General features: G+C 40.5%; 1 protein-coding gene across 4 annotated transcripts; it reads right to left on the minus strand.

Annotated features, from left to right (window-relative positions):
- Positions 1–41,012: 41,012 nt before the first annotated feature.
- On the minus strand, positions 41,013–60,680 carry CDCA7L (cell division cycle associated 7 like). Of its 4 annotated transcripts, none has more exons than XM_074837188.1 (10): positions 60,584–60,680; positions 53,702–53,848; positions 50,593–50,715; positions 49,756–50,115; positions 47,793–47,867; positions 46,176–46,361; positions 44,621–44,755; positions 43,628–43,777; positions 42,340–42,476; positions 41,013–42,005 (listed from the first exon to the last, which is right to left on the minus strand). In XM_074837188.1, exons 1-10 carry the CDS (start codon positions 60,665–60,667, stop codon positions 41,975–41,977), a joined length of 1,428 nt encoding a protein of 475 aa, XP_074693289.1. In that variant the 5' UTR covers positions 60,668–60,680; the 3' UTR covers positions 41,013–41,974. The 4 variants fall into 4 exon arrangements, with proteins under 4 accessions (XP_074693289.1, XP_074693279.1, XP_074693270.1 ...); XM_074837178.1 differs by having other exon boundaries at positions 46,176–46,355; positions 50,584–50,715; XM_074837169.1 differs by having other exon boundaries at positions 44,621–44,752; positions 50,584–50,715.
- Positions 60,681–69,841: the final 9,161 nt, after the last annotated feature.

Here is a 69,841-nt window from a genome sequence, read left to right on the forward strand (position 1 = left end):
GTTATGGCAATCTATTCCAATTTTAGATCTAGAATTTCATCAGTTTGAAGATGACTCTAATGGATGATCAATTTTTACCTTCCTTTCCATACTGAAACTGTTTGAGCATACATTCATACATACATTCATTCCTTTGCTGGGAATTGTATACACAGAATAATCAAAGTATAATGTGCCAAATACTGCTAGTTTGGGTTTTATACCATGTTATAAACTCCAATTGGAAAGGAGATAATGATTTGGTCCATATCTTAAACATTAACTTTCTTTAAAGAAGATAGTTTAATTCCTCTTCAGTCAGCAATTCTTCAGTCACCATTTCAACATTTTAAATAGGCAGTGGGCTGTCTTTACAACGTAACTGGAATAAAATAACAGCTTTCCATATAGCTACTAATAAGAAATCATCAATATCTGAGACCATTTCTGACTCATCCAAAATATCCCAGGGTAAGCATGGTTGTGCACTTTGCAAAGTGCACAAGGAATTCCAGAAATCAGGGCTCTCTGTGGGGAAAACAAACAAACAAACAAACAAACAAAACCCAAAAACAACAAAAAAAAAGAAGAAAATTATAGATTTAAACTTTGACACAATCACTGAGGCTGGAAGGAGCCTTCTGAGATCATCTAGTCCACCCTCACTGCTCAAACTCAGTTGGTTAGACCAGATTGCCCAGGACCATGTCCAGTCAGGTTTTGAATATTTCCCAGGATTGAAACTTCACAATATCTCTGGGCAACCTGTGTTGTTTGACCACCCTTGTCTTTATTCCTGTTGAAATTCCAAGTCATGGCAGCTCTTAACTCAGTAAAATTTCTGTAGCTAGTAGGTAAAACAAGCCAGACAAATAAGAGGAAAAAACCCTGCAACTCTTCTGCCTTGCCCCTTCTTTTGGAAAAAAGCATGAGAAAAAAGCAGAAGTCACATTTTTGTTGAGGTTGAGACAGCTTTTTCTCCTTTCTTCATCATTTTTTTTCTTCTAATATTCTTGTTACCTTGTCTTTTCTGAATCTTGCTGGAAATGACTTCACTTTGCACAAGACAACAGTGCCTGGCAGTAGTATGCCAGATGCTGCCAGTATTGACATGTGTCTGCCATACTGTTTCTGGTCTAAACAAAACCACCGATTACTGAAAAATACCAGACAAGGGAAGGACCCAGAATGCTTGAGGAAGAGCTCCATCCTATTTTTTTCAGCTTCAAAGGCTTCGAATCACCACCAGAAAGTAGGGATTGTTTCCAGCCTTGCAGTCTTAGGAAGTGTATCCCTTGCTGACAGAGTGCCTTTCTTGTTGTACTTTTGTGTGCTTCTGGTTTTTAATGTCGAGGTTAAACATTCTGTCACTTCCACATTGTTCAGGAAATAACATTTTCTAATTTTGCTTTGCAGTCTAAAAACATGTGTTGGAGCCAGTCTGTTGAAAACCTCAAAGCACAAAAGAAAACTTTATGTGGTGATCTCTAATTAACAGCAGCATTTGTGTCTTACTTTGGACCCTTCACAAAACAGTATTGCTAGGAACTGATGGAACATTTCTGGATTACTTTTCTAAAGTCACAAAAGGTAAAATTTACTGTTAAAAATGGGGGTGAAGAGTCTGGTTTGTTAAAGCTGGTATCTATCAAAAATTTGAAGTACAGATCTGTATTTAAAAGTGGCTCTCTGCAGGTATTAGTTTTCCAACATATACAGATATGCACACATTCACATACTTTCCTCTGATTACAGGTACATTTTGAGGTGAATGGGAGGGGGAGGTTAAGTTCTCTTTGGCAAAAGAAAATCCCTTCCCTTTCCAATTCTTAATGCCAAATTCTGTCTTTTGTGACACCTGTGTAACAGCAAATGCTATAAATAATGATAGAGCTGTATAGACACCTATTCTGCTTAGCTTGTCAGCTCCAGGAAGAGCATGTAGTTATGATAATCCCCATTCCTCTGTACACAGAGGAAACTGTGATAATGTTCAATAAATGCATAGAGGTTATAACCCTTAGAGTTGTGTCCAAAAAGATTTCTTCATCCTTCCTTGTGTTGTGGTTTAAACCCAGCTAGCAGCCAAAGACCATGCAGCCGCTCACTCACCCTCCCTCACCTGGGGGCAGAGAATTGGAAAGGTAAAGGTAAGGAGACTATTTAATAATTGAAATAAAATAAAATAATAATTATAATAATGATAGTAATAATAGAATATGCAAACAAGTAATGCACAATGCAATTGCTCACCACCTGCCAACCAATGTCCAGCCTGTTCCCGGCTAGTGATCCCAGAGGAAAGAAAATCCCAAAACTGGAATCCCAGAAGAGAGAGATATCCACAGCTTCCTGACCAACCCTCATCTATATCATGGTATTATATGACAGGGAATATTCCATTGACCAATTTGGGTCCAGTGCTCTGGCTCTACTCCCTGCCAGCTTCTTGTGCACCTGCACACTAGCAAGACATAGGAAGTTGGAAAGTCCTTGATTTCTTAGCACAGCTAAAATATCAGTGTATTATCAACATTCTTCCCATACCAAATCCCATACTGAATCCAAAACACATCACTATTCTAGCTACTAAGAAGGAAATTTACCTCTATCCCAGCTGAAACCAAGACAGAAGCTTTGGACTGTTCCTTTCTTCCTTACTGCTGCAAATGCTCCTCACCTCTTCCTACTTGTTTCCTGTTTCTCGTGTGCCACAAACCACAGCATTATATCATCATTAATGTAGTTTATTCTCTGAAATATGTGACATGTGGAACTCTTACCCCATTTAAGTCGCAAAGCTAAGGCACAGCGGGTGAGCTGAATTGCCTGAGGACACTCTGGAAATACAGTCAAAGCCAAATTCAAGCTTCCCAAGGTCAGCACTCAGAACTTCAGGGGCATCTTTTTGTAGACATCTGCTTTGTGCAAGAGTTTAACAGTCACTAATTTGTGTGGAGCTTTGTTTTGCCTGGAACATCTCCCTGTCCTTTTCCACCAAAAATATGTCTGCAGATAAAGTCCTTTCTCAAAAACCTCCTTCTACCTTGCAGCCTAATGCTGATAGGTAATAAAAATTACCTCTGTGTATTTGCTTTCAATAGTGGGACTCTGGAAATAAATGTCATTCTTAACTCTTTTAGGAATCCTCTGAAATGGATTGAACATTTTTATAAATAAAAATAATCTATGCTGTAACTTTTTACTTTTTAAGATGCTTTCACTGAACAGCAGTGAGATTAAATGCCTCATTTCAGTTTTGATTATTATCCTGCAAGTGCGGAAGAGTGGAAAAGAGGAGAGAAATGCATTTGGTAAGTGATGTTAAAAATAGATGTTTATTAATAGTCCTCATCAGAAGGAACAACAAGTAGTTCTATGCAATGAAGTATCAGCTTTGTGCAGATATGGGGACAATAGATGTATCTATATGTTAAAATATTTTTCTTGCATTGTGTGAAAATTTGTATTAGAAATCCTGATAATACCCTGTTTTCCACAAGGAAGTATTTCAGCTCATGGAAATTATTGTATTGCTTGCCTTACAGTCCAGAGATAAAACAAATCATATTTTCAGTCTTCTGGCATATTTAGATAAATGTGATATACACAGAACATAAATACATTGCATGCTTGCAGAGCGGAGTGTATGCCTGTTGATCCCTTTGTGCTTGTATTTTCAGCAAGTTCATCAAAAGTTTATTTTGGGCTCTATGATTAGAATTAGGGGTTAGACAATTTTAAGGTGGTATGTATTTTGTAATAATATGGGAACAATGACATTGAGCTACAGAAACTGCACTAGAGGTATGGTGCCATTCTTATTAATACTAATAGTTGTGCACATTGGCTCAACTTAAATATATGTAATGAATTTCTTTATAAATAACCACCAGATTTACATGCCTCTTTATTTCAGCATGCACTTTTAAAAGAATCTCCAGTCTACAAGTTAGCACTAAGGACTATACATGTCTAGGGAGGAGGAAAATTTTGATGGAAGAGTTTTTAAAACACTTCTGAATGGGGTGGAAGATAGTTCAGGCTAAATGCTGATGATGCTGTGCTTTTCTTTAAATTATGGGTTTAGAATTCAGAAATTGCAAATGAGGAGGCCTGGGATAACATCATGAAGGAATTGGTGGTGGTTTGCCTTTTGCCTCAGTAAGGAAAAATTTAATTCCAGGCATTTGGTATAGATCTTCTTTTATGCTTCCACTAGCCACTTTATTTTTTCCAAATAAGTTAGTTATTTACTCTCTTACTCTGTTGTGTTGCATTAGGCATTTCCCTTCCCACCCATACCCATTTGGTAAGCACTGATTTCAGATGTTCCATTTCTTTTTGATTTCATCTCCTTGTGAATGCCTGCAACAAGAGAGTATCCAGCAAGGGTGACTGTCTGATGGCTGCTCGAGTGTATGTGGAGATCGTGGGCACTCACAGGAGAGTGTTGCCACAGCTGGTGCCCCACAGAATCACAGAATCATCTAGGTTGGAAAAGACCTTAAAGATCATCTAGTCCAACCATTAACCTAACACTGACTGTTCTCAACTACACCAGATCCCTCAGTGCTATGTCAACCCGACTTTTAAACACCTCCAGGGATGGGGACTCCACCACCTCCGGCAGCCCATTCCAATGCCTAACAACCCGTTCTGTAAAGAAATGCTTCCTAATATCTAGTCTAGACCTTCCCTGGAGCAACTTGAGGCCATTACCTCTTGTCCTATCACTTATTACTTCATTAAAGAGACTCATCCCCAGCTCTCTGCAACGTGCTTTCAGGTAGTTGTAGAGGGCGATGAGGTCTCCCCTCAGCCTCCTCTTCTCCAGACTAAACAACCCCGAGGAGCTCCAAGGCTGCCTCTTCCCCCAAATATGGTCCTATTCCTTGACTTTTGACCTTGTTAACACATAGCTGAACTATGGGAATCCTGTTTTTAGAAGTTCTGTGTGGATAAATACTGATTTATGTTCCAGAAATAACTTCTCAAGAGCATACATAAGCATTGAATTTGCAATATCAGAATCTGTATACACTGAAATTTATAATATATAGTGGTTTTTTAACTTTATTGAACTACAAATATTTTTTATGAAGTAAATGTCTTAAATGGAAACACTCTTTTAAAAAATCTGTTATAAATACAATAAACTGCTTCTCATCACATTTCCTAGTATATTCTTTTGCATCTGAAACTCCACAGGGATCCTCCTTACTTTTCTGCCTGGAAGCCTTAATTTATATCAGCCCAGTTATCTTGTGCATTACACTGAGTCATGTCTTGCTGCTCGGTAACCTTGCTGGATGATTATATTCCACTCTGATTCAAAGGTTCCTATTCCTGTGACGAAGGGCCTGGACCCAATTGCCACATTGACGGATGATGCTACGATTGCGGCATGGAGTAACGAGGGACTGCCCGGTGATAGGATGTCAACAGAAAATGCCACTATTCTAACAAAGTGCGAGCGCTGGCCTCTGATGATAGATCCGCAGCAACAGGGAATTAAATGGATAAAGAATAAATATGGAGCTGACCTTAAAGTCGTACATCTAGGACAGAAAGGGTATGTGCATGCTGAAGAATTGGCTTTCACATTTACTGCCCTCAAGTTCCCCTAATTTTTGTAAGGGATTGGTGTTTGTTGGAATGCACTTACCTGAAGACTTGAAATATTACAACATTGCTGCTTATTTATCCATAGCATCATTTTCTATTTAAAATGATGCGTGAAAGGGGACCTTTTTTATGTTGTTTTCAAGTGTTGAGGAGGAAATAAAGTGGAACTTCAGGTGCGCTTCTTGTGAGGGGCAAATCACTTTTTCAATAGGTAAGGTGCAGAGTCTGATGATATGACCTTACTTATACTATACAGTTTAGTCAACAGAACACAGCACGTGCACCTTACAGAACAGATTCAATCCAGTGTCCAGCATTCAAAGCAAAAACCAATATCAGGTCCTTTACTAGTAAACAAACATGTTTTTAATTCTCATTGCTATTACTGAATTGTATGTAAGTTGATAGCACTTGCATGTAATTATCTGTTCATATCTTTTCTCATGTTTATTTTGATTTAGGGAGACAGCTAGGTAAGATTTAACTGCTCGATTTCAAATGGCTATCTGAGTTTATTTTACTGAATTCCAGATATAACACACAATTACACAGCACAGTAAAGCCTCATTTTTTAAATAAGTGTTAATTATTTAAACTGTCTGCTCCTCTGAATAAGCTCTTTTCCCTCACCTGCCCTGTTTTTTTAAAATTCTTTTTCCAACCCTCACAAATAATTGTTCTTTTTCATTCATACCTTGTAGTACCCATCTATGTGAAGCTGTATTGTCTGCTTCCTTATCTTTCCACTGTTATGTGCTCTCTTCTCAGTTCCTGTTGAAACAGATTTTTCCCAAGTCATTCAGATTCTGACCCTTCAAGAAAGTGTTTATCATTTAGATGAAGATATACTAAAAGCTATAACACAAAAACGTAAAATTAAAAGAATAACAAAAGCTAAAAAATATGTGTGCTCCCCCAACTTCTCTATGTCAATTCCAGTGTCTTCAGTGTGGGGCTATATCCTCATATTTGCTTATAAGGAAAGCTCCAGCAATACATTTTTTTGTTTAATATGAGGACTAGCAAAAGCATAGGTAGAAAGATGTTGAACTCAAAACTGTTGAACTCAACCACTGAGAAATTCTTTGTGAACTGTTTTGCATGGTTAAACCATGCTCTTTTAGAGAAACTTTTCCAATTCCATTATATAAAAGAAATATTCCATAACCAGCATTTATCTAATATTTGAGGGTTTATTTTTTTATTTTTCATGTTAAGTTTTCTGAAGACCGTTGAAAGAGCTTTGACTTGTGGAGAGACTGTACTAATCAAAAACATGGGTGAGTCTATTGATCCCGTACTTGATCCCCTGCTCAGAAGACATACGGTTAAAAAGGGAAAGTAAGTATACTTGAGTAATCAGAATTTTTCCGTGACAACTGGATCTATATTGCTTTGATTGCCACAGTTTGCTCACTACTTCATAACCCTTCATGAAGTTATTTATTTCTTTTTAAAATGCAATGGCTAAAAAACAGTGATAAGTGGATATTAAAATGTTAGTATCTGCATCTGATTAGACAACAAACTTCTCAATTCACAAATTGGACTTGAAATCTAATACAGTGTGTGAGTTTGAGGTGTGTTGCCATAACTGTTTGTTGGGTCCCACCCCCATGAAACAAATCAATGAACTGAAAAAAAAAAAGGAGAAGAGAAGAAGCTAATGAGAAAAAACTCATATGGTACAACACACTGCAGAAGTAAGCAAGCCGGAGATAGGGACTCTACATCGGTATTGCTGCCAACGTCCTGTGCATCAAACCAGTCCAGTTGATAGTGTTCACAAATCCACTGAGGCAGATGTAGCAGTTGTGTTACTGTCTTTTCAGTTTTACCCAGAAATCTAGGCTGCTAGCACCAAAGCTCACCTGCCCCGTTTCTCATGCGAGTGCTCCAACTAGTCCAGTGGAGGGACTTTTCTGACCTCTCTCTCCCAATGAAAGGGCTACAGCTCTGACAGCCGTGTGAGCTGCACCCCAGAGGTCTGTACCTGGGCATTCGAGTGGGAGATTAAAATTCGAATTGGGTGATGCAAGGCTGAGTTAGTATGTTTTCTGTGTTCTGACATGGCAGTGGCAGGAGTGGTAGATGGTACAAGGGAGGGTAACCTTATGTTCTGACCGTTTGTGGGGGATGTCTGTGAATCTTACATTCCCATGCCCTCTATTTCCCTGGATTTTGAAAATTTGTTGTCAAATTTAGAAAATATTGTCAAAAATATTTCCTAAGATCTAATTAAGATATCTTTAGATACACATTTTCAGGATGATAACAGGAAAAATAAAGGAGCTTGTACTTGGTGAAGAGAATTTCAATCTGTAATGTCTTCCATCACTTTTCACGAAAACTTCCAACACGTTTGTGGAGTCTTCAATGCAGCTGTTGATCTAAAGAATAATGTTGATTGGTGGCGGCATGAGAGTAAACTCAGTAAACCTCATAAAATGTGTCAGCTGATTAGCTGAAATGCCATGTTATTGTCTCTGCTCAAATGTGAATTTATTTTTAAGCCTGAAAGTGTTCCTCTCTTCTATTCCTGTTTTCAAACAACACATCAACAAGGTAGATTTTTCATGTTGAAGAATATCATGTTTATTCTGATAAAAAGTCAGAGATACCCCTGAAGCATTTCTGGATGGATCTCAAATGTTACTCAAAGAGTGTTTATAGTGCTTGCACAGTTTCAGATTATTAAAAGAGAAAATATGAAAGAACGGTTAAATAAAAATGGTATCTAGTTTTGGACGGATTACCCAAGCTTTTTCTCCCTCCTTACCCCCATATTTCATGCATTGGTGCCTGCACAGTAAGTCTAAGCAATACACAACAGCTCAAGTCTCCTTGCATACATGAAACTCCTGGAAGATGCACTCTTGCCCTGCTCTGTGAGATCTTGAAATGATTCTTCTTTGTTACATTTTTCTACAGTGGTATTTGAAATACTTCAGAGTAAGACTATGTAGCTTGCTTTTTACAATCTGTAGTGAAGAAACTCTACTGAAAATTAGAATTATATTGGTCTAAAAGAGAGATCAGAATTTGCACAGGGATATAAAATAATAGAAGTTGGATTAAAAAGGACAAGGGTCACAGCAATATAGTTTTGCATTTACTTAGCAAAGCCTTCCATGTAGCACAACAGAGCTGTACACACAGACAAACACAAATATATGAAACTATTCAAATATAGGTTCTTCTGGTGAATATTTTAAGCAGTGTTACATGACCTAGTATTCTGTGGCTCATTGAAGATGCGGCAGGTCTCCTTTGTGGGGCACTGGTAATATATTTACCCCTTTATTACCAAATAAGCAGAGTTTTCCTCATTCTGGATTAATTTCTGTTATTTGTTTATTTTAGTAGTTGTGTCAGGCACTTTGAAATTTTTTTTCCTAATAAAGAAAGACTGGAAAGGTATTTGTGATAGATATGGTGTAGTCCAGCAGTTGAAGTTCATTAATAATTGGAATGTTGCAGAGTATGAAGTAATGAATACTAATTACTCCTTTCATGTCTGACAGCACCCTGTGGACCAATACATCAGCCCAGACTTTAATTTGGTTCTAGTAATGGTTTCATCAATAGTACATTAATTCTGTGTTTGAAAAGATATACAGTTGAACCTGACCCACACAGTAGATACCACTGTCATAAAATGGCCACATACTGACAACAACTGGATAATTACAAATAATTAAATCCACTGAGCTTCAGACAATCCTAATTTTAAGTAAAATATATCTTATCATATCAATCGACAGAAAGCATACCAAGGGAGATTTATCAACTTGTAGTCCTTCCAAAGCAAATTTACTAGCCTGCATATTAGAGAACTTGCTGATCTGTGAAGCAGCTTCATAAAAGTATCTCTCCCCTTCCTTGTTTACTAAGATTGTTCTTGTGTTGGACTTTTGGATATTCTGTAACACCAGCTTCAGGTATTGTTTCTGAATGAAGCCTGCAAAAGAAATTCTCAGCTTCAGAGAACTTCAAATATATGTATAAATTTATACTGTCCTCAAAACGTGGGTGATTATAGGGAGAAATACAGGTATGTGTTATCTCTGAAAATCAGACTTCTTGCTTAAATATATATTAGTATACATTTAGAAGCCTAACAGGTTTTAGGTGTTCAAGTTTAGATTTTTTTTTAATTTTAATTTTGGAGCTGCAAACTTGCTCATTGGGTCTTAATATACTTTAAACTGTGACCTTATGTTCAAAATGGCTTTAAAATGCTGAGATTTTTATTAAAATATTTTGGGATATTTGCTTTAAGAAGAGGGAGAAAAAACAAAAGAAAATAAAATAATTTTTTTAAAATATCAGTTGTGGTACATAGATTTACATTTAAGCATGAAAGGCACAAGAAAAAAGTAAGTAAAATTTGGGTGCAACTTATTAGCAATGTATGCAAAAATTATTCAAAATGCATGAACTTAGATTTTCTGGAGCAGGTAAATCAAGGCATAAATGTAAACAGGTGCCAATTCAATATTGTGTTGGGCTTTGGCCCTCACCTGCTATAGGAGGAATGATGCCACTGAATAGATTTGGTATGAACAGGCTTTAATATTTGAGTTTTATCTGTGTGTTTCCTATCCTGTCTCCCCAGCACCGCTGTTTTGGAGATCACTGGATATGAGCATTAACTATAATAGATCAATGTCATTTTGTCTTATAGAAGAGAAGATAGAGGAATAAATTCATTGTTCATAAGGCCCCTATTTGCATTCACATGAGCTGTTACACCTGCTCAAATCCTTTGCACATTCACAAAGCGGTAGTCATGTCTCCTCAGTTGCAAGATTAGGTTATTACAAGATTCTTTAAGATGTCTTGAAATTTGATTTATGTGCAAATGTAGCTTGTATGAACAAGTTTCCATTCTTATGAGGCATGACTATTATTCATGAAACAGCAAGACAATTCACTCGGTTTCTCCACAGGGAGAAGCTTTCCTTGCCTTGAACATCTTGCCAGCTGTGCAACTTTAAGGCAGTGCTTTTCCCACTGAACTAGTTTGACCAACTTGCACAGTTTGCCTACTGAGATTGCCTAGTAACAGCTCCATTCTGCACTTGTTTTCACCTGATTTATTCAACTTCATTCTCTACATTACTACTTGGAGTTTGCAAGTCAGTTCCAAGAAGCTTTTAATTTTAAGCAGCAGGAACTGAAAGAAGGCTCCTTCATAAAATGTGTTTATCCCTCTTTCTCCACACTGAAAAATATTGTTTCCCTTTCCTTTCCTGTCCAAGAATTTATCACTTCTTTTCATTCTTGCTGAGCTGATCCAAAACATTTAGCTACAGGAAGCTATCCTACTTTCTGCCATTTAGATTTATGGCATGTTTTGGAGAACATCTGCTCTGAAAGATACTCTCTTTAATTTTGAGTTGCTTGAAAGTATATACTAAGAAAAGTTTTTGCTTAAACTTGTGAGCCATTTCATGATATGAAGTCATGTTCCTATACTAAGGATTTTTTTGTCTTCTTGAGATCCTGTATTTGAAAGACCTAGGCATTGTTTCCTTAAGCAGCATGTACACAAGGGAAAAGCAGACCTTTCTGCTGGTAGCTCAAATTTTGACAGATCAGACCAGATATTGCTCTATTCCTAGACTTCTCATAGCTGAGAGTTTAGAGCTCATGTTAGCTTCTGAAATTTATTTGGTTTTATACTTGTTTTTGCTAAAAACCAGTTATTCCTCAAAGTGTATACAGGATTTTTAAAGCGCTTTGTGAATCCCTTTTGAATCCCTTCATCAACTTCATTTCAAGATCTATGAAAATTTCAACAGAAAAAAAACTAGTGGAGAACAATCTCTCTTTAAGTTACTTTGTATGTTCTTAAATAACAGGGAGCTGGAACTCACATGAAAGATGCTCTATTCCTGGGTAGAATGGTGCATTAATTCAGTCTGTTCTACCTGCCTCTGCTGGTGGTACAGGAGATTATGAAGAAAAAAGTACCAAAAGAAGAACTTGTCTTTAGTAATTGTTTAGCCATGATTTTTTTTATATGCCTTCTATCGTGGGCTTCCATAAATAGTGCCTATATCTGCTACATTTCTTCAGAATCCAGAATTAACCTCTAAACAGATACATTTCACTGAAAAAAATGAAGCAATTCCACTGGGTTCCCCCACCTCTGTGTTTATCGTTGTTGCTTATACTCCTTGAACCGTGTGAGAGCAATAACAAAACATTTATTTTTCCCAGATCTGTAATTAACAGAAAACCTAGAACAGCTGCAGTAATAAAACCCATTGAGTCATTATGTAGTTTTTGCCTTTCATAGATGATAATCACAGAAATTGGTAATTTACTGCTAGTGTGAATTGAGAACCCATAAAGTAAGTACTTGAATCCAGAACTCTAAAGCTTAGTATATTGCCACGTAGACCTTCTGAAATACAGTGTGACTCCCTTAGCAAAGGTTTTTCCACTGACAGAGCAAACTGAAATAGTTGTCTTTTGTCAGCTCTCTGCTTGTCTCTTGTCTCTCTCTGTGTGTGTATTGAAAGTGAAGCAAAATTGCTCTCTCTGTGTCAAGCTCTACTTTTGTTCTCTCCAGCTGCAGCCAGTTTTGAAGGCTGTGGAGAGATCACAGTATCAGAATTGAAATCCATGTTGCAGAGCTGGAACGTAAATTCATGTCCACCTGAGAAAGGTTGTATTATCTGGACATGACTGTATGGCTAAATTATTTCACTACTATACAAGCATAAGCCAAGAAAACTCATCTCCAGTAGTTTACATGGCAGTAGTATACAACATACACGTCCGATGTTGAGTTTTGTAGAGTCATGGGTTTCCTAGCACTAGACATATTAGGTTATTTTTAGGAATTCACTTGCAGTATATCATAAGTGACTGTCTTTTCTTCCTGGTCCTTGGTGAAATGCAGAAGTGCTTTCAGTACACCATTTCATTTAGCCTATGTCTTCTGGCTAAGGGGATGTCAGAAGCAGGCAAGGATGTTAAGAGCTGAAATATATGCCCCTGACTCCGGCAGTGTCCTGTGATACCCGAGAAAGAAAGTGATGTTAAAACTTGTACAGAAAATACTTGTTTTATTCATGTTCTGATGTGGCTTTCATGAATTGCATTTTAAGTGTTTAGTATCTATTGCAATCACTTTGAAGATTGATTTGACAACATATCAATTTGAATTTTATGAAAAGGGTCTACCTATGTTCCATTGTATAAATGTTCTACTGACTTTTTTTTAAACAGAATTTTGTTACTGATGTTTGGATTTCCTTTCTTGGCAGAAAAAATTCAAAGCCATTGCTGTACAGAAAATGTTGTGCTTGTGTGTGGCAGGTGATGGATGAAGATTGGCACACTGTGCAAGTCGATGACACAAAGTTGTGGCACCAGATCAGACACACGGCACACACTATAGCCTATAATCAGTCTTTCAATTTTTTGTTTGGTGCCATACCATAAAAATAGGAAGGTGAACTTTGTGTTGCCTCACTGCTGGGCTCCAAAATGGTACTTCAGCGGTAGTAGATCTGCTGTATGGGACAGGCTGGCACCTCTTGTTGAAGACAAAGGGTCAGGAAATGACATCTCTTGAATAATTAATCTTATTCAGTGAATAAAATGTGAACCTAGTATAACTCATTCTCTCACTCAGCAAATAATTGATTTTGAACAAAACATTTAGTAGGTTGCCTTAACAAAAATAATTTTTTATTTCAGTCACCAGCCCCTCTCTCTCCTCTGGTCACTATCTGTTTGTTATAAATATATGCACCTGCTTAGTTTTCTAGGATTTACTGCTAAGCTATTTCAAAAGATGGAAAAATGAACTATATGTAAGGAAATGATTGTAAGAACTAACAGCTATCTCATTAAGGGTTGTTTGAAAACTTTCCTGTTTGTGGTAATGAAGATTTACCCCTAAGCCACAGACTCTTCAGTACAGCAGTCAATAACCTACTGGTGTCTGCTGTATATGCAAATGAAACGATGCCAATTAAGAAATTCTCTGTGTATTCTTCATATAATTTTGGTGTGGTCAATCATCCTCATTTTTTTTTCTTAAGCAACAGGCACCTAAAGTTTGGTTTGTATCCATTTTCTATGCTGCCAATATCATGCAGTACTCATCTTTTGCAATCTAAGATATTTGTGGGTTTTTAATTTAGTGAGATCCCCATTCTCATGCATTTTATTCCTTCCCAGATATATCAAGATTGAAGACAAAGCATGTGAATTCAACAAGAATTTCTGTCTCATTCTTCACACTAAACTGGCTAACCCTCACTACAAGCCAGAACTGCAGGTTGAGACCACCCTCATTAATTTCACTGTCACCAGGGATGGGCTGGAAGACCAGCTGCTGGCTGAGGTTGTTAGTGCTGAAAGGCCAGACATTAAAAAAAGTAAGGTAAAGACTATCTTTTGATCTGTCTGTTGCCCCTTCTGAGATTTTAAGGCTAGCATTAATGTGCCTGTTTGATTCTGCTGTACTGTAATTGTTAGTAACCCATATATTAGAAGGATTTTAAGGGTCAGATTCTGCAAAGTGTAGAAAGTACCTCTACTGATTTGCTCAAATCCGTGCTCCCAGAGGGCTGGGCTTGACCTAAAGCTGTGCTAGAAATTAAATTTATTGTGATCTTATTCCCACACTTCTCTCTACTGCTTGGTTTGCTCTGTGCATTACATTTAATTTACAGTGCAGGATTAAAGTCCTCTGCAGTGCTTTATGCTTCAGTGATCTTGAGCCAATAAGTGTGAATAAAATTTCATGCCAGTCCATAAGAGGTTGTGATGGCACTTGTTAGGACCTGGGGTATTTGTTTGATAAATCATAATTTATTTCTGTAAAGATGCAGTTCTGTGACTGCTGCAGTCCTACCAATGTTTCTGAAGAGAAACACTTTTATAGCTAGTTATAGAAAGAACTTTGAGCAGACTGTGATCTATGAGCTAAAAATGAAAAAATACTTAGGGGTGTGAAATTGATAATACTACTTCCTATTTCTCTAGTGTGTCTTTCCAGTTATCTCATGTAATTTGCTAACTTCATCCGCAAAGATTTGCTACACCTCTTTGAGGTACTGCTGCTTCATGCAAGGGCAAACTGGGTCAGAGAGTTTAATTACCCCTTTGAAGAATGAAAGTCATATACTTGGGAACATGATCTGAAAACAGCTGGCCATTTTCCTCTGCAGCTGCACATTGTTCCACGCGGGGCTTTATGTTTACAACACCTGTATCACCTAGGGTTTTTTGGTGCAAGGGTCAAATTCTGATGGAGAGCTCCCCATAAGACTAGTCAAGCTGTTTCACTGTCAGAAGGTCAGTCCAACAGCGCAGACTACGACCATGCTTTCCCACACTGCGTGATGCCAGAGGGGTTCTCCAGCCTTGTGTTATTGTTGCTTTTCTCAGCTGCCACGTAGATTACCACTTGCCATCTCTGGTAAGACCCCAGTCATTTTGTGTAGTCTGAGGAGGAAGGAGGCTAGGAGAGAGATAAAGTTCTGGTCTGTGGTGACCTTGACCTTTTCACTTTGGGTGTCCCAGAGCCTTAGTTCTAGTGTACTGGGACAGAAGATAAGCTGTCTTTTTCAGAAATTAAATTAAAACAACTGATGTAATTAAACAAAAATTATAGCTCACAAATGCTATAATACAGTATTTCTTGCTGTGGTTGTTTAAATACTGTGCTTTCATTCCCTCTGCAAGTCAGTCCTGGCCAAGCAGCAGAACTGTTTTAAGACTGAGCTCAGGCAGCTAGAGGATGACATGCTGCTCAGCCTGTCAGCCACCCAAGGCAGTTTCTTAGATGACAGTGAACTTGTAGACAAACTCGAATCAACAAACTCAACTGCAGCAGAAGTACAGCACAAGGTAATAACAATTGAACTGGTTTTAACAGCTTAAAGACACCTGTGAAATGTGTATTATTCATTATTTTTAGTGAAACATTTCTATGAGCTAGGAATAATTCCTGTCTGTCCAGCAAAGACTGTCCACCCACATATTCACAATTTCATACCTATAGTATATAGTTGTCACATATTAATTTTTTTTCCTTTTGATTTAGGTGCTTGACTTAGTACTCATAAAAGAAATAGGTATCAGCATGAAATATGAACAAATGTATTCATATATGATTGCCATGTTTTCATGGGTGAACAGGCATATTGCTGCAGAGAACAAACATTCCCTAATGTTTGTCTAAGATAAGAAGCTTGCTTACCTTAAATATTTGCTACTGTCTGAAATGAAGTCAGTTTTCTAGAGTATATCGATGTTCTTTTTTGTACAGATAGGAATGTTTTGGTAAATGTGCTGGATAATCATGGTGCATTAAAAAATAAATGAAACAGCTGTCATCCTATAGATAGCTGAAGCCAAAGAAAATGAAGCTCAGATTAATGTGACAAGAGAACATTACAGCCCAACAACCATAAGAGCATCCATTCTTTACTTTGTTAGTAACAGTCTGGGCAGCATCAAACCCATCTACCAGTTCTCACTGAAAGTAAAAATTTATCTTGCTGATTTGGTTTCAAAATGCAAGGAACAGAATTCTGCCTCCAGCAGTGATGCCCGATATGTTAGTTATTACTTGTACCAGATGTTTACATTTGCAGGGCTGTGTGTCAGAGAAAGGAGAAGACAATGTGATCTCCTGCTAGTCCATAACACGGTACAGTACCACGGGTCTCTTTGTTGGCTGTCTCCATTCTGACAGTGTTTTCTGACTGTGCTTGCAAAGTTTACCTTCCTTATGTTAAGCCATCCCATAGGGTCAGGTAGAAGAGTTTTTAGGGATTCTGTATAAACAATTCACTGTGGTAAGTCTCCAAATCATCTAATGCTATGAGGAAGGGAGATCACCCACTGCAAAATTACCAGTTTGCTTAAGTGAGATGTTCTGCCTCCTGAGTTAAATAAGGAAGCAGAAGAGTGTTGCCATTTGTTGCCCTCACCCTTGGTTTGATGAAAGTTTCCTCAAAAGCCTCTTGGCAAAAGTGCCTTGAATTTTAGACTGCTTAGGCCAGCTCTTCTGAGAAGCCTACAGTCAGAAACCGATTAACTTATGAATAGAAAAGCAAAAATAGAATTCAAATAAATAAAAATAATTGTACTTGTTTTTAGGCCTTCAATGCAGTCCTCCACAAAGCAATTAAGCAGGCTGAAAAATCAGGGGATATTCAAGGTCGTATCTCTAACCTGACAGAAGCTGACACATATTCAACCTTTCTGTTTACAAGCCAAGAACTTTTTGAAAAGGATAAGCTCATTTTCTTGGCCGAAAAAGCTTTCCAGGTGAGGAAAAATTTTCAGATATGTGATGCTGATATTTACTGGGTTTGCTGTTTCTTCAGTAGAAGGTAATGCCTCTGCCCAAACAAGTTACCTTGTTACTTTGTGACTGTGCAGTTTCTCACACAGTGTGACTGCTGCTTTAGTATCAGTAATAATTGCAGAAATTCCAAAGATGCTTTTATGTGATTCTTTTCATTTAAAATGCCGCAATGACTTCATGAAGTTACGCTGAGGATAAATAGCATGACTGAGCTGCTTGTGGTTGGATAATTAGGGTTGAAATTGATGTGGTATGTAAAGTAAGAATTCAGTAAATAATATATATCCATATCACATTCAGGCTGTTATCTTTTTAATTTTAATATCTATATGCCCTAGAAAAATATCAGGGCTCAGTTGCACTGGGTGGCAGGTTTTGCCCTGAAGAGCTTGCTCCAAAAGAGATTGTATCACAGAGCTGGTCAGTAACAGAGTTAGGAATTAAACTAAAAACCAACAATTTGGGAAGAAGGTAAACAATTATAAATTGAGGAATCCAATTTGAGGGGGGATAGGAAAACAGAAATTACTCTACACAGTGTATAATTGTAGACAGAAACGTCTGGAAGAGAAAGGAGAAAAAAGCAGGGAAAGAAAACTGGTGATGATTTCTCTGCGTCATGGTGCAGATGGATTTATTCATATCACCTAGATTTCTATCACTGTGTTGCTTAACTTCTGTCTTTATTGCAGCAGTGGTACTGGGATGGATCTTGAAGAATGGAAATCTATACGGCAACTGAAAAATAAGCTCAATCATAATTACAGACGAGACAGAAACCAGAACAAAGGGCACAATACACTTCTGATTTATTAAATACATTTTTAGATGGAAAGAAAGAGGGCTTTTAATAGAGGAAGAAAAATATATTTATATCAGAAGGGAGAGAGAATATATGGTATCATGGCAAAGGTGTCTCTTTTCCCATAATATGTGGTTAAAGTGATAAAAGAACTAGAAAAACCCCTTGTGGAACCTGAGGAGTTTTCTTCAGTATACATACAGCTCATGTGCCAGAACTGATTCAGTGTAAACCCCCCCAAAACAACACAAACAAAAATCAACAACAAAAAACACTCAGGATTTGCAAATTTCCCAAAGCTTTGTGACAGCTTGCAGTCTGAACAGAGTTTGGAATGGTGATGGAACAGCTGTGAACTATTTGTTCTTCTCTCTATCTTCTGAGACATAAAAATGATACATAAAGATAAATTAGATGGAATTCAGAAATCTGTACTTTTTCAGTAGTGTTAGTATAAAATAATTTGTGGCCAAGTTTATATAAGGTTAACTTCAGTGTGCAAGACATACATTTTTATGTTTGTTCATGTTCCCACAAACTAAACAAAATAACTACTGTTGGTTAGCTCACCCTAAAATTTGGGTGAGTTTGTCTTTCAGTGCATAAATTTATTATATATATCACATGTATCTCTCTAATACTCATTATATATAAATTATATATCTAAATGCAGTTATATTTTCTGCGAAAAGATGTGACTGACAAGTTGTGTTTGGTTTTCATGATGTCTTTTTTCACAGGTAAAGTGCAGCTCTGTGTGTATAGGAATGGTTTTGAAAAAATCTATCACACCCTTTAGTGACTAATATCTAAGAATACCATTCCATTTTCAATAGATTGCAAATAAATATTTTTAAATATTGTTAAAACAAGATGTAAATTCTTGTATCAAAGTTTAAAAAAATGCAGCTGTAGGAATTCTTGCCACTTTGAGCTCCCTACTCAGTAATACATGAATATGCAGTGAATAAGGCAGAAGTGGCTCTGAAGCGAGTCTGATGACCTTTTTCAATTTTGTGTGCTGTCAAGATTCTTCTAAGAAGTAAAGAGATAGAACTCCTTGAATTGGATTTCCTTCTTCAATTCAGAGTTGAACACACTTACAAGAGTCCTGTTGGCTTCTTAACTACTCAGTCATGGAATGCCATTAGGGTAGGTTAGGAAAATTGCTTTTCAGTTCTAAATCTGTTTTGATGTTATTTCTGGAGGCATGTTACAACTAGACAATTTCGGATAAAGTCATACATTCCACCCTAATTTTTGGTAGGACTAGTGATGCTTACAAAGAGGAGTTGTCTTTGCTTTTTGAGCGTATTTTCCTTAGACATCACATACTGTGCTTTGTGAGGAAATTGTTCTACCATAATTTGTCCAGTCCCCTAAAAGCACAACTTTGATCTTCATACCACTCCTTACTATAGTAAATGTCTTGATGTTTAATGTTAATCAGACAGTATGGCAATACTGACCAAAGTAAATTCTTATCAATGATATTATGTTTATGTGTGTGTGTATATATATATAAAAATATGTAATTTAGTATTTTAAGGTAACTCCTGAGTCCCTTGTAATTGGTTAAATTGTGGTTTTTTACATACCCCCAAAAGTATCAGTATTTGTCTTCCTGTTTCAGTCTTCACTCAGAAGGTACATCATCTGTATTTATGTCTTTGGCATGCTTCCAGGCTGTGGCAGTGATGGATGTGTTCAGGGGGTTAGATAAAGATATTGAAAGATCCACCAAGAGGTGGAAGAAGTGGGTGGACTCAGAATGTCCAGAAAAGGAAAACCTCCCCCAGGAATGGACAAACAAAAGCTCTCTTCAGAAACTGATCATACTGAGGGTGCTCCGTCCAGACAGAATGACATATGTTCTTAGGTATGAAATCTGAGGGTATGCCTTTCGGGACAAGTGTGTGTCAGCATGAAGAAATTTCAGATCTTAAGAGGCAAGCAAATAACTTATAAAACTGGGTGATCAACCAGAATTTGAAATCAATGACTGTGGTCCTTCCCAGGCTGTTCTTCTGGTGAAGAGTTTATGAAGAGGTAGTGTGGTGAGACGTGAGACATGAGTCACCGTCACCTTTGGAGAGCTATACTTGTGATTTCTTTTAGATAGCATATAGATACCCTGATGAGAGTGCTCATTAATAAATGGAAATACAGTAAGCTATGCTGATAATAGCTAAAAGTGTATTTCTTGGTGTTAGTTCTCATTCTGGTATTAGGGCTGGTAGCTGACCCCATGGCATGACAATTTTTCAGGTCTCCCTTCTTTAAAATTCTGCTATACCAAGAAAGATTCAGTTGTGGATACTTACTGATATTTCCCAGCTGTTTTCCAGTTGTACTGTTTTAATCTTTTGATCCCAAGTGATGGTCTCATAGATCTGATCCTCTACACCCCACCATCACAGGTTTTACACGCCTTCTGAGAATACAGTTTTTGTGTCCTGGGTGTTTATTTTGCCCAGCTGCCCTGGCTTTATGTGACAATATTGCTTGCATATAATGACTTCTTGGATTCAGTTATCAAGGAGGTCCTTTTCATTCAGAAGTTGCTGTTTTCTGTCACATGGCCCCTACCCCACAGAGAAAGGGGAATGATTGTCTTCCGTCTTGTGTCACCACCTGCCTTGCCTTCTTGTCTTCACTTCACTTCCCTGGCAACTTCTTTGATGAAACGACTGTTAGACCATTGCTGTCAGCTGATCAAGTCTGAGAATGGTGCAGGCTTGAAGCCTGTGTCAGGGAAAGTTTTTGGTGTTTAGTGCATGTTTTTTCATATGTATAGGAACTTTGTTGAAGAAAAGCTTGGCTCAAGATATGTGGAAAGCACAAGAATGGACTTTACAAAATCCTATGAAGAGAGCAGTCCAGCCACTCCTGTGTTTTTCATTCTGTCTCCAGGAGTAGAGCCACTTGAAGATATTGAGACACTAGATAAGACTCGTTTGCTTCTGGTGCAAGGATCACTCAACTGCCCTCTCATTAAAGAAAGAAGAATTGAGCTCAAAAGTGAAATGGAGGGCTAGAAATGTAGATAAATTGATATATGATTAAACGCTTGTGTGTATGTGCCCATACACACATACGTGTGTGGGTATATTTTTACTAAACAGAACAAAGCCTCTGTCTCTACGATGGAGTATGCATTACTATGGGAAAGTTGGGCACAGTTTATTTTCAGCAGAAGATTCAAGTTCTAAAGTTTCTTCCACCCCCACCACATTCATGGTAAATGGGGTGGATGAAAAGTGTAAGGCCATAAGCAGTACAGTATGAAGAAATTTTTAGACCAAGCATTCCTCTGCTTGGCATAATGCAGGTTTCCTTTGTACTGTTTTCTACCTTTTGACTAGATGAGGGCCAGAGGGCAATTTTCTCCATGCTCATGTAATCTTGTGCCCCCTGTGACTAAATAATGGTCATTATACAAACTATATTCAATTGTATAGGTCTCTGTGGCTTTATGCTTAGGATTACTATTCCCCACAGACAATAGTGAGAATACCAGGTTAATACAGCTGTGACCTCACTGTGCTCAATTTAAACTCAGACCTCACAAGGTGAGAGGCTTGTGCATTTACCCACTGAACCAATCAGTTAAAAAACTGATGTGATATCTACCACATGTTGCTCCCTTTTTCATAAGGGAATTGCTCTGTACCCCCTGTAAGAGTTTCTAAAGCTCAGTAACAATGCCGAGCATCTATCAAAATGTCAAAAGGTTCATTATCTTAAAACCAAGAGAACAGATTTCTGCAGGCTTTTTCTAATACCAGCAATAAGGCCACTGTTGAGAGCTCGCAATTTTGGCTGTTGAAATTGTAAGGGTTTAGTGAAGTGCTTCAGAAGAAGTAATATGCATTGCACAAGTGATAGTGAAATTAATGGGGGCATTATCATTCTTTTTCCTTTCTGCTCTGCTAATTTTCCTGTCTCCTCCCCCTCTGTCACTCACGCTTCCCCAATTATTTCTTTTACAGGCAAAACACTTGGGTTCTCTATAGACTCTGGAAGATCTCTCTAGGAGAAGAGGACAAGGGCAGGAGACGATTGCAGAGGCGGCACTCAGGAAGACTGGCAGACGTGGCCATTGGGTTATTTTCTAAATGAGTGTCAAACAGCCTCTCTGATGGGGACTGTCTCCTCAGTTGGAGGGATATTCCCAGAAAACAAAGAAAATACACATTGGATTACAGCAAAAGTTTTAAACAGCTATTAATCTTGTTCCTTTTTGCTTTTGCTTTTGATTGTTACAGGATAAATAACATATTAATAGAGTGTATGTCATGTTTTGCTGGACACTGTCCTCACCCTCCCAGGAGGAACAGGAGAGATAAACCAGAAAGCCTCTGGTGGGTAGGTAGGACTGCCCTCAGGCATACGCTTCCCCCATGTAATTAAGAGCTTCCTGTTCAGTGGGCCATAATGGAGACTTTAATGAAATGGGCCTGACTACCCCTTGGGAAGCTGTATAATTAGCCCTGGAGTGCTGCTCTTCTGAGATAGCAGCCGCAGTTTTGGCCAGCATTGTATGGACCAAGAACCCACTCTGCACCGGACAAAAAGCTCAGTTCAATCCCCTGGCAAGCTGCAGTTCCCAGCACAATAATGGAGTGGACAGGAGCACTACAATTGTTAATGCTACTGAAAGAAGGTGTTTCCCTCCCACTGTTTTATGTTAAATAGCCAATGGATATTTGTAACAACCCCCTTGCCCTGAAGCCAGACGAGAAATGCATGTTCCAGGCCTTGATATTAAGGACATCATGGGGGCGGGGTGATTCCCTGCTTTTCTGGTTTTCACCTCAGCAGTGTCTGGCTATCAACCAGGTTTCCTGCAGCAAATGAAGAGGTCAGGTAGACTTAGTGTTGCCTGCCAGCTGAAATAAAATCACCGTGAAATTAGTGAGGGACCTTGGTGTACTAGGCACTGTGCAAACACACACAAACTGACCCCTTCATTGACAGTGAAACTGGAAGAATAACCAGATTTCACACGAGTAAGCTAGTCATGCTAGTCTGAAAATAACCCTGCTTTTCTGCTAGTGAGTATAGAAATGTTGTTGTGAAGGAAAGAGCAGAGTTTGTTTTCAGGGGAATTCGGAGTTCTCAGCTGTTCTGGGGACAGGGCGAGAAAATGGGAGATGGCAGAGGCCCTAAATCATCACCACTGTGTGTCTGAAGCCACAGGGATAGATGGGGAACATCTAAGAGGCTTCTGGTGTTACAGACCTGCTCCATTTTCCAGCCTGGCTTCTAAGAGAGGAGGGAGGTGATGATTTTGCTGTGAAGATTTTTGGTAGTGAAGGATTGGGAAAAGTCCAAAAGGAGACTACATAAAGATGTTGGACCGAATCCCAAATGGTGTAAAGCTAGCTAGAGCTAGTGGGATTTGGATGTGCTCAGTGCTTCTCAAGCTTCAGTCTTCTGGGTTTATGTTTAAAACAAATCCTGAAGCAAAAAGATGATGCATTTGTTGGAGGCTAGGGGGTGTATAATTAGATGTCAAAAAAAAACCCCCAACAACCTGCTATTCTGACTGACCTGGGAAATACTTTAAAAATTGCTTTGGCTTCAGATCTAGCAAAAGCAGTTGGCACAGCGGTTAGTAAACTGGCAGAAGAAAGACTGAGTTGAAAATTTTTGGTAACAAGTTTAACTTTTCTGTCACTCAGTTTCTCAAACTCAGACTACTGATATATTGAATGGTTGTTATTATGTTAAAGCTTGAATCACTTCCACTTTGCAGTGGATGGGTGTAGCTTATATGAAAATGCAGGTGCCACCAGGCTGCTATCATGTAATGTCATATGAAGGTCTCCCTCTCTGTTCATTCTCCTGTTCCTTTTTCCACATGTCAAGGGACAATTTGGGAATATCCCCTCAGCAGGTCTCATGATAAAGTGATGCTGCAGCCAGTGTGTGACTGACATGTCCTATTCCTTGGCTGGTGTGTGGAGTTGTAATTCCTCTTGCTCTGCACAGAGATGGAAGCCAGCGCAATCAGCAGGTTCTGGCACAGCAGTGAAGAGCCAGAGAGAAGCTGCATGGCTGAGCTGCAATTTGAGTTGAAATGCTAGTACTATAACAAAAAAAAGTGGAGTGTGGGTTACACCCACGCTCCCAGATCATTTAACTCTGAGTTTATATTTTTGTTAGCTTCAGAATCAAGGCCTGAAACTTTAGAGGCTAACAGTGAAACCTCTGCTATTTCAACCATATCAAGAAATTGCAGTAGCTAAGAATCATCAAGTTTATTCTTTGTATTATTAATTTATTTAATAATAAAATGATGCTTTGTATTAAGTGACTTAACTATTTTCCATTATAAAGCCACAATAACGATGTCTCAAGGATTAAAAAAATGTATTTTCTCACAATAACCATATTGGCTGTTTTTCAACAGAATATTCATCTAGTAGCCAAGTGGCTAGGAACCTTGGAAAAACTCCTTGAGCAGTACAGTGAAGAAAGTCACCCAGATTTCCATGTCTTTATTAGTGCTGAACCAGCTCCAACCCCAGAAGAGCACATCATTCCTCAAGAAATACTAGAATACTCGATTAAAATTACCAGCGAACCTCCTACAGGGATGCTGGATAATTTATATGCTGCTCTCTACAGTTTTCACCAGGTAAAAGCAAGATGTACTTTTTTTTCCATTCATTTGTTTTAATTACTCCTTCCCCTGTGGGAAGAAGTGGTAACATTGATGATGGCTTTGTAGGAGACCAGAACTTTGGGATCTTTGTACTTCCAAACTAAACTGTCCGCTGCAGGGTGCCAGTCCTCTGTGCCCTGCACTGCCTCTGTGTTTTCCATCAATGTTGGGCAGGAGGAAAGGCATGACAATAATGTGTACATCTATGTTATTCAGTATAGACGTGCATAGGTACACTTACAAAGGTAGAAAGAAGTGCATTTATCACACCAGCTTTACCCAGAAGTGCAGTCTTACGAAAAAACCTGTCCATGCTCTAAAGTCTTTCTTTCCATGGTACTCAGGAACTTTGCTCGGCATTAAATTTGATTTGACCATGTCCATTCTCCCACAGAGTGGATTTATGTACCCAGATGTTCAGGCAATGGCTCAGTACCCTGTGTATGAATTCCCGTAGTAAGGCATAAAGAAAGCAATTCATGAGGAAGGGTTACACACTGTTGTTTTGCCTTTCACTCTTTCCCTGCATGAGGTTCTGGGGGGCTGCTTGGTGGGTGGAAAGAAGGAGTAGGAGAAGGAAGACATGAGACTGTGGGGGACAAGGGTGTTGCTGGATGTGCAAGGCCTCCTTCTCTCCAGGTCTCTGGTTATCCCTGTCTGTTACCCTGAGGAACTTGTAAGCAGAACTTCAAGCGTGATGTAAGTCAGCTTCCCCACAGCAGTGGAAGCACTGAAGCAGCAAGATTATTCGTGTCAGCAAAGCAGACCATGAAAAAGGCAACTGTAACTGTACACTTTAGCCTTCCAGCAATGTGTTAGAATGTATTTATTTGAGCGCAAGACACATGAAGAGCTTGGATGTGAAAAGGGTAGGAGTTTGTTAAAGGGAACTCTGCTAACCAATGCCTAGAAAAAAAAGCCGTGCACTAAAAGAGACGTGTCAAAGCTACCTTAGCCGCAAATGGATTGATTTTGATGGTATGAGATGATTCAGAAAGATACTTGTAAGGAAGAATGACAGTGGTTAAACAGACAACTATTAATGTAGCAATTTTTAATAACTTATTATAATAATATTATTAATGGAAAGCTGAAAAAGCTAGACAAAGTTTTTAATAAAGGCAATTCATATGCATTGTTTTCCCACTTCAGGCTGTGTTCAGTTCAAGAAATATATATATATATATAAAAATTAGTTAATTTCTAATCTTGATACTTTAGAAAGCTCTCTTTTCTCCCCCATTATTTTGAGTCATGGATGTTTGCAGCTTACTACAAATTCCTGTGCAGACACTGTCTTTACTATGTTTCTGGTTGAGATTTTTTTTGTGAAAAAAATAATTGTAATAAGAAAATCAAACTATGCCTAATCCAGGTGGAATAAATTTCATGTTTTGTGGTTTTCTTCAGGATAGAAGTTTGTGTTGTATTTTTCATGGTTAAACTCAGGACTCTGACTTAAGGAGGGTTTTGTGTCAGACCTTCATCTTTGCTCAGACTTTGATGCCTGTTGCTCAGTTCAGGATGACCCATTTCCTTTTGACAGCCAAGAGCTTATCCCTCTGAAGTTCCTTCCACACATCTATGTTTTTATGGGTATCAAAAGTCATTTTGTTATGTCAACTGCTTCTTAAGCTAGAACATAGAATACAGAAAACTGTCAGAGAACTAAGAATTTATTTCTGCAGGTTTTATAGGAAAATGCCAAATAATAATTGTAATTTAAAAAACAGCTGAAGCCCTGCACAGAATCTTGTCTTGCCAAGACTCTCTACTAACACTATAAACAAAGGAGGCAAAAAAAAAAAAAAAGTAAACTTCAATTTCAAACATGACTTTCTATTAGTCTCTATTTTTACACTCTCTAAAAGTCTCTATTTTTATTGGTTTCAGTAGCACAACAGTTCTCCTTCCCTAAGGGACATTTGGAAATAAAAGGGTAACCATCAACACTTTTTGCTTCTGAGAATTACTGCAAAAAATACTGCCTAGTAGTCACTGATCACTAAGAAACCTGTTTCTCACTCTGCTTAAACTCCAGGCCTGTGAGTGCTCCCTTTCGGCAGCTGAGGCAGGCACAGCTATTGATAACACTGCTGGTTGTTAACTGGATAAATGTATTCCTTTTTTCTTTCACAGGATACCCTTGAACTATGTACCAGAGAAGGGGAATTTTAAAGCACCCTTTTTTCTCTGTGCTATTTTCCACAGTTGTGTTGCCCTCGGGGCTGGAAGGGAAGGTCCCCGTTCAGTGCTAGAGATCTCACCGTCTGCATCACTGTCCTCTGCAACTAAGAGACCATTCGAAGGTAAGAAGTAGTGATCAGGTAATCACACACCAAGGTCATTTCAACTCAATCAGCTGTTTATACTGAATAAGGGGGACACAATTCTTTCTCTGAAGGTGTTATTTAAGTAGCTGGCATTATATGATGCTGTTGCTGAGTATGAAAGTAAACCAGATCAAAGGCGAGGTGGGGTGGGCTGTGGGTTTTTTTCTGGCAGTGGATGTTTGAACTTTGTAATATAGGTCAAACCAGTTCCACATCAGTAGCTAAGGGGGAAAAAAATGCCCTTCATTATGTTAACAAAAACAGTGGTTTACATGTGCATATATGCCAAATTCATTAGGCAGGTAATGAAGCATTTGCACAAATGTAATTACATACAGTAATTCTGACAGTTCATAACACTACATTAATAATCACTACAATTAGTTCTGATGATGGAAGCAATTTACAGCACGTCACATATATAAATAATGGTGCATTTCCTGCATGTGTCATTATTATGTATTAAGGATGCCACCTTGTTGTGACTTTCTCAGTAATGTTCCCCTTGAGTCAAAGTTAAGGGTAGATGAGTGATTTTATTTCTGAGCTACAGCATATTTCACACTTGTGTAGTTTAAATACTCAGTTGAGGTCATTTGTGTAAGTCTGTATATGAAATGCCTAAATAAAAGCAATAATTATTTATTACTGAGTTATATAGAATGGTACTGAATAGGTCCCCCCATTTTAATAATTTAAAGAAATTTAAGAGATATTTATAAAGAAAAAAAAAGAGAGGGAAATGTCACTTCTTGGTGATATGGTTGTCTCCATATCTCCCAGCTTTAATTTACCCATAGAAATTAATTTTCTTTTTTTCTTTTTACTCCTACTGACCCTTACTTAGCTAATAGGACATGAAACTGTCTTTCCTTTCTCTGGTGCTTGGTGTCATAGTGAAATAATTGCTTAATTTTATAGTGATGATTTAATAATGCTTCCCACTTAGAAAACAAGTCTATAAAATCAGCTTATTCCAACCCTTAGTTTTCTTTGCTAATAAATCGTGCTGCTTTAAGCTCTATTTTTTTCAAACCACAATTCATAAGCTGGATAATTAATTTTGCTAATTAATGAGAGGGAGGATTCTGATGGCAGGGAGGACTAGAAGGGTCTGTAAGAGCGAGAATTATTTCTTCTCTCCTCTTGGTAATATTGCTTATTGGCTCTTCTCATTGTATTGGTTAGTGATTCATTACCCGGTGGCTTTATAAGCATTTTTTTAACATAGGTATTGGAGAGAGAAAAGAGGCAACAGTTTTTTAAAATGTGACTTTGTGTGTACATACATATGACTTTGTATGTGTGTGTATATATAGATAGATAGATAGATATAAAATCTCCCAACTGAGTATCGTTTGGGGACAACTTTAAGACAATTAGAGATTGACTAGAAAACATAAACTGGGAAACTTGGCCTAGCCCATCATCTAGTGGAAATTGCCCTAACTCTATCATCACTTGTACCAGTTTATGGCACTTCCCTGTGAATATTTCATCTTCTTGCATCTCAGTTTGACTTAACCCATTTTCCTGTTGTTAAGACAAACTCCACCACACTAGCCTCTGCTAGTTAAGGTCTCCTCAGATGAAGTGCAGGATGCCTGACCCTGCCTCATTGTCCGACTCCTCCCTTCCATGTTCTGATCCCCATATGCATGTTCACGGAGCTGTCATTAGATGTTGTGAGGGGGATGTGGACTCCATCGTCACAATATCCATCCACTGAGCAATGGCTCAGTGTTTTTTCCAATACAACAGAACAGTTTTCTGTAGAGTACAATGGCCATTATGCAAACCTGACAGCCCGAAATATTTCTAATGCAAGACCCTCAGTTTTCTCACATTAGCAAAAATGTCCCTTTTATATCACAAGCTTTGATTACCCCAGTGTAATCAATGCCCCAGAAGTGTGCAGCTGAATGAGCTTGTACTGAGTTAGAATATTGATATACTCTTCTATAAGACAAACAAAAAGGCCATTTCTTGAGATAAATATATATGGAATTAGAAAAACATTAAATGTGTTTCCATTGCCAACAAAGAGAAAAGCAGGTTTATTTTAACTGTGAGAATGTTTCATTCTAAATTCAAGTTGTTGGCATTTTTCACAGGGATTCTCTCTTCAGGCCTCTCATCATCAGCATGCAGCATTGCATATTATGTTCTAGGGGCCTTTTTTTTTTTTCTTCTTTTTTCATTCTCTTCAAACCAGTTTAAAAGAAAGATGGATTAGAGTTTCACATATTCAAATTGAAATAAACCTGTAGCAAGCAGGCTGGAATAGCTGCAGCTATTTTACTTGTTCTGTTCTGTCACATCATGCAATACTTATAGCCTATAATTAAGTTTTTACTTGAACTGTTGGGAGGCAAATACTGCCCCCCAAGGTGGTAAACGTTCCTGTCTGGAAAGACTTCATCACAAACTGACATATTTTGCAAACCAAAGGGTAGCAAAAAGAAGCTTCAAACTCTGTGAAGCCAAATAAAAGAGAAAGACAGTAGTTCCTTGAATAAAATGTATTACCACTGTTAATCACATGCTGTAACAGTGGCATTATGACTAGAGTTCTACAATAAACATAAAGCTTACGTGATGTGGTAGTAATGGGATTAATATTAATTCAATTTTTGCCGAAGTTCTTGAATACATCCCAAATTCAAATAATGTAGAATTTCAGTTACTGAGTGTTTCCTAGTGAGGAGATATAAAAGACTGCAATCAGATACAAGTTTTTTATTTCTCCTCTAAGAAAGGCACAGTAGGTTACCTTCCTGTCACTCATGAGGATTATGTTTTTAAAGATCTGTATGGGAAAATACATGCACTTGTTAATGAGTTATGTTCTCTTATATCATGTGGTGTTTTGAAAATGTACTTTTCTCTTAAAAGCTTTTTATAAGGGATAAGGTAGAAAACATGACATAAGGCTCAGATGATGCACTTTACACCGTTACTGAATTTTATTCACAAACTTGATATTTTTACTCAGATATTTATAGATACCTCTCACAGGATTGAAATAAAAGAAATCTGTTTTTCAGCGTAGTTATTTGCTAAACAAACAAAACCACCAATGCAAATATATAACCATGAAGCTTTCTGAAAGGAAGTATTTGAATTTCTTTTGTTTCTCTTAACAGCATTTATTCTGAGCAGCTTTGGGGAGATCATGTACAGTGGCCACAACACTGATGCCTGGTACTGCAGAGTCTGCTGGATATATCTGCAAGAATTCATCAGCCCACCTGTGGTAAGAACTTTCATATATGCCTAAAGCCCTTGAACACTATCTAGTATGTTCAACCTAAGAGAAAGCCATCTTTCAGAATTAAAGCCTTGTGGAGAAGACCACAATCTTTCTCATCTGTGCAGCCCCATCTGTAGTAAGGTCTTGTCTGGCTGTGGGGGAATAAATTCTCCAACTTGTTATGAGTACAATGAGTCATCGTGAGCAGATTTTGTCTGCAAGGGTTTGTGACTTGGCATATTGCTTGTTTAAATACTTTTGCAAGCACCCTTACTTGGCAACTTGAATTCAGTGTTTTGTAACATTGCTTGCATAGCCAGCTTAATGACATTAGGGGATAGTACATTTAGGTTTCCATTTTCCTAATAAAACTACTCTCTTTTAAGGTGCTGCCATGTAGAAAGGGCTGGGTGGGCATAGGAAAGTATCTTCTATGGAACTGCACTTCAACCAACATAACAGATAGACTCACCAGTTCCAGCAGTCCAGAACGGCACTATCCTCAAAACTTACATTTACCGTTTGTATGTTTTCTTCTCTGGAAAAAAAATAGAATGCAAATGTTATACATATCCTTGCATTTTCCTGTTTCCAAAATAGGGAAAACAGTTTGTAAGATTGTTTCTTATTTTCCACCACCCTCTCACACATCTGTTTCTGTAGCTTTGTCAGGTGATCACCAGCTGATAAATACCGAATTATCCAAATTTCACTATTGAGTTTTTGTCCTGGACAGCAGTGTATGAGGAGCATCCATGAGTCCAAGGTGCAAGGCTGCCAAAGTTGCTTTTAATCAGAAAAAAAAGTTAGAATTTTTGAGGATACAAAAAGAAAATATTGGTTTAACTTTAGTTCTAAGAAGTCTTGCATGGAAACTACTTTAATCTATTTTCATATACATACATTTATATAAAATGTGTATGTATATATAGGGGGGGGGGTGTATATACATACATATATATATAAAAAAAACCCCAACTGGCTGTTTCCCCTAAGCTGCTGAACTAGTCACTTTAGAGAACTGATTGTACACAATTTGCTAAAAACAGCCGAGAGATTTTTCAAGTGCCCTTTCCAGACTTGTTATTTTTCCAAAGGTAAAAAGCTTTTTTGAGAGGAAAAAAAATAAAAATTAGCATGTTACATGTGAGTAGGCCATTTGTGGAGCCTGGCTAACTTGGGAAAAGTGCACTTTTCACCCTTGGCAATGTGGCTGAAGCCTGCCTTTCGGTTGTGAGTGAGATGAGCTTGGTGGTGTCTCCTCAGTCCCTAATGAGTGGGTTTTCATATGTCAAAGAGCCACACTCAGATGAAGGCAATTGGAAGTAACTGCTCAGAAGAAGATGCCCAAGAGTAAGTTGCCATGGAGATGGAAAGGCTAAACACCACTGTACTCCTGACCTCAGCAGAGGCTGATTTCTCCAAATGACAGTTGAGGTCAGGGGTGCATGGTGGGAAGCTCATCCTGCCGGTTCTGGCTCTGCCTCTAGCCTATGGATAAGTAAAGAATTACTGCTTCCAGTTTAGGCAGTCCATTAACCTTCACAAGCCTGAACTTTCATTCAAATAATTGTAAAATAAGTATAGGTGGTGAAACCTGAGCAGAATCACTGCTATTTGTATGGCCTTTGGAAAGTCTAGGGACCCAACCCCGAGCGTGGATCCACTGGTATTTTAAACAGTGAGATATCTTTCCAAGCTTTTTGCCATAATTGGAAAACGTTAGAGCCCTGAATTACCAGCAAAACCAGAAAATAATTCATTGACTGGCAGCCAAATGAATGCAAACAGGATGACAACCCCTTTCATCAGCACTGGTGCTTTGTGTTTGCTTGGGCGATTACCTTCTCTTTTACCTGTTCACATTGCTGATGAGTTCTTTTAGCTATAAGTCCATTCCACTAGGTGCATTAGAATAAACCACTATACGGCAGCTTTGCTATACCTCATCTGGGTTCTGTTGTAAGGACAGAAGGGCAGTGAGTTCTCTCTGTGAAGCCCTGTGACCCGCATGGCTCTGAGGAATACAGTAAAACCCAATTTAAGTGCCAGCAGAGAGACTGGTAAGTACAGATTGTCTGACAGAATTGATCTTCCACTCGAGGTGAATAACAGCTTTTTTCAAAACCTCGGCACTACTTCAAAGTGGCATCTTAAGACACAGCTTATTGTGGGTGAGGTTAGTGGTGCAGGCTCAGGCACAGGAAAATGGCTGGTTGCGGAACCAAAATGACTTGAGAAATAAGTGCTTACTGGTGTTATTGTGAGCAGCAGCTTGTTGTTGACTGTTCTAAATGCCAAAAGCCAATAAATTTTATTGTGATTTTGTGGACTGGACCCTGCATTAGGAAGAAATAGCTCCTGTGAAAAGTACCACTTAGAGCCAGAAATATTTTTCAGCAAAACCAACTTGCAAGTCTGGTTTAAATCCCAGACAGCTCTATGACAATAAGTTCAGAGAAACTCTTTGAATCCAGTGAAGTCCTTACAGTGCAGGAGCTGGGGGAGCCTGGAAAATAAATGTGATTGCTACAGCTTTTATTCTGTCCTGTCATCAGTAGGAGGGCAGCCCACCAAGTGTACATCTCACCAAAGCCATTTGTCTACCTACTTAATTCTTGACCTGCTTCAAAGTCCCGAGTCTTATCTTTAATATCCTGATGGGGGTAGGACCCGCCTATTCTATAGGAATGGTGCAGTTAATAGTATGTCATTCAATATTGGGCTGATGGAGACCTTAATTTTATCTGCTGTGAAAATTATCATCACTGTCTATCTCATTAAGGCCAAAGCAGCAATACAAAACCCCGTGGCAAGACTCCTACATTTGGAGAGATATAGTGGAGTAGCTTGTTTTTCTTTTCTGTTCCAGCTCCTGGTCATTAACAGCCAGGCAGAAGAGAAAGTAAGGGACATCAACACATGAAGAAATGTCCTAACTGGCAACCATTTCTTTGGAAAGTAGAATGGGATCACTGTTTCTGAGAAGCTAAGATTGCTCATATACTGACATGTGCTATCCCATTTCCACATTCCACTTACCTGTCTCATCTACCTGTCTCTCCCTGTGACCTCTTGAAGGTTATTATGAGTGCAGTGTGTTTGTGCAAATCCCCTAATTAATGGCACTCTGAATAGAATTAATGTTGTGTCCCATGTAGTATGATGGGAGTTCAGGTGAGTTGAGGCTCCAGTACTGCCTCTCCCACAGGTGTCCCGTGTGATTCTGTCCTGTGTGTCTCAGACTCTCATCTGCAAAATGGCATAATAATCCTTGCTTGTCTGCTGAGGGGATGCAGAAATTCAGTACTTAAAATACACTCACCTTGGTAGTGACAGTTCTTAAAATAAACTCAGAGCATCCTCATGAAGGAAGCAGCAACAGTATTTCAATACTGCAGAAAATGGGAATGTCAGAAAAGTGTGCAAATAGTAACTGTGCTAAAAATAGTTTGATAAACCTGTTCCACTGTATCAGAACACATAGGTGTTGTGTTCATAGACTCCAGACAAATTTCTGAAACTGTAGATGCAGAAGGATGTTTCAAGAACAGGTGACATTATCAATAATATTGATTCTTTTACTGAAGGTTGAAGGGGAACTGACTGTGGCACCAGGTTTCTTGGCCCCACCAAATCTGGATTATGCTGGATACCACAAATACATAGATGAAATGCTTCCATCTGAAAGACCTTTACTATATGGACTGCACCCCAATGCTGAGATGGGATACTTGACAACATCAGATAATCTCTTCAAAACTCTTTTGGAAATGCAACCCATGAATTCATTTGGCCAGTCTGCAGAGGAAAAGGTAAAGTTCTTCCACTGGTGCGTTGTCAGTGCTGTTAATGGCATGTGGAGCACACATCTTACTGTGTTATTTCAGCAAGAGACTTCATTTCTTGGGGAAAAAAAAAAAAGATACATCAAATTAGCAAAGATCAGCTGCGTGTTAATAGTAGCGATGATAATGCGCCAGCCTGTGCTGCACTAATAACGAATTTAGACCAGAAGGACATCTAACTTGTTATGCAGACCATTTCTTTTTCACTTTGAATTTCATGTGGAGTGGGAAACAAGGTATGAATCTACCTTGCTTTTCTTGTGTGTCTTTATGAAAAAGTACAGCAACGGTAATTTACTAAAAAAAGTTACAGTTGGTTGAGTTGATGAGTCTAGTCTTCACCTCTGTGAAGACTTTTTTGTTCCCATCTCCTGCGTGATAAATCCCCTTTGGGCAGCTTCCCTGCTCCTTCCTGCTTGTGTTGAGCATAGGAATTCCCTCCCAGCCTGTGGTCCTGGCTTCTTTCTGCCACATTCACAGCACAGCCTAGCAGTGATGTGTAGGGTCTCCACGGCAGGAAGAGCAGCCCAAGCACAGTGCTCTCCCACCACTCCACTCCCTGGGCCCTTGACCTGAGCAGGAGCCATGTGGCTGCTCCAAGAGACTTCCCTTGCAAGCAGTGGCTGAGGAGGAGGTTTTCAGGGATTTTTAGTTTTCTGGGAGTAGGAAGAGGTGAAATCTGGGCAAGGAGGATGTCTGACCATCTCTTGGCCTCAGCACCTCTCTTCTACCAGATCTGGAGTTTAGCAGAACAATAACATTAATTCCTATAAGCTATAAAATGCTGGGTTGAAGGGACCAATCCTAATACAAAGATAAGCTTTGTCACTTATAATATGGAGTTAACTGGGGTGGGGCACTGTAGTTCTGTTCATAGTCAAGATACCTCAGACACCCAGATATCTTTGTACAACTGAATTGGTTCCAGAAAATTGTAAAAGACTGGGTTTTAAGCATGGAATAGCACTGGTGCTGTGCTTAATAGATTAAATGAATAAAGGATGAGCAGGAAAGGAAAATGTAATCATCAATCTCAGCTAGTTCTGTTATCAGACCCTGCTGTCTTCTGCACCTTCCTTTCTGAGTGTAGACCTGAGAAACTATGTCCAGATGCCCCAAAAAATGGCATATCATGAGACCAAGCCTTCAGCTCCTCATCCTTACCAGAGTTTATTAAATTCCCCCATGACTGCCACTCTTGTTCTGCAACTCTTCATCCTTTTCTTCACTCCCTCCTTTTCCTCTGGGCACTCATTTTTCTTTCCTCTTATCACCGTGGAGGTTTTGCAGGAGATAATATGACAGCTCTGCATGCAAGTAGCCAAACAATGCTTCATTTCCCAGGGGGAGTTTGTGCTTTTCACGTTCAGTTCCCATCCACTTTAGGGAGCGTGGACAATTATGTATGGCATTCATCATTAATTCTGCCAAAGCTAGGGCTGAAATGGGGACTGAGCTGCATTAGTGTTGTGATTTCAGTTCCTGCTCATTAGTACTGTTACGAATTGTTCTTCATTTATGTTCTGTCTCAGTTCCAGAGCAGGCCTGCAGGGAGGGGGAGAGGCTCTTCTGGGAGGTGAGACATGTGTGTACCTGTGCCTGCACTATATTTTGCCTAACACCTGAGACACTAAGGACTGTGGGTGGTGGAAGGGGTGATGGAAGCTATTAGGTACTATAGAAATACAAACTACTAGTCATGCTTGACTGAAAACCAAGGCAATCTCAGGGTACATCCTTGTAACAGCAGTCATCGCAAGCCCAGGGATGGTGTGTTGGTGGGCTTTGGAGGTCAATGTTACTTGAAAATGTAAAGCTAAATAGAAGCTGCTAAGTGTTAACTGGTTTGCAGTCATTTCTCTCAATACTATTGCCAAGGAGACAGCTAAGGTGGGGGAGCATCTCTGGTTTTTATCTGCCTAAGACAATGGGATGTTTGTGCTCTCCTGGAGAAGAAATCAGACTTGAAAGTAGAGGAGTCAGAAAGAATTGATTGCAGTGATTTCTAATGCTTCTATTTGTATTGGCATGGACAGGTTAAGAATGTCCTGGATGATACTCTGGAGATGCTTCCCAAGGAATTTAACACGGCAGAAATCATGCAGAAGACCACAGCCTGAAGCTCCTATGCCCTTGTTTGCCTTCAAGAGTGTGAGAGGATGAACCTCCTCCTTTCAAAGATCCATAGGTCTCTTACACAGCTGGAGCTCAGTCTGAAGGCAAGTGACATTTTATTAACAGTACTGTTGCTCTTCTATGTATTTTGGGGCTTTTTGTTGCTTTTTTGGGAATGAAAGAATAGCTATTCTTTATGATGCCAATATGCTTTTTGTTTTTCTCAAACAAAGGGGGAGTTGATGTTTTCTCTTCACATGGAATTGCTGCAATCCATACTTTTCTCTGAGGCTGTGCCAGACACATGGACTAAACTGGCATATCCATCCACACACAGCCTTGCCTGCTGGTAAGTACGGTAACAGGGTTTAGCTACTATGCAGAGCTATTCCAGTGCTCTGAAACCAGCAGCTTTGTTCCATTTATTTTTTTTGTCCAAAATTTGTCTTAATGCAAGTCAGTTTTACTTTGAAGTGTTTTGCAGAAATGCTAAGCACTTTGCTAAAGCGAAGGCTCTGTCACCTCCCTTTGTCACAAGTACTAGGGGTGTTCAGCATCTTGCTCTTCCTTTTCCCCTAGCCTGCCACCACCAATAGTGGTTAGATACGGATAAAATAGGCAGTGTTTTGGAAATTCCTCTGATATCTCATGGCAATGTATGCTGCAGTATGCTGTTGTTCAGAGTCTCTGTCAAACTCTCTTATGCTCCTGATTTGTACTTTGCTCTGGCTTATTGGAAGTTTAAATGGTATCAGACAATCTGCATTTAATAAGCCATCAACTCATTACCAATTTCTGGCAGTTTCTGAAGGTGTGTTAACATGACTTATGGTGACGTTCAGGTTTCTCCAAGATGTTTTACAGGACTGAGCATACTCACATTCTCTGTTGCCAGCAACCTGTCTCATGCTGATAACCTTCTACAGTTGATTTTGGACATACCTACATGAGGGAAGGAACAAATTCCACTAAAACCATGATCTTATGCCTATGTAAGCATATACTTTCTGGTTACTTCAGCCATGTACTTTTTCTGTACAAAAGGACTCTTACACTTTAAGTCTGCAATTTATCTTGTCTAACATCCATATAGATTAAGGCAGAAGCTATTGCTGCTTCTCTTTTTAGGGTTACCGATCTTCTCATGCACTAAGGAAAACTTGACATCTGGACACAGGACCTTGTGCTGCCAGTGGTGGTGTGGCTTTCTGGCTTGTTCAATCCTCAGTCCTTTCTGACAGGTAAGCAGTGTTGGTTGTAAGGAACCAGGCATATGGTTTCACTGCCAGACATTTATTTTTTACCATTGGTGTTAGCTATGTTTGTGATGCTGTTTGGAGAGTTATGCACAGTTTAAATAACAAGATAAAAATCAGCCAAATATCAGAATAACCATCTCCTGAAAGCAGGGGGAACAATCCAAACTCGTCTTCAGTCTACTCAGAAGTGTGAAGACAAAGCTATTAAGGAAATAAAAGCTTGAATTTCATAGTTTAAAAAGGGTTAAGAGTGCAAGTTTTCCTACCATTATTACTTAACCAATTCAGTGCATATGTCATGGTACCATTCTGGTTTATTTCTAAGTATTAACACAGTTACCAGGCTAAGGAGAAAAAAGAAATTGGTCTCCCAGTCCTCTTTGTGCAGTTGTTGCCACAGTACGGGATGAAAAATATTCAGCAGTGAATTGACGTCTCATGATCACAGCACATATCCATGTATTTATTCTGAAGACCCAGGAGCAGCATATCTCAAATTCTGCATGGCCACCAATGTCACTGAGATAATCCTTCACTAGCCTAGCAGAAAGGTGGCCAGGAGCTCCTCACAGGACACTCTGGCGAGGCTGCCATCATTCCCTGGAGAAGACAGGCAGTGAGAGCCCAGGGAGTGTTTGCAGCCCAGACACTGAAGCGCCTGTCCCTGTACTTGGAAGCAGAAGGGGATGGCAGCATGAAGGCTGGCAGGCAGCTCCTCTTCTCTCTGCTGCTCATGTCGAGGTCTCCAGATGGTGCTCATTTTGTGCCGCAGGCATAGAGAAACCCCCACTGTATTTTTCACTCCTTTTACTGACTCTCTCCAAGCTTTCTCTTTTGGGCACTTGTTCCTGTCAAGGGCTGGGGAGACGTAAGAACTAGAATAGATGTTAGCTTGGGCTTGTTCTGAACAGGGACTCAGCCGGAGAGAAGCGGTATCTCTGAATGCAGAGCAATGCAGTCTTGCTCCCCTGCTGGGAGGGGTGGTGGTGGTTGTTTGGTACTGTGTAGAATGTTTTGTTTTCAAACAATTGCATTCATGCAGTTTTTTTGCCTTACTTCAAATAATGGCCAAAGGAAAAAAAAAAAACAAAACCAAACAAACCCCAGTCAGTCTCAGGCTTGAGCACAACTGGCCCAAGAGGGACGTTAACAGTTCTGACATTAAAACTACTGTCTGGATATTGAATTATTGGAAGTATTACTTTTTAAAGCTCTAATGGAATAACAACTGGCCTTTGGATAAGGTGTGCTTGACTGCAAATGTTACCAAAAAGACCAAAGAAGATTATGGCCACCCACCAAGGGAAGGAGCCTGTATCTGTGGGCTTTTCATGGAAGGTAAGAAATAAACTTAAATTGCTTGATCTCAGTAACCTAGTTCAGGGACTCTAGCTGGCTTCATTAGGTAGATAAGTTCCCTCAGGAGTCGGACTGAAGTGTTGTGATCCTATGAACAGCACCAAGGAAGTTTAGGAGTGGTGGTGGATTGTTGGTGTTGGTCCACTGTGACTTTAAATTTCATACCAGCTTGGTGTCCTCATCACTGACTATATACTTCATGCATTTAAATGTTAACTGGGTTTGAACAAGGTCTGCATTATAGTAAAGCAGCAGGTCTCATCTAGTTGAGGTTCAGAAGCTTAGACTATTCCAGAGACTTTAAATTTCACCCTGATACTGATCACCTAAAAATTCTCTGCAGCTCTTGGGGGTGCAGAATAGGGCCAGTAGTTACCAGATGTTGGTAACCTGGATCAAGCCATCTACACAGTTGTAGTTAAAAAAAACAAAAACAAAAACCCCAAACAAACAAACAAACAAAACCCAAAAAAAGCTATTTTCAAAATCATCTTTCTCCTGTTTTTCCTTCCACCTTGGCAGAAAGTTGTCAGTCCTAAATAAACTTCTAAACAATTCTGAATTTTTTATTTGCTAGGCCATAGTACTTATAGGCCACTGGGGAGACATACCAAGAAGCAAGGAAATACTTGAGAACCCCCGTATTAGCATGAGGTATAATGACACACCTAAGTGGGCAATGTGTAAGTACGTCAAGAGTAGATTTTTCATCTGGATTTCCAAGCAGTCAATTATTGCAGTAGCTGTAATATTGTTGTAGGCTGTCCCTGAATAGACATTGTGTTCATCTTTTGACAACTCTTTTAACAACTTTCAGAGGATAAAACATTGTACCTTGCTCTTTTGCAATTTTATTTTCCTGAGACTGAAGCATCTAGTTTAGGAATGACAATTAAGGCCCACAGTCAAAATGAGATTTTAGTTTTATCTTAGAAAGGCTGTCAATTAAGTTACAGATAATTAGAGGAAAGGTGAATGACTCCAACAGGCAATTAGAGAAACATCATTACTTGTACTCTTCACCAGATCTGTAAGAAAGCAACTCTTTTGGAAGGGAGTTGCTACTTTCCCCTTGGTAAGCCCCAAGGGGAAAGTCAGGGCTGGGGACTGGAGCAATGATGAGCATGTCATTTGATTGTTGCTTTTTGAAATGGTAGCCTGAATTTTTCAGAGGATTTTTTTTTAAATACTGTCACTCAAAGGGCAATATTGTTCATTCCTTCTCTGGGTATGAGGAAGGTATCAAGGCACCTTGTGAGCTGTGGTCTCTGTGTTTGTGTTGGTATTTGCAAATATAAACTTTCCTGTTTCTACATAAACACTCCTAAAATCCACAACCAGCATGTGAAACATTTTATATGCTAGTTTATGTTAGAAGACCACACCACAAACTTAACAAAGCCAGCATCTTTCAGAAAGTGCGTGGCCCTTCGGCAGCACAGAACTCATCTGTCGTAACTATGCTGAAGTACCTGTTTGATATCTCACTATACAAACGTATGCTAAATACTCCAGTGCAGTTCTCCACCTTTTGGAATACTTGACCATAATAAACTAGTGAAGAATTAGGAGGAAATCTGAGCACTTGACTTTGACAGGCATGTTCAGTCACAGGCATACTCAAAGTCCCAACTGTAAGTAAAGTAGTTTCCAGTCCCTGCTTTCAATAAAAGGCCATGCTGATGAAACCAGAAGTCTAGTCCAGGCAGATGGTACATACCTCCACATTCATACAAAGAGATGATGCAAACCAAGCCAACAACAGTCTAAATCTCTATGTTCAAATGTAGCTTTAAGTATTTAGCAATAAGGAACTATTTAAACCCAAATTATTCGGGTCTTGCACTACAGAACACCAGGTAAACCATGTGCCTATGTTTATTGCAAGCACCTGGTGGGACTTCCAGCTGGGAACCACAGCTGAAGCCCGGCTCAAGGAACTGACTCCAGCAATGCCAGCCACTTTTCTAAGGGCTATTTCAGTGGATTTAAGGGAAACTAAGAATGTTTTTGAATGTCCAGTTTATAAAACCAAAATCAGAGGGCAAACTTACGTTTGGACTTTGAAAAGCAAGGAGAAACCAGTTAAATGGGTTCCGGCAGGAGTAGCTTTATTCTTGGTGGTTTAGTACTAAGCTTGCAATAGTATGCGCTGCTTTCTCAATCTGCCTTGTAGTTAAAGCAAAGGGAGATAAAAATTTCTCACAGTCAGCTGGAGCAGAAGATTTGCCTCACAGAAACACAGTCCTTAGTGTAAAATTTATGTCCTCTGTGTTGTTATTTCCTCATACATCAGTGTTGTGTTCATGTGCTTCCCCACATGATTACTGATCTGCAAGCATTCCTTCATTACACCAGCTACAGGCAAGTAAATGGAAAATATCAGCATCTGGGTGGAGTTTGACTCAGAAAATACTCCTCTTGATTATTCTTTATTCTCTCTACATAAAATGAAACGTGTATCTTATAAGAATTTTAATATAATCATACTGCAATACAAACATGGTGCATTTAAACAAAGTTTTTTGAAAGCTTGGTTGTACATATGAAAAAACATCTAAGTATGAACTATATGTAAAAAAAATAATCTTGAACTTTGTGATTTAAACCAGCTATGGCTGCTGTAAGGTGGTTGGTTCAGGCAGCAGGTGCATCACACAAAAACTGCAGTGAGCAATTCTTTTTCTTTACTGGGATGATGTTTAAAATTTTTTAAATTTTATTTTATTTTTTTTACAAAACACTCTTTCACTTTCATGTTTCAGTCATTAATTGCACTTTGGAATAAAAAAAAAAATCATCCTCCCACAGGTAGGTTGCATCGGCTTTGGCTGGAATATAATGGCATTCAGATAAAAGTATCCTTCCCTTCTTTGCAGGGACAAGTTCCATAAACCACAGGTGGAGGAATAGGTTCAGAAAGCAAGGGTTGGAAAACTGAATCTTGGAAAACTGAATCTTTATGTTCAAGTTGAAACACAAGGGGATTTTTGTTTCTTTAAAGACAGGGTATGCTTTACAGGGTGTTGTTAAACACCCTTTCTGCAAACTCGCACAATTACATAAATAAAAATATTGCTCAAATTGATCAAGTTCTCCATCACGTGGTTGTGTAGCTCTATTAAAAATTAACCACTCAAGGTTCAAGAGTGCCATTTCACTTAATGTATAGGTCTGTTCATGTAGATTTCTCTACCAAAACATTTTCCTGAGAGATCTTTTGCATAAGACCACATCAATCAAAAAGTTTGTAACACAGAAACGCATATACTATACTCTACAATTCTATCTTATATAAAACATAGTAATAACCTTCTGAAGTTAAAATTTGTCAGCATATTGACCAGTTGCAGACACAGCTTGAGTTGAGTGTTCTCAATTATCATCCGCCAGTTGTTTTTGTAAACTAGAAGACATGTGAGAAAACCGTGTTAGTGCTTTTTAGGAAACTCAGGTTCCCCAGAAACAGACAATTGCTGAAGATGACAACTCCCAAAACAGCACTTCTGAACGTTTCAAGCAATAATACAGACTTCAAAATAGGCGCAAAAGCATTTCAATTTCTTAAGCAAACAGACAGTATGAGTCACTAACGAAGCTGATTTCAGCCTAAGAGAAATCTGAAGTCCAAGAGACTTCTTTTGCATAGGTCCAGGATCTGCCCTAGGCCACAGAAGTCAAGTATTATTTAAAGGGCCACAATACTTTAAAAAGGAATGACCACAGGGCATGGCCCTCACCTTTCCAGGTACTCCTTAACGTTGTTGTAGCCGTAGAACTTGGCCAAGTGGATGAGCATGCCTGTGGCACAGCGCCCGTCCCGCCGGCGGCAGTAGCTGCAGTTGCACACCCCACGACAAGGAGGACAGATCCAGGCCTGCAAGGGGGTGAATGTGGGAGCAGGGTAAAGGCAAGCCATGAGCAAGGTTATATTCACCTTCCTGTTGTTCAGACAGACAGAAGTATGGCTTCCCTACCGTGTGATTGTTCAGGGCAAGGTTTTAAAAGCCTCTATCAGCCAGCCAACCTTGTTAACCCTTTCCAAATTCTGCAGGATTAAAGAAATGATTAAGTACTACCCTGTTTGCTTGAATACTTCTTACTCTGAAGACTCAGGTTCTCTGATGTGCTCAATATTAATTTTCAAATAGACTAAAGGCATCTGTAATGCCTATTGGTAACTCATCCTATGCTAGGTTGACTGTAGTGAAGTCCCTAGAAGAAGATGGGTACCCACTGTGACAAGTTCCTTTGGCTCTGCCTGCTGGTGTAGCACGATTCCTGGGACTCAATTACCCAGCATGTACATGAATTCAGGCATCTCCCAGCTGCTCAGCAACTCAACATAGACATGTAGGTGCTAACAGCCCGTGTTACAGAATAGCAGTCATTGCCACGCTGGGTCAGCACATCAGAGCCATTAGTGCTTCACTGTCCTTCAGACCAGCCCCGAAGCCTGTCTCTAAAGCAGCGGTGGGGGACAGGAAGTCCCAGAACAAGCTGAGCACAGAGAGAGCAATTCTGCTGAGAGGTCTTTGAGTACCCAGTGCCTTATTCTCTGGCAGCAGCCTGTGCTCTCTCCTTGCTCAGTGCCTCAGGGGACAACAGAGAAAAGGGAACCAACCCCAAGACTTTTATGTATCCTTCTCTTTTTTTTCCTCATATTTAAAAGTTAGAATCTAAAGCAAGGAACCTTCTTTGCACGCCACATTACTGAGAGCATTAAAAAAAGGGTACATTTTGGAATTTTTCAGAAAGGGAACAGATTCCTTTCCTTAAAAGCTCTCACGCTTTCCCTCCACTATCTGGTAAGCAAGTGGATCTTCAAAGTCCAAAGATGGTGGATTGTAACCCAGGTCCAGCACCTTCCACTTGAGTTCTAACAAGATCAGTGTCCGTCCTAAGAGTACTACAGATCTTCTCATGGCAAAAAGCTTTGAACACCATGTTGAGTGTATACTCATCACAGCTTACTAACAAAACTGTATACGTTACACTTTCTTTCCAAGCCCAAGAAATGATACTTACTGGATCAAGCAGTGCTGATTTCACATCTTCCCCATATCGATTTCGAAGACATGGTCCACAAAACTGCCCCCTTACTCCTCCACAGCCCTGGTTGCGACAGATTGTCTTTGTATCAATTGTCTTTTGTCGACACTGGTGGCAAGTACTACCCTGAAGTTGGAAAGGAGGAGAAACACATATGTGTGAAGGACATCTTAAATGCTTGATGCAATATATCTGCTGATAGCAAAGCACAAACTTCAAACCAAAGTCAAATTCAGCAATGAGAAACTTAGTAAGAACTACCTGATGTTATGATAAATCATATAATTATCTGGAGAAATGCTAGGAATTTTACAGAGACACTGCCCAGCTTCAGTTGCACTGGGAGTCTCAAACTACACGAACCTCGTGTTGCAGTTCTGATCCTTTCCTCTTATCTAGGAAAAAGCTAAAACTATTCAGAAAATTACCATGTGACTCATGTCTGCAAATACAATGAAGCATGAAATATATAGTAAGCTGATCATCTAGATCTTTATGACAATAGTAGCCAAATCCAGTGAAGGAAAGGAAGGAGGAGTTCCATCAAGAGCTTTGGAAACTACCCAACCCATACAGAAATGTCATTTCCAGAGGGAGCAGCAGGGATCACTATTATTTAATGGTACAATCACCACCGCCACAACATTTATATTGTAAGAATGAGAGATAAAAGGGATGTCAACTCTCATCAGTGGTGAGTCATAGCTATAGCAAATTCCACTTAATAGCTCTATGGCAAGAAAGCACTTCTTTGCAGAAGCAAAAAGTTGGTGGGGCATATCAACCAGCACAGGCAAGCCCACAGAAGCCTGGCAAAGCTTTCAAAGTTTTGCTCATGTAATATAATAATGCCGAGCTGCACTCTCCAGCACCTCAGGAAAGCATACCTTTTAGCAAACACCACTGAACTACTAAGAGACTTTCAATTTCAAGTTCATCGACACACTAAAGAATACAGCAGCCACTTACTAGAACTTTGTCATAGATCTTGTCTTTAACAGTGATTGCAATGTTGTCCAAGTCCTCCTCAGTGATATCCTCTACTGGACGGTGAGATGAGTACTTTGATGATCTCCTCCTTTTGCGCACTCCACAATCCCCCTGCTAAACAAACTCATCTCAACACCTTTTGTCTGGTGTCATGAAGACTCTGTCACCAAACTTGGTGACAAATTCTTTCATTTATAATGTGTATGCAGTCTAGAGGGGGTGGACTACAGGTTCGTGGACCACTGGAAGAACAGGGAATAGAGTTCTCAAATCATCACCACCTCTTTCTCTCCCTCTCCTCCCTCATCTTTTCTCTACTCCATTTATTATTTGTTCTGTTTATATGTTCTTCCTTCCCATCATTGCTACTTCTATTTCCACAAATCCCTAACATGCATTCCCTGCACACTTCCACTGTACACTCCATTCCCTCCTTCTCAAAATAAGGAACTATGACCATCATCTGCCTTCCCATGCTTTTTTCCTTCAATCTCCTAGCATAATCTCTGATTGCTTTCTCCTGTGACAATCTCTAATGTTCTGCAAAAAACCTTTACTGAAGTTTTAGCTTACTCCTGCCATAACCAGCCCTTTCCTCTTATCCTGTTTGTTATGTGGAAGAGAGTCCTCCACTCACTATTAAGTGCTCTTTTTTTCCTTCCAATTATCATTCTCTTTGACCCCTATTCAGGTACCAAGTCTCATTTGATCTACAGCCTTCCCCCTACCTGACTCATAACACCTCATTTGTCCTTCACCCTAGACCAGCTCTGTTCTCTCCAAAATAGTCATTTACCAGCCCAGGTTCTCATTCAGTGCTACTCCACTTTTTTTAATAGCCGAGTTCTCTCTATAATGCTTCAACTATGCCCAGCACTCATTCCTACAAGCAGAACCGGGATCCAGCCTGTGCAGATGCAGACTTAAAGAGCCTTCCTCATAAAGGCTATACAGTAAATATAACCAAGACAAATGACCACCATAAGCTAAGGGAGAAAAAAACCCAGATTTTTAAAAAATGGGGAAGAATAAAACCTGCAACTTTTGAATGGCTAGCCAACGCAACAGCAGTTTGTTGGTGCAGATTCCTTCATTCACATTGGAGTGTGAAGGGGGGGTCGAGGGCATCCATCACTATCAGCTATAACTCTGCTATTTCCAGAGAAGGGTTTTGCTAATTTTTTCTGAGTCTGAACATAGAGAAGATCTGCTTTGCCATCTCCACCAGCCCCACTGCCCTGCCACTCAAAGGCCTTCTACATTGTGGTCTCTAGTAATTCTCAGATAATGAATAAATAATAAGACCATAAGTAAACTGACATGTTATGTTTGGATAACACAGGTCACAAGTAGAACCCACTTAACAGGTGAAAGATGAGGCAGGAAGGCCTGAAAATAACTTCTTCTGTAGCTAATTCCAACCAAAGGTTCTCGCTAACTTTCTGTAGGATGTGATGTCTGTTCTAAGTGCTGGCCAACAGTTTAAATGTTTCCTAATCCCTGACTAGTGGAGATACCAAAGTCTGGCAAATACCACACTGAGTCTCTTCTTCAAGAGGTTTTGTTGTCTATAGCTATGGAAGTGTTCTGCAAACTTGACAGCCGACACAGTAAATTTTTCCAAGGCAAATTTTTCTGGTGGACGAGCATTCCTGGTTGGGTTCATGCGACGTGCTATCTGGCCTTCAGAAAATGTCCTCCTTGGGATTTTCTTCTGTTTCTAGAAAGAAAAAATTCCAGTAACTGTCCTTTCAGTTATGCTTGTAGTGTTAAACACCAGAAATGATCTGAAAATGTCTGTAATGCACTAGTACTATCGTGAATTAATCAGTTCTTCTCACATACCTTATTTGTTAAGCCAAACCTCACCAATTTCTAGCATTCTTAAGTGTTCTCCCTACACACTGTACTTTTTTGCTCCTTTTAAATGCCACACCTTCACAGTCAGATTCTATTCCAATTAACATCACAGAACTATACCAAAATTTTATGTATGGCATATCAAGGTAGAAGCTAGCTCTCACTATTCTTCAGTAGCTAAATGTTCAGATTTTCCACAACCTGAATACACCTTCAAGGAATAATTCAAATTCTAGGTTATTTTGGGTTTTTGTTTTGTTTTGTTTTGTTTTTTTTAATTGAAAGGGCTTCTCCTATTTCCAGATTCCTAAGACCTGGACATTTCTAGGAGGCACAAGATACCCTCTTCATAATGTCACACCTGCCAATTACTGCATGATTGAATTCATGCACGGACACCTACCATAAAGGCAGCTACTAAATTGGACAGTATATACAAGATGTAGGAAGCAAGTCTGCTTGCTACCATACACTTTAGTTTACTTCCTTCAAAAGAGGTGAAAGGCACATTACAAGGAAACAGACTGGAAGTCAGAAACTAAGCAGATGAGGTAAATAGAATAATCCTGATGCCTTCCCCCTTCCCCAAGTAAAGATACTAAATAAATGTATCAGGCTTATGTATGTATTCAAAGGATAACTTTAATTTTCTGTAGCATTTAACTAGAGCTAGCAAGGTTCCAGCCTTTCAAAGACTGTATAATTTGGCTTCACTTTTTCACCTGACAAGCACCACACCAGCATTTCTACATGGGCTTCCCAAAGGCATGGCCCTTCCATTTTTCCTCAAATCTCTCCTGTTTATAATATATGTGGAAAAACATTATACAGAACCTAGAGGGTTAATACTTCTGTGCTTCTAGCCAAGAAAACTCAGTTGAAATAACTACAGTATCATTCGGATTCATGTTGGAGTGGTTCAATTTCATCAGCATTTGTGGGTTTTAAAAGAAAAAGCCTGCAAGAGGGAAATTAACAGGATCTAAACCCAAAGGAAAACTACTTCTCTTCCTTATTCCCACATACACAGACATTTGTCTAGCATCTCAACAGTATTTCTGGGGCACAAATGATAAAGAGTCACCTTGGTCTCCATATTTCTTCATAAATTTTCCATTTCCTCACATAACCTCTGGTACTTAAATACTGACCAATAGCAAAGCTACACAAATAAAGTGACCAAAACAAAAGAAAACCCAAACAAACTTGGTGAAAGCATTTCATCAGGAAACACATTAATCCTAAATCTAGAAAAAACAACTGTCACCTCTAGCCAGTACTAGAGACTTACCGAAGGAGTCGAGGTGGGTGTTTTCACTGGGAACAGGTCGGGTATGGAATTCAGCTCTGCCAGCAGCTGGGCAAGCTGAAATCGACAGTGATGCCACATTGAAAATTCACTGCAAACTTGTAAATAAGCAACACCTATCATCCACTTTTACATGCACTCCGAATTATATCTAAACACATGAAATTTCAGTTCATGAAACCTTTCTGGAGGCACTTTATTTAAGTGGGGCTCATAAAAGGGGTTCATTTACCCCTGAATGAGCAAAACTCTGCAGGCAGTGCTAACTTCACAGCTCCCATCTTACTGGGAATTAGAATTAGCTAGAATTACATCCAATCTTGTCAAAACAACACTTGAAGAAGCGCATTTCAACATGGTTACAATATCTATGACTGATAATGAGAAATTCACAGTTCTTATGACAGGAGGGAGAAAAGGAAGACAAGATGCCCTTGATCAGAAGGCTGTAAGATGTTCTCTGTGGGCTATTTTACTGAATGACTACTGAGACACCCGTGCTTTTTTCCAAGGAACTCAGCCCTTAAGCAGTGACACTGCAGCAGGGAAACTTTGCTCGTCATTTTTCAGTGGTTCTTCTTAGCAATGACTAGGAACATCCCTTTTTCAAACTTGACAGCTAGTGATTTCACAAATGATGCAAACCACAGCCAGTAATGCTACACACCCATTGCTTTGTGCAGATACACACAGATGCATACATGGGTACATGCTCACTTGCAAAGTCACAAAACAAGTAAGCCCCCTGGCAGTTCCCCTAACCATGGTGTATGCAGTATCAGAAGCACTTCAGCAGGATGATCTGTTGCACCATGTAGGAGATGTCCTGAAGGTACATTTCAACAGAAGCAGTGGCTGACAGGTCCAAAAAACTACTGACATGTTCTGGAAGGCCAGGATGAGGCTATCTTCTGAAAAGCCAGCAATAGTGGGAATGAGCCAGGCTGCTAGGTCTCTGAGACCACCGTACCAATCATGAGATTAAAAGCTGGATATAGCATTTCTCAGTATGTTAGTGTGGCATTTATTAAGAGCTATTTAATGTCATTACATTACCACAACTAGGATGGCCAATCAATTTCACAATGGTTGAACTAGAAGGAAGAGGGGAAGGTGAGAAGGGTGGAAGAGCAGCAAGACCAACACAACAGCAGTGAGGATACAAGACAGATTAGAAACACAGGTACAAAACTAAAGCAAGTTTTTACACGGCAGCTGCAGGCCCACACACCCAAGAGGTGTACTGGAGCCCCTAGACTGCTTGGAAGCTGTAACTTTTCCTGGAATACCGTAAAAGTGAAGGAGCCACTGAGGACCCAACATCAACTTGGATTTGCATGGCACCGTGGTAATTAAAGAGAGCTGGCAGCATTTTGGACAATAGAGGAAAAAGCGTTAGGGAACGATCAGTGACTCTCTCTTCCACACCTACATGCACACATACGCACCCTCTGAGTCGTTATATAGCAAAGCATAACTGTAAACACCACATCCCACTCAAATGAAAAATTACATTTATCGTCCTTTGCAGTTTTTAGCTGGCTTTTCAATCAGTAACTGCAGCAGATCTGTCAGACAAATGAAAAGTAGAAATTCTATTGTGCAAATAACGCCACAAACCACCTGAAGGGACCAGCTGGTTTTCTGAAATGTTCTGAATGTGACATTGCAACTTGGGCATCCGTAACTTTGTTCACAACCGCATACAAAATGTTTGGTTCAGCTCTGGTTTTAAACCTGAGCATGCTAATCCTACTTGAGGCTATTTTAGGGGTAAACGTCTGAGTGCTGATGATCCTCTAGGGTTTTGCCCAGAAGAAAAATTCAAACACAAACCACCATGACATTTTCCCAAAGTCCCAGCACAGCACCAGTGCTTAAGTGCGCTGAAGCTAAGTACTTGGATATAAATGTCAGAGAACAAACCACTGCTCCAAAGTCTTACCATGGCTTTATTTTCTTTAATATTCATGGCTCTCTTAAGCAGAGCACTGGAACTTTCCTCCTGTGTTTCTTTAATGTCTTCTTCAGACTCTGAAGCAGAGCCCTCTAGTTTGTCCCACTGCTTGCAGCTTATTTCTTTTGAAAGAGGTGTGAGGGACTCACTGTCCTTTAGAGGTAAGTTAGAAAAAGCCTGTTCAGGCACTTTTTTCTCGGACGACTTTCTGGCGGGAAACTGCAAGGCAACACGAAGGCCAAAGCTTCTTCTCTTGGGGGAAACTTTCTTCTTTGCCTCTTCCTCCTCTTCTCCCTCACTAGCTAATAATTTCTCATGTTCTTCATCACTCAGGTCCGACTCCATCGCCTAGAGGTGGGAAGAATCCCATGTAATATTATTGGCTATGACTCAAGAAAGGTAATTTTTAAATCACTAATTCTAGGCAGCAGTCTCACCACCCAAAGGTACTGTCATAAATTCACCATAATCAAAAAATTTTTAAAAGTTCACAGTACATGACTTCTTCCTATGCAGAGACCAACACAAAATCTATGTATTAATATTGTCTGGATACAGACATGGCTGTCTTCAGAGGAACAGTATTGTCCAGCACAGTCTGTCTACAAGCTGAGGAAGAAGTTCTCATTTCTAATATGTGATGTTACAGTAAATAAAGCTTTTTCTCTCTTTTAAGATAACACATATTTTTCTTCAGCATGAAGAAAGAACATCACGGTGTATCAGAAATACTCCTACTAGAACATGAGTTTTACACAGAAGAGACAGAAAAAAAGAAGCCAACATATACATTCTCGCGTAGGTGACTGCCTTTACCAGAACTACCTTCTTGTTTACATCCACCTCGCTTGAAGCGAAGCCTTCAAACGCTTCCGTTTCAGAGTCAGTGTCTTCAGTGAAAATCCTCCGCAGTTCTTCAGTAAGGTATCTGGACTGAAATCGAACCCCCTGTAAAAATACCAGCCAGTAGCCGTGAGAGACAGTCAGATACAGAGTAGTCACACAGTCACAATAAACCTGTTCTGAGGTTCAGGCAGGTACCAACTAGATGGCATATACTGCACTTTGCAGGCAAAGCCTGTCAAAAGAAAAAAGTAGAAGACATTCAAAGTTTCAGCACTGAGTTATTTTAACTTAGCAGATTTTTTTTTCCTCATTTTGAGCACAGGGCTTTAACGGAGCTGCTTCTTGTGGGGGAAACTTTCTTCTTCCCCTCTTCCTCCTCTTCTTCGCTACTACCCAATAAAAATAAATCAGTGTTCTTATGTGTAAATTATCATGTTGTTTTGTATGTTTTCTTCTGGATGTAAAAAAACAGGCCTTGAATGGAAGAAAATACAAACCACAACCACAGTAACAAAAAGCCCTCCCTTTTTCACTTAGCAGTAGAAGAAACACTCTCTTCTGGGCTTGCTGCAGCAGTACTCAAGGCTCCTGGAGATAGTCTGCTCCTTCTCATGCTATTACACCATGACTGAAGTGACAGATACCAACACAAAACCACAGAGCTTTGAACAGCCTGACTAACATCCCTCCACCTTCCAACTGCTCAACTCTCTGTTGTAACAGTGTGGTTTACTGTTCAAATGTGTTCTAGGGTAGTCAGATCCCAGATTTCTGCGTACAGTCTAGGAAGTAAAAAGTCAGCCCATGAAAAATAACCTAAGATCTCATTAAAACACTCTTCACGATATGCACGTTACATACCAATTAAACACAATGCCTTTACTAAATCAGAAATGTATTTCCATACTTCCAATCAGAATTAGTAGAAGACCATCTGTCAACTTGACCCTGTTAGTCTCTTGAAAAACTTGTCCATGGTAGGAACATAACCCATGTTCACACCACACCTGCCTCTTGAAAATCAGCAACATGCAAGTTTGTATCCCCAATTTTCCTCTGCCATTTCTTCCTCCCACACCAGATACAAAAATGACCTTTCATACGATACATTTGCTAAGTATCTTTATTCTTCCTTTCAATTCCCTCCCTTCCCTGACTTTAATTACACACTTCTTTATGTTAATATCTGGTGAAAAACAGATACAATAGATGAGTGCAAAAACTTACAGGGGAAGGGGAGGGGGGAGCTACTGCATATGCTGTTTCTTTACACTTAAACATCTCCTACAAATTATTATGGGTAATTGGAATGAGTTTTCTCTGAGCAAAATTACTTTATTCTTTTGTCGATAGCTGCAGTGCAGCTGCTTGAGAAAGGAACAAACACAATAGGGAAGTTACTTTCAAGTTAAATTGCATTTCTTGGAGGGAAGCTCAAGTTTTTATGCATTCTATGTTTTCATGAAATTCCACAATGAAGGTTAGGGGGGTAAAAATAAGCTGTTTGTTAGCTAAAGTGACTAAAAATAACACACCTACAGCTATGCTGTTACACCTAGAAAGAATGGTCTACACAAGTTAAAATACCTATAGGAGAAACAGCTGAAACTCAGCAAAAATGCAGAGATTATGGGAGTAGAATTGCAGAAAGCCCTGAGCAAAAGCAGACATGCAGAGGTCACTACTTTTTAATGTATTTACGCATCAGCATCCAAGGGAACACATGATGCACCAACATCTCATTCACCTTCCCGGCAGGGCAGCTGCCCTGCCTCCTCTCCCAATAACTGCAGAATTTTTATAAACTTCCCATCATTTTGCTCTTCACGCCAAAACCTTTTAGTTTTCTGCACAACAAGTACCTATGGTCTTTCTCAGCAACAGTGGTGTTTGGCATCATAAATGGATGGAACTCAGGATAAAAAAATTGTGGGTTTTTTGTACCATTTAGTGGTAAAGGAGTTAAACTCAATACTGATGGAGAGTTAAAATAATTCTCAGCCCAAGAGAAACACAGGAATGGTGAGGAAGGCTGCCGTGCCAGCTGTAAATTTGGGACAAGTCTCACTGGGATTCCCAGTAATGCATGTTTTACCTAGCTCTTCCACAGCATTTTTCATCAGATGATTTTAAAATGCTTTGCAGCAAAGATCATTATCATAATATCCATCTCACAAGTTGGGAAACCGAGGCAGAGAGGCCATTTGCCTACAAAGGCTCAGAAATAGTACATACTTGTACAAGCCTCATTCTGTGTCCCTTCCTAACACTAGTCATCCTCCTTGTCTTCAGCACCTCTTAACCAGGTACTGACCTGATGGACTGGGAAAAGGAAAAAAAATTTAAAAAGGTATTCTAAATTTTGTTATTGGTAGAATGGAGGCACCTTTTTGAGAGCACAGCTGACAGTGGTATCTTTTAGCACATTAGCCCATATCTATCAAGTATATAATTATGAAGCTTCTAAAAGACTAAAAACTGAATTTTCTGGCAGCCAGGACAGCACACCCGTTCTCTTCCTTTCCTGTGAATTCAGCTGGTACTTCCAGCTACCAAATCAGAGAATGAAAAATCATTATGCTGATCCAAGCTATTTCACCATTAAGAGAGCAGAGAATCAGCAAATCGCACAATCGCAGCAGGAGGAGCTGATGGTTTCTGTGGGTCACCACCACTAGAACATTTTTTTAGTGCAGAAACAGCACCAAGATACATTTCTGGAAGAAATACCCTGAAGTCTTCGTACTCACAAATGCCCATCTATTACCATGCATTTCCACTGTCTTATGTATCCAGAGCACGTCAGCCCAGGATGGTAATTCTCTCTTTCCTGTTTGCTATACTTACCTACTGCACTTAAACTCACCTTCTAATGAAACCCATTCTCCCTTTTATATTATGAAAGAGTGTTTAAAAGCATGAATCATTAAACCCTAAAAAGGATAGCAGGATTGTTTACATTTATTTTTAATATGAGGACTGCAGATTATGAGTTTTGCTGTGAGTTATGGCTCACGCAGCCTTGACACAGGCTCAGAGTACGACTGCACCCAAAGACTGTAACCAGGACACAGCAATCCATTCCTACCTTTTTTCCTGACTCCAGGGAATCAAAACTAGCATATTTGTCCTCTGACAACAACCTCTGTCTGGAAGCATCATCTTGGAACCCCAGAAAATCTTCATTGTCACTGGGGGCATTAAAAATGTCAGCCACATCCTTGGGTATCTGTTTCTGATTCAAAATGAGACAGAAGATAGAGTCAGACACACCAACTTAATAGGAAAACTCAAACTGGCAACAGTACAACTTATTTTTATACTCCTATGCAAGTACAAATACATATCACAAAATATGCTATGCATAAACTGTACCTCATTTAGCTGAACTCCAGGAAAATTCTGTACAGACTGTTTTAATCCCTCAATTCAGACACCAGATGTGGGGCTAGGGAGGGGATATGATATGCAGGGTGTTTAACTCCACAGAAGAGTACTTCTCTGACGTAAAAATATGTGTGTGCCTCATTTTGCAAGCACGTGATCAGGGCACCCTTTCTTTGTAGTGAAACCCATCACTGCTCCTCCTCTTACAGAGCAATGACAGTTCAGGGGTGAGGAACACACCTTTAAATATAATGCAATGCTAATCAAATACAAAGAAACCTTACCATTAGAGTGGTACCAGTACTTTTACATATTTTAGCAGACATTTAGCAAACTCCAAAAATAAAACCAATGCAACTCATTCTCCTTCGTCAGTACTGCTGCATAGCTTTTTCCTCAACACTTTCTATGAAAGTGAAAACACATTTTAACTGAGAACATTTCTCGTTTGCTAGAAGCCCACAATGTAGCCCGCCAGAAGGAAGCACTGCCAAGGGCAGGCAGCAGCACCTTCTGAGGTGACCAAAGTCACAACTCCAGAGTTTGAGAAGTCCAGTCCTAGCATGGAAGGAGACTCGTTCCACCACATCCAACCACTTCCCCTGGCCATGTACTTCACCAGGCACTTCGAAGAAGCCTCTCCATGTAACGGGCCATTAAAGAAGCCTTCACACAGCTCCCACCTAGGCTGCTTTAGGATTTGGTGCGTGGAAGGACAGGATGAACAGATCCAGCCCTAAAAACCAAGGCAGAAGGCATTTTGCCAAGCTTCAGAACACGCTTTTACACATCCCAGTATCACTTGCAAAACCATGCTGCCGTTCACAGAAATGCTCAAGGAGAAAAGCATCTGCATTGCTCACCAGCACCCAGACATTTATCTTCTACATCCCCAGGACCACACGTACATGTCACGCACGCTACTCCTCCTTGAAGCAAGCCTCTCTGCTGTTTGCTGTGTGCTAAAGCCACACGTGGATTTCCCACTCCTCTCATTATCTCTCAGGAACATGAGATCAACAGTTGCCTTGTGAAAAGGGCCAGTTCCTCATCCGAAGGAGGTCTCCAGCCCTGAACATTCAAGAGAACATCCCCAAGATGAACTCCAGAACAGAGAACAGCCTGCCCTTGTCCGCTGTCACAGACAACCAAGGTTGCTCATACGGGGCCCCATATAATGATTATTTTTAAGTATTATTTTATTATTTTTTTTCTTTTAGTTATTTGTATCAAGGCAAATGGCCCAAAGGAGGCTCATTCTCCAAAAATAATGTTGCTGACAAAATTCCATTTTCACTAAAAGAGCAAGCAGCACCTTGACCAAAGCACCACTCTCTGAAATAAGCTACAGTAATGGACATACATGGGCTTAATTTTATTCTTGCTCTGCTTTTATAAAGCTGATGTAGACTGATGCAAAACTGATTTACTGTTGCTTGAGCAAGAGCAGAATTCACCTCTGAAAAACTGACCCTCGCAGGCACATAACGGCACGACCCAATGCACTGCTGCAGAAGTCGTGCTGTCCGCATTTGAACCCCTTTGGATATTCCCTCACCCCCACCTCTTAAAACAAACAGTCAGAATCCGCCTCTGCTGCTGTGACAGAATTCACACAGTACAGAGCAGTGTTAAAAATGAAGCTTTATGCATTTTAATGGAAAAACATACAAGGAGCTGTGAGGCTCGTTGCTATGAAGAAATTGCTTCCAGGAGCCACTGCATTAGTTCTTGTGCTATTGTACAGCTGAGTTAGCCACTGCTGTGATTACTGTATGCCTAACTAATTTCTTCTTCTTCGCCTATTACTTCTGCATCTGCACCAGAGGAGCCATTATGGGGGTGTAATTACTGATTCTGAACAACAACAAAAAATTCTTTTCCAGTAGAAGACCTTTCTTGATCTTTATGCATTCCCCAATACTAAGGTACTGATTTAAGTAACTTACTGCAGAACTTCAAAGACTTTTAGTTTGTGACTTGCTCCCTGTAGCCTATGAAGAATACCGTTCAGACATTGGTAAGTCCCCATTTCACTGAAAAAAAGGACTTAAATTAATAACAGACCACACCTGACACATACAAGGCAGGCATACTCCAGGAGTTTGAAAAAAGCACCCTCCCAAGCAACCTTGCTCACCTGAAATCCAGTATTTCAACACCTGAAATCACAAATCAAATTTATTCCCAGCAGAAGTCCATTGCCCTCAGCAGACAGACATCAAAGGCGAGCTTGCACCAAACACCTCAGCTGTGATGGGTTGATTTGCTGTTATTTATTGTGTAGTTCCGGAAGCCACAGGCATTTCCATTTTTAGTGTTCAAATAAAGTACATTCACAAACTGATTTATAATCAGCATCAGAGCCTAGCATTTTAATTCTGTCAACAAAGTAGCATACACCAAGAAAGAAAATATGTATTTTCCTAAACACAAATGTCAAAATATTAATCTATTCTAAACACTTGAAAGATGAAGGCACTTCAAAAGAGGATCTTTTTGCCACTAAACCCCTAAAAAAGGCAGGAAGGCAGAGAGGCGATGAACATTTCAAGCTTGCTCAGGGGAAGCATTTCAACATGAAGAGACCACAGGCTCAGACACAATCGTCTGCTGAAATGCTGCAGAGATGTGAGAAATACTGTCTTTTAAAGATACCAGGTACAAAAAGCTAAGTACCGAAAATCTAGTGAAAGCTGGAAATAATTCACAGCTGCTGAGAAAGTCAAAGTCTTATTTCTAGTAGGACATTTTATTTCTATTGAGCTTAGTTATTTTTGCACATGAAATACACTTACTTGTTTAAACACCCACAAAGTACTTTTCAAAAGTAGCAGACAATATTCCCAGCTACGAACAGCACACAATCCTACAACTGCCAGAATAACCAACCTTAACTATGTTTTCTCAACAAGACATCTCTCAGTTTCACCTTCTCTATTTGACAAAATACCGCCAGTACACGCAGAGGTGCACCCACATTTGTTGGACTGCATGGAGGAGAGGTACCGTTCCCACAGAACTGGGAGCAGGCAGCTCATGTGTGCCCGTGGGGGCTGGCAGATCTGTCACCAAAGGCCAAGGGTGACAAGAGACAGAAAACAGGGCTGGGAGAGATGTCAGACCTGTTTTGGCAATGCTCCTGCACTCACTGCACAAGTGATGGGCAACGTAAGGCACCGAAGGTCCCCACCAGTCAAAACAACATTTTTCCAAGTGCCATCCCCACTTAGCCTTATTAGGCCAGGAGAAAAAGAAAAGCCTGGGGTGAGCTGTTTTACTTTCTACATCAACAGGAAGAATTCTCATGTCTCAAAGTGAGAACGCAACTTTCCTGATACCAAAGCCAAAACAGACACAACTTGCCTTTCTGCAAGGCAGCACCCTGGCAGGCTGCAAAGAGAAAATGCCTGCCTGCACGCACACCCTCAGCTTCAGTGGGAATCATCAGAATTATTTCTACACCACTGTCAACCATATGTAATTTTTTTAAGAGGTATTTGTACCTATCATTTTCATCACCAGTTGTCACATTAGCGCATTCTTCTCTGACAATGATGTATCAGGAGAACATACTGTGTGAGAAAGAAGGTCTCGGTTTTTCTATTTTTGCTGTTACCATGAAAAAAAAAATCAGCTGGGCTGTGTTTCCCTCATTAAAGTTTGCACAATGTGTGGACATTCCTATTTGAAGCAGAGAACAGATAATTTTAGTAACATTCAAACTCGAGTCAAACTGAAATAATCCCAGTTTAATCTCAAATGGATACTCACACAAACCAAACTTGTGCAAAGTCACACCTTCAACACATGCCGGAAAACCTCTTGACTTGTCCCAGGCTCCGTATGGAGGCAAGCCTGAGGCACGCCACCCAAGGGTTACAGGCACTGGATTTGGCTCGTAGCCCCGAAATCACAGCCGAGCAGGGAAGCACTCCAAGGCTGACAATTATGGGCAGCGCTACAAGAATAGAGGGCCCCAGACAGAATGCTGATAGGTGCCAAACCAAAAACCCAAAACTATTCAGAAGTCAAGATTCTGGTCTTTCCACTGGAATCATAAAGGCGAACAGCATTGTGTGAAAGCTTAATTTTAAACATCACAAAAACATGTGAAAGACGTGGAAGGCAAAGAAAGGCAAAGTCACGTATTACGGTGCAGAAGAATCACACTACTAGACACACAGTCAACAGGACTGTCAACACCATCCAACCAGCCTGAGACTCAAGGGCAACAATGAAGTCTAGGAAGTCAAGGAAGATCCCAGATGATCTCCACAATTTCTCAACAGCATCAAAGCACAAAAACCTGAAACCTTCTGGACGGTGAAGTACATTCCTGGCACAAGTGGCAGCAGGGTGAAAGGCAAGTGGGTGTTCAGAGAAAAGAAGGAACAAGTGATAAAATGAGCAGTCATCACAGTTTTACAATCTTTGCAGGGATACTTTGATTCCACCGAATGTGAAGATGGATTATGCCTGAGCCTGTAAATCTGACACAGCAACCACTCCTGGCGCTTTCAGGGTGGTTACCCTTGCCCCTGCAAAAAGTTTTGGCAATTTTCACCCCAATCAACCTACTGCTAAAGTCAAGTACACCATGAAATTTTAGTAAATTCAGCTACTTTCAGAACAGTAGGCTATGGTTTCTACATTGTTTTGTTTAAATTGGTAATTAAATAAACTAAAACCTATCAAGCTACTTTATCCTAAAATAAAGAATGCCCAACTATCATAATCACATGGTGACTCATGTAAAATGTTACCTTCCATAGGCAGCATCTAACTGGAAACTATCCCCTGCTCTTCAAAAATGCAGATAATAATGTGAATACCAGCATGCCAGCATATGAATGGAGTCCAAACGCTCTGTCAACTGCTACTATCTCTTCTTTTGTAATATCTAATCTCTTGCTGATCCAAACAGTAGTAACAGCTATTTCTGAATTAATTCTGCATAATTCAAGAGCATCCCTTTCATCTGTGGTGGTGCCTAATTACTTTCCGAGCCCCGGCGTTCCAAGCAAAACACTTCTGTACAACACCACAGGAATGTAATGTGTCCACTCTTCATGTCTGGACTGCTAGCATCCAGGCTTTTTGGGTGCTAAAGCTCTGTCAGCTCCATGTACCAAAACTGCTGTGCAAGGACCTGTTCAATTAGATCCCAGGATGGGAAATGCAACCACAGGTCTTGCAATTCAGAACAATTTTGTGCTGCTGACTTCCCTTGGCAATTGCTTTCAATGGGGGCATGTACTCACTCACAAGCTAATTCACCAGTCAGCAGTTGACCCGTGACTTCAGAGACAAGGAAACCTTCACCACCATGTCCTTCTGGCTCAGCCAGGACTGAACCCACTGCTCGCCAGCGTGCCGCAAGGAGGAGCAAGAGCCAGAAGAAGGCCTTGCTCAGCCAAAAACAAGCTCCCACCAGAAAGAGGAGAGTACTGAGAATAGACTATGTCCTTCTCTTTGCTGAGCCTTAAAATAAACGTGACTGCACGCTTTTAGCTGTGCCGTAGAAAGCTGACCAGCAGACAGTAAGTCACCTCCTTATAGCACAAGGTGAGATATAAGTGCCATTTGCTTCTGTTGTACCGTGTCAATCAGTTTTCTCCCAACCCATTTACAGCACCCTCATCTCCACTCTGCCAGTGGAGAACCTGAGGCCAGAGGCGGAAGGTTTACAAAGTTCCTGAGAGGACACAGGCCCTACCAAATGTCTCAGGGTTTCTACAACCCTCCTGGTTCCATAAAAACCCATGTAACTCCCTACCCTTCCATGAGCAAGAGCTGACGGAGATGCTGACATTCTCCTCCCTCCCTCCCACAGCCTGGGAGACTCACCACATCATCTCTCAAGACCTGAACCACACAAGCAGCTGACTGATGCACCCAAGCAAATGCCAGGCTTGGACCAGACCGCAGTCGGGTGCGCCGATCAAAGCACGCCTGCGTTTGTCCCTAAGCCTCCAACCTTACCCATACTCACATGTATTCAGGCGGCTCAAATACGCCTTTGTGGCATCGCGGCATTTCAACCAAAAAAAAAAAAAAAACAAAGGATAGAATTAAAAAAAAAAAAAAATTCAAAAGTGACATCCCCAGGCTCACAGGGACTAATTAATTAACAAAGCTCCTCCCCAACAAGCTGCGCGCGGCCCAATCAGTCTTTATTAGAGACACTGCAGGACCCAGCACCCCCGGAGTTTCCCCATACCGATGCTCGGCGCCTCGGGGGCCTCCCCAGAGGCGGCTTCCACCCCCTTCCCCGGCGCTTTGCAAGCCCGCAGCCGCCGTGCCACGTGGAGGAAGCCCGGTGGGGCCGCCGGGACCGTGTGTAACGGGGGGGGGGGGGGGAACCACGTATAACGGAGGGGAAGGTAGGGGGGGCGAAGAGCTGCCCACCGCTGTCGGCGGCGGCGGGCAGCTTTTCGCCCCCCCGCCCTGCCCGGCGCCGCGGGGAGCGGACAAAGGCCGCCGCTACCCCGGCAAGGCGGAAAACAGCCGAGCTGGCGCCCTTCCCCCGCGGCCCGGCCTATCTCCCGCCCGCTCCGCGCAGCCGGGCGGGCCGCCTCACCTTGCCGCGGCTGGCCACCGCCGCCGCCGGGCCCGCTGCCGCCGCCCCCCGCCGCCGCCGCCGCCGCCGGCCGCGCCGCACCATGGCGCAAGGAGCCGCCCGCGCTGCGGCGGGAGGGAGGAGGAGGAGGAGGAGCGGGAGGCGGTGGCGGGGTGGAGCCGCCCGGAGACGGCGGGAAAGGCGGGATGGGGACGGGGCAGCCCGTGCGGCCTGGCTGGGGGTGGGTTACAGCCATCCCGGGGGGCTCCGCCGGGGTGCTGAGGCGGGCAGGTGCAGCTCCCCCTCACAGGGCAGCAGCCGATAGTCCGAAAGGAAGGGCCTTGCCTGGGGGAATACGCGTTCACCCTGCAAAGCATTTAAAATGTTTACAGGTGCGAGGCGTAGGCCTTTTGGAAAAAGTTTAAAAAAAAAAAAAAAAAAAAAAAAAGGAATGGAGGTGGTGCAGCCTTAAATGCTTTGTGGGAGCCTTCCCCAGCTTCCCGACTCGACGGCCCTTAACCGCGAAAGTGAAACCTGGAGGTGAAAGCGATGGGAGGCAGAACTGGTTTCTTTCAACAGCAAGAGTTCCAATTTCAAAATGCCACAAGTGGTGGAAACTAAGTCATATTAGAGAAATTTAATTGGGAAAATGGGAACATATCGATTTTTAAAGCATTTTTCCTGCAAACAATTTCTTATTATCATCTTCCTGTCTTCAGCTGGCAGGAAGATACATGCACACAAAGACATGGAAACTATTTTTCTACTTTCCTCTGAATAACCTGTATTCCTCAATTAAGAGGTTTCATTTTTATTAAGAAAAATAATAATTATTAAAAACTTACAACATAATGCATGTCCCTTTATTAACCAAGGGAGATAGTACTAGATTAGGCACTTTATCTTATGATTATTCAGTGAGAAAAGCAGCCCTTTGAAAAGCAGAGACGTGCTCCCAAAGATGGCTGGTGGGGTAGGGTGGAGGTCCCTGCACAGCTTCCCCTGGTCCCGCTGATGCTGAATCTTCACTTCTCCAATGCAATGTGAAGCAGGTCTGGCAGAAACCTGCCGAGGTGGTGTTTTCCTGATGCAGCTTTGGTAACAGAATGTTGGCTTTCCAATATGGTGTTTTCCTGCTGCAGCTTTGGTAACGGAATGGTGCACTTTCCAATATGGTTGTAATTAAGTTCAGTCTCGTGATGAGGGCACATTTTATAAAGTTCCCTTCGCTTTTCCCATTCTTGCGTCTGAATGTTTCTCCCTTGTGGGCCTGATCAGCGTCCACCTTGGCAGTATTGCAGGCATGTGCCTCCTCCGACAGTGCTGCTGCCAAGTGCTCGACGTCCATCTCAGCAGGATGGCCGCTGCAGCTGGCTCCCAGGTAAAGAGCCCTCTCGGGATTGGCATGAAGTACCTTCAGTGTTTGCAGTGCCATAAAATAAATGTCTTTACCGCTCTCTCTCTGGGATTTGAGAAAATAGGAAAACACTGGATGGCTATGTCTGAACCAGGGGACATCGGGATAAGGTCTGGGGGCATGTTCCACACCCAGGTTTCTGTCTAGCAGCATGTGGGTGAGCTTCCACAAGCCCTCTAGTCTGGATAGTTGGACCAGGAAAACAAGAAATTCACTTGCCCACGTAATCTGGCTGAAATAAGCCCATGAGAACTGCCTTTATAGTTTTTGCATTAATAAAAGCAAATCAGATGAACCAACTGTGTTCCTCAGTAGCTTGCCTTCAAACCTGGTTGTGAATTGCCATGCTAAAATAAATTCAGATTGTTTTGACTGGTCTAATACTTTATGGATGCATCAAATTAAATGTTATAGGTATGTCTTAATTTAAGGGAGAGCTCCAGAATGCATTGTGCAGCCCGCCTGCCACGACAAGTTCCCAGGCCTGACTGGGTATTTTAAATACTGTACTGTAAATATTGACTTAAAATAAAAGTCAGAGAAAAGTAACGTTTTTGTAGGAAAGTGAAGGACTGATGAGAAATGGTCATTTTCTGCCACTCTCTGAACAGCCACCCTAAAATGTGGAAGAAGAGCCTCTCCGTGTACCATGGTATCTGATCCTCAGTGTAACACATGATGGACTGACTACCCATTTAAGTACTTCCAAGCCTTTATATGCCAGCCATATGGAGAGTATTTGTTAGGAGGGAATGTGAGGAAAGTAGTTACATGCAAACAAAGAACCGTTTAGCCAAAGCAGGCCATTTAAATACTGGTTTGCATTGCAATATCTGCTATAGAGGCACCTGCGGTTGTCACTCAGGCTGCAGAAATAAGAAGCTTTGGGGATGAGGTGGGGTGGGGAGGAGGGAATTCAGTAGAAGACTAAATGCGGGAATTATGTATAATATCAGCAAAATTGAAATGCAGACTTCTTAAAATACAAAAGAATAAAGATCTCTTGTGCAATACATTCTTGAAAGACATGTATTTTATGTATTCTACTGCTGACCCGGGGTTTGGTTCTTTCACTTGTCCCCAACAGTCTACGTTATGAAGCACTTTGTTTGTTAGAAGCTGTCAAGATGCTATCTTGGATTGTGAACAACAGATTTGAAATGACTGTGTTGACTTTCCTATGCTAAATTAGAGTGAATAAAAATGCATTCTGTTACAATAGAGATGTGCAGCTATTATGCTGTTACAAATACATTATGAACTGCCTCATAATATCTTTTGCTATTTTATGCAATTTCTTGCTTTGTTTCTCTTTTTTTCTGTTAACTTTCCACTTCATTTTGTACTTTTACAATCATTCTCCTTCCCAGCATTTTGAAGCCCTTCATGTCAGCTATTGCTCCTTATGTTGCTCTATTGGAAGTGGGTTTTTTTTAAAATTTCGTTAGTTTAATTTGTCTGCAGCTGTACCTCAGACACTTCTTAGTGTGGATTTTCCATCATTGAATTCCTGCCCATTTTCTTTACCTCTTCTCATCTTACTTCAAAGTTTGTTTTTCTAGCCCCCAATAGATTTTGTGTTATTGCCTTGTAGGCATGAGTAGGATCTCATCAGCTGCTCAGATGAGGTTCAGCTGGATTCTGGATACTCTTCAACTTCAGCCTTATATATTAAGCCTGAATTATTTTGCAATGTCTGCGTCCAGAATAGTTTCTGACTGTGTTCATCATCCCATGAGAGCATTGCTGATACTGTCTCAGCCCAGGTCTTCAGACTCCTAAACTATACAGTGAAACTCAGAAGTTCTGTCTTGGGCTCGGTGTGACAATTATAATCAGACTATAATTTTCCAAACAGAACAATTGTGTACTGAAGGAATTATGAGCTGTTCAGAATATGTATCAGGTATAGCAGATCCGTCCGTTTATGGGGATCACCTTGCTAACATGCTGATGCACAGTAAAATTACAGGATGGGACCACCATCTCTCTGAAGTGGCCTTGTAAATGCAAAATTTGTCTGCTACTAGTTTTGAATGAACAAATACCACTCTAGGTTATAATTCTGGACTTTAATGCTGTGAATTTAATGAGTTGGATAAACATTAAAATCAACCCTTGCTCCTGAGCTCTGTTTTCACGGCTCCCTCCAACACTCTCTTATTTGGGGACCATTGTAATCACAACTGGGGGCTTTGCTCCCATCTTCCTGCCACCACGTTTCTCTGAGACCTGTCAAGCATTTTAAGTAGCATGCACTTTCCCACACTTCTCAATGAATGCTGACATACCTAACTTAAAAGGATTACTTTCTGCTGAGTGGAATTGTAATCCTCTTTTCCTGCTCTGCAAATCCTCTAGTAAGTGAAAAAGAAAGGCCAAGATCTGTTCTGCTGTGCAGGGCAAATCACCATCTCAGAAGGTATAGAAGAAAACAACAGATCTAAGATTTACTTGTGGTCACGCTTGTCCAGGAGCTGTGTCCCTGACTATTAACTCATTGGCATCTTCCATCACTATTTTTGGTGCTTTGATATTTTCTGTTTTAGTTTCTAATAGCTGTATGAATACACACGCAATTGCTACGTGAATGGTGCTTAGGACAAAACACTTCTCTCAAAGGTGTCTACAAAGTGTTACAGATACTGAGTTGCCCTAACTTGAATCCAGTTTTTAATATTAAGTATTCTGTTAACAAGCCCCAGAAACGTACTTTTAACTTATATACAAAACCCAGTGTTTTTTCAAACTGCCTAAGGTCAATTTGGAAAGAATTTTCAAAAGCCAGCAGTGAAGGTGCTGCTGGTGGTGGTGGTGGTGAAGGTTTGCACTCTGAGGGTGGGGTGTCAGGGGTACCCGACACAACAACAAAAGTACAAATGTTCCTGCTACCTTGATTTCCACCCACCCATTTCAAAACCTTTCCTCACAATTGCAATTGGTTGTTGCAATAAATTGGCTTGTGGGTGAGGCTGAGTGCAAAGTTTGGGTGATCTTATGCTACCAACTGAAAATGAAGCCTCAGGTTATTCTCTTGCAAGAGTAGCTCAAATGCTAAGAGAGCCTTCCCTGTGCTCTCTCATAGTTCCCTTAAAAAAGCAGCAAGGAGGGGAAGGGATTACCAATAAAGCTTGCCTTGCTGAAAATTTCATTTTCTCATTTCATAATTGCAAACCTATATTTTGTTTCCAGTCATTCATAAAGTAGATGCAGGATTAGTGTCCCCTCTCCCTTTCCATTCCTCTTATTAGACAGCAAGGTGTACTCTAAAAGGTGGATGAACACCAGCTTCCAGCCTCCTCACAGGGGATATTTCCCTTTTCAGTACACTACTGCTGCAGAAAAAAATCCACACTCCAAATTTATGAGAGGATCCTTGTCTTTCTTTTCTTGATCTAATTCTGCAAGTCTCAGGTCCAGGCGAATAGCCATGTCCTTTGCTAATTCATCCTAAAATTTGTTGTTCATGTTTGGAAGTATCATGTATTTTTATTAATTCTTAGCTGTATTTCAGCCCACTCTGATGGATAACTGCTTCCAAACTGCCTTTGAGGGGACTGTGTTAGGTTTAGCTAATTCCTCCTTGGGTAAATTCTGCAGCAACAGCAAAGCTGGACCATTTCAGTTGGATATGGGGAATTCCCTTCTTTCCCCTGCCTTCCCAGCCATTCTTCTGGGACAAATGACTCTTACTGTTTCAGAGAAATGAGCTTTTCCCCTCAGAGGAAGCGTTGTTTTGTATCATCTGACCTTTTTCCTCCTGCTTTCCATGGATTAAAAAAAGGCTAGGAACATACGGCAATGCCCCATTTCATCCTCATTCTCAAGGTTGTTCACATCCCAATTCTTTCTCCTATGTCATCCTCTTAATTTCTTTCTGAAGCTGATTTGTCAGTTCTGCAAATCCTGCCGATGATCATCGTCATTAGCAAACTCCAGACTCACCAAAGTTTGCCTGGCATAAATTTCCTCAAAAAATCTGCGATGTCCCTACCAATTGCCAGTCCACTTTGACATCCGAAGCTGGGAGAGCAATCTGCTCTGACTTCTTGTACCCAGCAAAGTCTTTGCATTAGAGCTCTTCTCTTGTATGAAAGGTCACCCTTTGTGACTTCTTGGGATGCTTCAGGCTGCTATTTTACTTGCTTTTTGGCAAGTTCAGTTTTAGTTTAAATTTCAAATATATTAGTCAATATTTGAGTTTTGCAAGTACTTCTACCACCTGACATAAGACTTTCTTCAACTCAGTTACATCTTGACTCAATGGGTTTTTCCTCATGGCTTCTGGATCTGCCTTAGAAATCACCTGCATGATTTAAGCGATGAGTTGAAAGCACAGGGAATCACAGCTTCTTTCATTTAGAAGTAGAAAATGAAGATATGTACTAGGTATTTCTTCGGTGCATTCCAGTTTACTTACAATGTGCCTAAAGACCCTTTTCTGTCATAAAACAGGAAAAAGAAAAAAAAAAATTAGATTATTCTGCACTATTCCAGTTCATCCATCCCATCCAGTTGTCTTGTCTGCCCAAAACTAGAGTTCACTTTCTATCTTTTAGCTTCCATTCAGGCCATGTGTCCTCACGGCTTTCTACCGAAACCACTCAACATCTCAGTCCTGTGTTTGTATTCAGATTCCTGGGAAAGCCTCCCTTCTTTCCTCTGAGATAATTTTTGCACTGGCGTTTCATATGGCCAACATTTTGGCAGGTGGCCTCCATTGTGTTAGCTCATTTAATCCACAAAAGGCTCAATCACTTCTTTTACATAGCTTGCCTAGAAGCTGGCTAGTGGACCCATCAGCTTCAACCCGTATTAGACACACTTATTAGCAGCTAACAGTATGTTTCAGCATCACATATGGGGTCACTTGCTATATGGGTTTCCCTATGAATATCCCATCTCTACACTAGTGCTGAGAATATAATGAAAGGAGAAAGGAAGAATTTTTTTGCTGTCCAGGTAGTTTAAATTTCAGGTGAAGGAGGCAGTGTCTCCATTCTGCAGTCTGCCTCTTTCCTTCTCCTGACCCACTTTGGGAGCTCACACAGGAAAAATATTTAAAGTACACAAGCTACAAAGTAGTACTACGAATGGCACTGCACCGTCTCAGAGGGGATGGCATGAGGTGAGAGGTTCCCAGGACCCCCAGCTTTCCCTGCCAGCAGGAGAGAAGGGTGTCCAGTTATATTGACATTCTGCAATACTACCCCACAGGCCACGGCACTCTATTGTCCCAGGTCTCAAAAGAGGTAATGCATTACTTTTGCCTATCTGCCTAAGCTTTATTTTTTGACAGCTGGGCTCAATAAATGTCTCCGTGTGAGAGAGTCTTTTAGAGAAATCATTTTATTACTGGCTCACATATAATTCTAGCAACTGGGACTAGGGTGACTATAGTCAGCAGTAAGAAACTCTGACCCTCACCCAACTTTTCATATGCCTCCTAAATTAATTTACCCAGAGCACAGAAGTGGTACTTACTCTAAGGCACCTTCTCCTCCTTTTTTACCAAGTAAGATTGGACCAGATGATCCTTGAGGTCCCTTCCAACCTGGCATTCTATGATTCCTCATAGCCCAGTCTTGCAGGAACAAACCTTGTTTCCCCAGTTCTCCTGGATGTAGTCTAAATTCTCGAGGTGCATTCACAGCCTGATGGCACTAGTCTATAAAAGCAGCATCGCTAGCACTTTCTCCTTTTCCTCCCATAGGTTGAGCACAATCATCAAGTGACAGTCTGCCAGCACCACAGATCTGCTCAGGGCATCATAAAACCTTCAGCTGGATGTCTGCAATTCAAGCTGATCATCATGCCCTGAATAATTAGATGGTAGAAGACTACCAGCATGCAAAGAAGCTGTGTCACGGGTATTATTTCTTAGCACCTGAAAGTTGCTGGTGGGTAAGTGTCCACAGACTTCTCTCAACCCTCTGCCAACACCTGTACAGCATCTGAGTGAGGTCCTTTCCTCTTGCATACTCCAGAGAGAAGCAGATAATGGGCTCCCGTTTTGCTACCTTTTGTTATCTGCAAATGAACCAAAGCAATAACTCCCCTCAGCAAGCATCTGTAACTATGGGTTTAGTGGGTGACTTGCCAATTCCAAACCAATTAGCCAGGGACCTGTAACAATCTGGCCAGGCATCTTCTACTTCTTGCCCTTACCACCTGAGTCTGTTAGAACTGTGTGGGCCAGAACAAGTTCCTCACACCCCTCCAGAAGTACCATCCACTCAAAATGTCTAGGCTTATTGCCAGGCATCCCATGTCTTGCTGAGAGTGCAGTCTGTGACTGCGGTGTGATGGGCTTTTCCGTCAGCAAGGAGCGTTGCCTACGTCTCCAGCTCAGCAAGGAACCATATGCCATCCCTCAGGAAGAGTTCTCTGGAGCTATAGCCCTGAAAAAGTGTTTGCCACCATTTCTTGTGCCTTATCAGTGGAGAGAATGAGTCCTGTGCCAGTGCTGGCCTCTGGTAGACACAACTGCCTGTGTTGGATCTGTCTATGTTTTGTCACTGGCTGGAGCACAGATTGCAAACACAGGGCTGGAGAGTGCCCCAGTGGAATTAGCTTATTTGACTGAATTTTTTTCCTGGGCTTTATCCCCTCTTCAGCTTCTAAATGAGCAGACGAGTCTTTTCACAACACATGGGAAAAATTATCAAGAAGCAGTGCATTTCATTAGAAATGCGGGTTTGGGAAGCAGGTGTCCAGTTCCCTGCTATTATAGTCAACCTTGTCATACTCCCTCTTCCACTATGCTGATTGAACTCCACCATAAAAGGATTTTCAACACTATCTTCCTAGAATAGTTTTGAAATCTCATAGCTTTCATGGGAAGGAACATGTTAGATAATTTTATCCTTTGCATTTAAAAGTTGTGCAGGTCAAGAGAATTTATGTTCTACAGAAACCCCGGAAAATGTTGTCTACTATGCAAATTAATCTAAGTCTGGCTTAAACCCAGCCCATAGAGCTCTCTAGTAATCACTTTAAATCACTCCAAAGTGAAATCAAAAAGCTCTTGCAAAAACACATCAAAGTTCTTTGTTATTCTAACAATGTTTTAGGAGTAAGTTTTGAAAGATACTAACAGCACTGAATGCAAGAAGCCCCAACCCCTGCAAGAGCCTGCACTTACCTAATCAGTATCTGGTGCTGGGTGCTAGGGGGTAATTCTGTCCCTCACAGTCTAAGAAAAGGAATGTGTAGATGCAATAATCAATAAGTAGGAATGAGAGAAAGAGTCACAGATTCAAGAAATGTCCTGTATTTGTGTTCTCAAACCACATGATTTCCTTTTTGGGGCAAGGAGAGGATGCGTGGCACAAGGGGAATCTTTTGATACTTCTGTCACATTGCACCTGACTTTCTTTTGATCCCGAGCATGAGGTACCTAACCTGGGGCACAACTGCTGTTCACACTGCTGACTTTACTGGTGGGTAAGATCCTGTGGAAAAATCTGTGGATGCTTTCTTTGACCAAAACAAGGGAGTGCAGTGGGACTCTTCTCCTTGTCTTGTAAAGCACAAAACCAAACTCCCTATAATTAGTTGTGATTTTAAAATTTTTTCCTGCCCAATCAGTGTAGCACTATGGCTCAAGAAAGTCAAGAAGTAAAAATAGAGTCTAGTATAGGAATAACCCCTCTCCTTTCTTTTTATTTTTATGTATTGGTAACTAGAATTATCCTCTCCATTGTATCAGTGCAAAGATGCTCTGGATTACACCCTATCTTTAGTAGATGTAAACAGTTAATTCATTAGTCCAAAGACTTATGGGCATATCTATTAGAGAGGGATAGGTTTGTACTACCATACAATTAGGAGAATACTCTATACTTAAGGGTCTTTATGTC

The sequence above is a fragment of the Strix aluco genome, chromosome 1, assembly GCF_031877795.1.
Source record: "Strix aluco isolate bStrAlu1 chromosome 1, bStrAlu1.hap1, whole genome shotgun sequence".
Lineage (NCBI taxonomy): Eukaryota > Metazoa > Chordata > Aves > Strigiformes > Strigidae > Strix > Strix aluco.

Bases quoted from the DNA above. Each gene is read 5' to 3' on its own strand.
- CDCA7L (XM_074837160.1), bottom strand. From the start codon at position 60,667: ATGGTGCGGCGCGGCCGGCGGCGGCGGCGGCGGCGGGGGGCGGCGGCA. The intron at 53,849-60,583 runs GTGAGGCGGCCC...ATTTTGAATCAG, and splicing joins CGGTGGCCAGCCGCGGCAAG to AAACAGATACCCAAGGATGT. The intron at 50,716-53,701 runs GTAGGAATGGAT...GTATTTTTACAG, and splicing joins CCCTGGAGTCAGGAAAAAAG to GGGGTTCGATTTCAGTCCAG.